Source organism: Podarcis tiliguerta (genome assembly GCF_965153285.1).
Source record: "Podarcis tiliguerta genome assembly, chromosome: 18".
Taxonomy (NCBI): Eukaryota; Metazoa; Chordata; class Lepidosauria; order Squamata; family Lacertidae; genus Podarcis; species Podarcis tiliguerta.
In genome coordinates, this window is record NC_139551.1 from 5049877 (window position 1) to 5118920 (window position 69044).

Genomic DNA, 69044 nt, shown 5'->3' on the forward strand with positions numbered 1-69044 from the left:
TACATCACTGGGTTATTTGTGGGGCATAGGAATTCGTTCAACCCCCCCCCAATATAGTCCGGCCCCCTACAAGGTCTGAGGGACGGTGGACTGGCTCCCTGCTGAAAAAGTTTGCTGACCCCTGCCTTAAGGTAAAGGTAAAGGGACCCCTGACCATTAGGTCCAAAAAACATACCTAAATGAAACATCAATCCTGCATTGCAGGGGGTGGACTAGATGACCCCTGGTGTTCCCTTACCAACTCTGTAGACACTTTCTTTGCGAAAAGAACACACACAATTTCCCCCCATTGTTTTTTCTTTAAAAATCCAAGTTAACATTTATTGATGCAAGGTTTTCTATTTTTTTTTTTTTAATTCTTGTCAGCGACTTTTTTAAAAAATTGAAGCGGCTTTCCAAAAAACAGTAAGTTCTATTTACAACGACGAAAGAAACCACCCAGGTTATGGGGGCGAGGGGGCAAGGAATTTCTACCCCATCCCAAAAATCCTCCCCCCTTTTGCAATAATAATAATTAATAATAATAAGGTAACATCAACCGGCCCAGGCAAACCTTGCTCTCTCGTTCCCCACCCCCGGTTCGGAATTCCATTCTTTTTACAAATCGCATGAGGTTCCGTAGCAAAAGCAGAATGTTTTAAAAATATAAAGTTTAAACGGAAGGGGAGAGCGGGTAATTTGGCAGGTTTCCCCCATTTTGCATATAGAATCGTCGAGTTGGAGGGAACCACGAAATCTCCTTTTATGAAAAGTTTAGGAGCAATTTAGTGGCAGCGAACGTGCATTAAAAAATAATAATAATGCCACTGGGGATTTATATAATAGGGAAAAGGAATGATTTTTCCAGCCTCTGAGCGACCTCATGCCAGGGCTGGGGCGGAGCCAAAGGCTAAATGAGGGCGGAGCAACAGTTTCTGTGGACACCCCCCCCTTTTCTTAAAGGCCCACAACTACCACTCCTCTAGTCCAGCATTCTTAAAAAAAAAAAATTGGGGGGGGGGCGTCCCCAGATGCAGCTGGACCACAACTCCCATCATTCCTGGCCACTGGCGCTGATGGGATTTGTAGTCCAATGACATCTTTGCAGAGTGGAGGAATCGAGGTGGACAATTGCTGCTCTTGACTGACAGAAACGGGTGGGAGTTTTAATAAATTGGGATGCAGAGAGGTAAATAAAAAAGACTGCCGCCCTGCTGGCTGCTACAGGAATTTCCAGGCAGCTTTTTAAAAAAATAATCCAAGATTCTGGGTTTTTTTTGGGGGGGGGTGAGAAGAGAGGGAAGGGGGAAATGTACGGATTCCCCCACACCAAAACGAATCATGTCTTGCAAAACCAAAAAACCACACACATTTAAAAGACGCTCTGAACCAGTATTAAATTGGGGTTTGGCGTGGGTTTCTTGACCAGAGGCTATTCCCTCCCCCCTCTGGGGGCTGGAGGCAAAAATAGGCAGGGCCACGGATGCGAATTCCGCCTCTGTACAGCAGGCCATATTTCGATATGCACGAGAAACCCTCTCATCTTCCATCGGGGAGGCGAGTGCGAGGGTGTGATTCCAGCCCAGAGAAAACACTCGAGGGAGGTGCCAAAGCAGGGTTCCCTCAAGCCGCCCCCCCACAAGCGCTGCCCCTCTTCCGCCCCGTTTTAAAACCGTGCCCCCAACTCAATTCCCCAATACGGAATCCCAGCCCCTACGCCGCACCTCTCCACGAAAGACAATCCCGCTCTGCAGCATTTTTTTTTTTTGGGGGGGTTGCCCAGTGCCCCCCCCCAAGTACCCCGGGTGCTCCTGGTGTCTTTGAGGGGCTGTGAAGTCTGAGAAAGTCGGGGGGGGGGGAGAACAAGGCAGTCCAGCCTGCCCCATCAGAAGTCCCCCTTCGAGATTCGCAAGCGTCTGAGAGATCGGGGCGACCAAAGTCGATCTATAAATGTCTTTGGATCAGCAGTTCCGAGTTGGGATAGGCAGCCGGGGTGGGGAAGCGTTTATTAAATTATGATTCTTTTAAAGGACCTCCCCGTCTTTTCTCCACGGCGGTCAGTCCAGGTCGTATCAAAGCGGGCGGATGCAGAGAAATGTCCCTGGAGTGGCGTCGGTCCGTAGCGAGAGAAATGGGGGGGGCAGCTGCCCCCCGGGGTCACAACTCAGACAGCTGCCCCTGTTTCCAGTATGAGATGGTATCGTCGGCATTGGGAGTGGCCGGTCCGGTCCTGCCTGGCCACGGGGCGCCCCGGCCCCCACGCGGACCCCGGGACCCGCGGGAGCCTCGCCCCCGTCGCGGGCGTCGCTCCACGCAGGACCTTGCGCTCTCGCTCTGGAACGGGTTGAGGAATCCGGCGCCCATCTCGCCGTCGTTCCGCGGGGTGCCAGGAGGGTTGTTCAAAGGCGGCAGGCTGCTGGGAGAAGCCTTGGGAACCGGGAATGAGAAAAGGGGGGGTGAAGAGACAGTTAATTCCGTTCATCGTAAAATTGTAAAGGGACCCCTGACCGTTAGGTCCGGTCGCGGACGACTCTGGGGTTGTGGCGCTCATCTCGCTTTATTGGCCGAGGGAGCCGGCGTACAGCTTCCGGGTCATGTGGCCAGCAGGACTAAGCCGCCTCTGGCGAACCAGAGCAGCGCACGGAAACGCCGTTTGCCTTCCCGCCGGAGCGGTACCTATTTATCTACTTGCACTTTGATGTGCTTTCAAACTGCTCGGTTGGCAGGAGCAGGGACCAAGCAACGGGAGCTCACCCCGTCATTGCGGGGATTCGAACTGCTGGCCACCTGGTCGGCAAGCCCAAGAGCCACACCCCTTGCCCTTAAAAATAAAGCAAGTTTCTGGTCCTCAGGACTGATTTAAATAAACGTCCTAGGGGATGTTTTGCATGCAGAGCAGAATCGTCCTTGGAGGGCCCCCCCCGGCTGAGACAATTCCCCAACAGTACCCCCCTCCAATTAAACAGACCCTAACCGCTAGGCCCTCCTGCCCTCTCCTCCCCCAGGGCAGCACCATGCAAAATCTCACCTTCGACATGGGTTCCATTTCTCCAGGACCTGTGGATGAAACAAGGAGGCGGTTGGAATGAAACATTTGACCTCGTTCCAGACCCTGTCTAAGGGGTGGGGGCTAATAATAATAATAATAATAATAATGATTTATTTATATCCCCAACCATCTGGCTGGGTTCCCCCCGTCACTCTGGGCGGCTCCCAACAGAATATTAAAAACACGATAAAAGATCAGTCATTAAAAACTTCCCTAAACAGGGCTGCCCTCAGATGTCTTCTGAAAGTCAGATAGTTGTTTCTTTCCTTGACATCTGATGGGAGGGCGTTCCACAGGGCGGGCGCCACCACCGAGAAGGCCCTCTGCCTGGTTTCCTGCAACCTCACTTCTTGCAGGGAGGGAACTGCCAGAAGGCCCTCAGAGCTGGACCTCAGTGTCCAGGCTGGACGATGGGGGTGGAGACGCTCCTTCAGGGATACTGGGCCATTTAGGGCTTTCAAGGTCAGCACCAACGCTTTGAATTGTGCTCGGAAATGTCCTGGGAGCCAATGTAGGTCTTTCAGGACTGGTGTTATGTGGTCTCAGCGGCCGTCCCCAGTCCCCAGTCTAGCTGCCACATTCTGGATTAGTTGTAGTTTCTGGGTTACCTTCAAAGGTAGCCCCACGGAGAGCGCTTGGCAGTAGTCCAAGCGGGAGATAACCAGAGCATGGACCACTCTGGCGAGGCAGTCTGTGAGCAGGGAGGGTCTCATCCTGCGTACCAGACGGAGCTGGGAGACAGCTGCCCTGGACACAGAACTGGCCTGCGCCTCCATGGACAGCTGTGAGTCCAAAATGACTTGGACACCCCCCCATCTCTTCTTCCCAGGATGGAATCGTAACTGGAGAGACGGGGAACTATTCGGATTTTGTACTTAAGGAGTCGAGAGACGAAGGAACCTACGGACTATGTTGAATCAGCAAAGTTTAACAGCTATAATAGTTGACTCTCATGAGGACTGGTTGGTTTTTTGGGTGGTTTTTTTCCTCTTTTTTGTAAGCCTTTCTCGGATTATTAAACCAAATGCTACAGCATGAAGAATCCGTGAGCAGCACATGCGGTTCTTAAACCCACCCAAAGATCCGTTCATGTGTTGTGGCTCCATCGCGTTCATTCCGGGCATCGCGCCTTCGGGGCTCATCCCCATGGAGAACTAAAAATGGGGAGGGGGAAGGCAGGGAGAGGGAGAGGGTGTATGGGGTGGGAGAAGTTGGGTGGGGGGTGGAGAAAGAGTTAGTGACTTCGTGACTCCCTGCTTCTCAACCCTCGGACCCTTGACTTTGTGACTCCTTGCTCCTTGATCCTCGGACCCTTGACTTCGTGACTCCTTGCTCCTCGACCCTCCGACCCTTGACTTTGTGACTCCTTGCTCCTCGACCCTCGGACCCTTGACTTTGTGACTCCTTGCTCCTCGACCCTCGGACCCTTGACTTTGTGACTCCTTGCTCCTCGACACTCGGACCCCTGACTTTGTGACTCCTTGCTCCTCGACCCTCCGACCCTTGACTTTGTGACTCCTTGCTCCTCGACCCTCCGACCCTTGACTTTGTGACTCCTTGCTCCTCGACCCTCGGACCCTTGACTTCATGACTCCTTGCTCCTCGACACTCGGACCCTTGACTTTGTGACTCCTTGCTCCTCGACCCTCGGACCCTTGACTTTGTGACTCCTTGCTCCTCGACCCTCGGACCCTTGACTTTGTGACTCCTTGCTCCTCGACCCTCGGACCCTTGACTTCCTTGCTCCTTGACCCTCGAACCCCTGACTTTGTGACTCCTTGCTCCTCGACTCTCGGACCCCTGACTTCCTGACTCCTTGACCCTCGGACCCTTGACTTTGTGACTCCTTGCTCCTCGACTCTCGGACCCCTGACTTCCTGACTCCTTGACCCTCGGACCCTTGACTTCCTGACTCCTTGCTCCTTGACCCTCGGACCCTTGACTTCGTGACTCCTTGCTCCTTGGACCCTTGACTTCCTGACTCCTTGCTCCTTGACCCTTGGACCCTTGACTTCCTGACTCCTTGCTCCTTGACTTCGTGACTCCTTGCTCCTTGACCCTTGGACCCTTGACTTCGTGACTCCTTGCTCCTTGACCCTCGGACCCTTGACTTCCTGACTCCTTGCTCCTTGCTCCTCGGACCCTTGACTTCCTGACTCCTTGCTCCTTGACCCTTGGACCCTTGACTTCCTGACTCCTTGCTCCTTGACCCTCGGACCCCTGACTTCGTGACTCCCTGCTCCTCGACCCTCGGACCCTTGACTTCGTGACTCCCTGCTCCTCGACCCTCGAGTTTGTGACTCCTTGCTTCTCGACCCTTGGACCCTTGACTTTGTGACTCCCTTCTTCCTGACCCTCGGACCCCTGGCTTCTGGATTCTCGTTCCTGCTCCCACCCCGCCATCTTGCCCCTGGTCCTGACGTCCTCAGCCGGGACTTCGATCGCCCATAGACCAGACCGTGACAAAGGGATTTCAGCACCCAGGCAGGTGTTCCTATGTGGACAGCCTGGGCCCAACCATACTGAGGTTGTGTTCGATAGGTACTTACGCTGAGCCGACTTCCGGGGGGTCCGATGGGATTCATAAGGTACATGCTTTCGCTGGAGTTGGTGGAGTCTGGGGAGAGAAGGGAGGGAGATGAGACAACCCTATAGGGCTCTTAAACTCGACCGCAAATCTCAAAGGGTAAGGTAAAGGGACCCCTGAACATTAGGTCCAGTTGTGGCTGACTGGGGTTGCGGCACTCATCTCACTTTACTGGCCGAGGGAGCCGGTGTACAGCTTCCGGGTCATGTGGCCAGCAGGACTAAGCCGCTTCTGGCGAACCAGAGCAGCGCACGGAAATGCCGTTTACCTTCCCGCCGGAGTGGTACCTATTTATCTACTTGTACTGGTGTGCTTTCAAACTGCTGGGTTGGCAGGAGCAGGGACCGAGCAACGGGAGCTCACCCCGTCGTGGGGATTCGAACCGCCAACCTTCTGATCGGCAATCCCTAGGCTCTGTGGTTTAACCCACAGCACCACCCGCGTCCCTTGTCTCAAAGAGTACTGTGATAATAAATGTTTCCTGGCAGAATGAGTCTTGTGATATAAGGAAGTGTTAGAAAAAAAAAGTTTAAACTAAGATATAGAAAAGTATTAACAAGAAACTGTGTAAAAAAAAATTGAATGGAAAATAGCACAATGGGTTTAGCCGGAAGCTTCTTTTACTATTTTTTATTCTATAGATAATTAAGTTCTTTTTTCTTATAGAATGTTATAGAATGAGCTTCCTGCAGCCAATCGGAAGCCGTGCCTCGGTTTCTGAACGCTTTGGAAGTCGAACAGGCTTCTGGAATGGATTCCGTTCGACTTCCGAGGTACGACTGCACTGCCAAGAAGTAAATGAACTGACAGCCTCTCCTTCTGGGCTGTGTAAAAAGCACTCACCTCCAGGGCTGGGCAGGAGGGGGGTGCCAGGGGGCCCCCCACCGCCAGGGGGGCCCTGTGGGGAAGCCGAGAGAGACAGGACGGTGGCATTCGGCTGGGTCTAGAAGATAAAGAGAAACCTTTCATGAGATCTCTCCACCGGTTGGCCTCCCCACACAGACTCGCCCTGCACCGAAACTCGAACTCAGCGCCCCCAGATTCTCACGCCACGGGAAACTCACCCCATAGCTGCCTGGAGACGAGGAGGAATAGGGGACCTGGAAGAAACCAGAGAGAGAGGGATGTACAGTGGTACCTCGGGTTAAGTACTTAATTTGTTCCGGAGGTCCGTTCTTAACCTGAAACTGTTCTCAACCTGAAGCACCACTTTAGCTGATGGGGCCTCCCACTGCTGCTGCCGTGCCATTGGAGCACGATTTCTGTTCTCACCCTGAAGCAAAGTTCTTCACCCGAGGTATTATTTCTGGGATAGTGGAGTCTGTAACTTGAAGCGTATGTAACCCGAGGTACCACTGTAATAGGAGTTCAGGCACTGAACCCATTGGTTATCTTGCCCTCTGGTGCAACAGAAGATAAGATCGCTCCATCTCCCTTTAGATATTGGAACATGGCTCTCCTATCTCCTCTCAGTCACCTCTTTCCCAGGCTTAAACATTCCCAGCTCCTTCAACCGTTCCTCATCAGGCTTGGTTTCCAAAGCCTTGATCATCTTGGTTGCCCTCCTATCGACACCTTCCAGCTTGTCAATTTCCTTCTTAAATTGTGGCGCCCAGAACAATGGACACAGTATTCCAGATGTGGTCTGACCAAGGCAGAATAGAGGAGGACTATGACTTCACTTGATCTAGACTCCCGGGCCTTAAGTTGCCAACCCCGATCTAGACCATGGATAGGGAAACTAAGGCCCGGGGGCTGGATCCGTCCCAATCGCCTTCTCAATCCGGCTCGCGGACGGTCCAGGAATCAGCGTGCTTTTACATGAGTAGAATGTGTCCTTTGATTTAAAATGCATCTCTGGGTTATTTGTGGGGCCTGCCTGGTGTTTTTACATGAGTAGAATGTGTGCTTTTATTTCAAATGCATCTCTGGGTTATTTGTGGGGCCTGCCTGGTGTTTTCACACGAGTAGAATGTGTGCTTTTATTTAAAAGGCATCTCTGGGTTATTTGTGGGGCATAGGAATTCATTCATTATTCTTTTTTTCCAAAATATAATCCGCCCGCCCCCCACAAGGTCTGAGGGACAGTGGACCGGCCCCCTGCTGAAAAAGTTTTCTGACCTGATTCTAGACACTAGACTTCTGTGAATGCAGCCTAGAATAGCACTCACCTTTTTTGCTGCTGCATCACACTTCGGGCTCATGTTAAGTTTGCGGTCCACCAAGACCCCTTACATCCTTTTCACATATACTGCTAGCAAGCCAGGTGTCCCCTGCCCTATATTTGTGCATCTGGCTAGGGTACAGTTTTCGCGCAAACACCCATATACCGTATTTTTCGCCCTATAGGACGCACCGTCTCATAAGGCGCACCTAGTTTTTTTGGGGGGGGAATAAAGGGGAAAAAATTATTTCCCCCCCAGGCGCGGGGCTGGGGCGGGGGCAGCCCGAGCTTCCCCCGACCCCAGCCCCCAAACAGGCAGCTCTCTGCAAGCCGTGGGAGCCCAGCGCTGGCTCCCGCTGCTTGCTGAGAGGTCCGCGAAGCCTGGACGCGCTCAGCGCGCGCAGGCTTCAGCATGCAGTGCTCCCGCTGCTTGCGGAGAGGTCCGCGAAGCCTGCATTCGCCCCATAGGACGCACACACATTTCCCCTTCATTTTTGGAGGGGGAAAAGTGCGTCCTATAGGGCGAAAAATACGGTACATGTCCGTGGAGAGAGCACACATGAGGGCTCAGTTTAACATATAAACAAGCTTTTCTCTGTAAGGAGAAATCACATTGGTGAGGTCTTAGGAAGTGGGGTTAGGAAGTGGATATGTAGGAAAATACAGGTATTCTGGGAGAGTCTACATCCAGAACTGCAAAAAATGCTAAAGACCTCTTTCAATAAAAAACCAGAGGCCTACCTCCTGGGAATAACAGATTTGGATATTCCACAAAAGAGGAAGGGTATCTTTTTATATGCCACGGCGGCAGCAAGAGTTTTGATAGCAGCAAAATGGAAGAGTAATGAAATCCCCTCTATTCAAGATTGGATCCAAAAGCTGACAGAATATGGTTTATCAGAAAAAATAAAGAATAAATCGAAACAGGAATTTGTTTCTAAATGGGAGGTTTTTAAAGAACATCTGAAAAATAAATATAGTAGTTTAAATTCTGTTGCAGCATTCGAGGAACTTCAGTAATAGTTGTAAGGTAGATGTAAGAAATTAGATTTAATGAGAATAAGTTTAATTATGGGGAAAAAATGTGTATTGGCAATAAGTAATATGAATTTGAAGTATGGAATAGACGGGAGGTTGGGTCTTTAGTGTTAAGACCAATAGATGTTTTATTGTTTGCTATGAATATTATGCGTCTATGGTTATTTTTGTAATTTGTGTACAATTTGGTATTTGTGTTTTCTGTTTGTTTGTTTTTCTTGTTGTATAAATAAAAAACTTAAGAAAAAAAGGAAGTGGGGTTCAAGTAGAGTAGATGAATCCTGCAGTTCATAATTTTATGGCAGGGGTGGGTTTTTAATATTTTTTTTAAAGTTACCGAGTTTGCATTCATATTAGGCCAGGGGCTTCGCACTCCAGGACCTCTGCAAAAAAGAAGAGAGAGAAAATATATACGTTGATATATTCTATTGATCATTTTAGCCATTTTTCGGAAGCACCTTGGACTTTTGACTGTTTCTGGGCTTGCTCAGAGCATTCGACCCTGCATTTAGGCTGCATTGCGATGTTCTATTGTCGTCTGCGAGCCGCTTTGAATAGAATAAAGGTAAAGGGACCCCTGACCATTAGGTCCAGTCGTGGCCGACTCTGGGGTTGCGGCACTCATCTCGCTTTACTGGCCGAGGGAGCCGGCGTACAGCTTCCGGGTCATGTGGCCAGCAGGACTAAGCCGCTTCTGGCGAACCAGAGCAGCGCACGGAAACGCCTTTGAATAGAATAGATCAGATCAAATATAAGAGGTTGCTTGGATAATTTATTATATTTCTATACTGCCCTGTACCCCTATACCCAGGGGTCTCAGGGCAGTTCACAGAATAAAATCAGGATATAAAACCACAAAATACATAATAAAAATAGGTAAAGGTAAAGGGACCCCTGACCATTAGGTCCAGTCGTGGCCGACTCTGGGGTTGCGGCGCTCATCTCGCTTTACTGGGCGAGGGAGCCGGCGTACAGCTTCTGGGTCATGTGGCCAGCAGGACTAAGCCGCTTCTGGCGAACCAGAGCAGCGCACGGAAACGCCGTTTACCTTCCCGCCGGAGCGGTACCTATTTATCTACTTGCACTTTGACGTGCTTTCGAACTGCTAGGTGGGCAGGAGCAGGGACCGAGCAACGGGAGCTCACCCCATTGCGGGGATTCGAACCGCCAACCTTTTGATCGGCAAGTCCTAGGCTCTGTGGTTTAACGCACAGAGCCACCCATGTCCCATATAATAAAAATAACAACCCAACAGCCCCCTCCCCACAAAAAAACCCCACATTTTAAAAGGGCATAGGATGTCAATAGGACCAACTAAAAGCCTGGTTAGAACGGAAAGAGGCGGTCCTGGAGATATTGCGGTCCTGAGTCATTTAAGGCTTTATAGCTCAGAACCAGCACTTTGAATTGGGCCCGGAAACTAATTGGTAGCCAGTGCAGCCAGACCAGGATAGGTGCAATATGCTCAAACCATCTTGCTACGGTGAACAACCCAGCTGCTGAATTCTGCACCGGCTGAAGTTTCCGAACCGTCTCCAGAGGCAGCCCTACATAGAACGCATTGCAGTAGTCTAACCCTGAGGTTACCCTATCCCTGTCCAGATAGGGACATAGCTGGGCCACCAGCCGAAGCTGATGGAAGGCGCTTTGTGCCACTGAGGCCACCTGAGCCTCGAGTGACGGTTGCAATGCCAGCCTGAACATTTACCGTATTTTTCGCTCTATAAGACGCACCAGACCACAAGACGCACCTAGTTTTTGGAGGAGGAAAACAAGAAAAAAAAATATTCTGAATCCCAGAAGCCATAACAGCAAGAGGGATCACTGCGCAGCGAAAGCAGCGATCCCTCTTGCTGTTCTGGCTTCTGGGATAGCTGCGCAGCCTGCATTCGCTCCATAAGACGCACACACATTTCCCCTTACTTTTTAGGAGGGAAAAAGTGAGTCTTATAGAGCAAAAAATACGGTATTTATTATACAGTCTTGGAACTCGGGACGTTTTGGTTCTTGAACGCCGCAAACCCGGAAGTGAGTGTTCCGGTTTGCAAACATTATTTGGAACCCGAACGTCCGCCGGGGCTTCCGATTGGCTGCAGGAGCTTCCAGTTTCCAGCTGTCTACCCCCTCCCCCAAAAGGAAAGCAACCTAGAGGTTCCTCACGTGCTCATCGCCGGCATGCCAGGACCTGCAAAGGATCCGTGTGGGGGTCTCATCACGGCACCGTAACTCTGGAGGGTAAGAAAAGAGGTGCGTTCCCGTGAGGAGGCGAGGGGCTTCCGAGAAATGATGTATAATGAATGGAAAAGGGTGTTTAAATTGGCAATCCCCACCCCCAATACCCGAAGCCTTTTTACGAGGAATAATTTGGACAGAGGTTCTGGGACAGCTATGCTCCTGGTTCCGGGAGACCAGAAGGCAGGGCAGCTGGTTCCAGCAGGAGAGGGAGACACCGGGGACTCTTCATCTCTGTTCCTTGGCCACCCTCCTCTGCTGCTTCAGCCTCCAGTTCTGAACTGCTCTCTGGCGCACACTCTCCCTGCTCACTAAGCCCTGTTGCCTCTCCAGCTTCTGACACCTCCTCTAACCACTCGTCGTTGTCCCACCACCAATCCCTGGCCTCGGAGCCTTCTTTCCTTGGGAATCACCCAACGTAGCACCCAACCAGTCAGCAACACCTTCAAAGAGACCCAGGAACCTCAATGTGAATTCTGGGCATGTGGTGACCCCAGGCGTCAGTTTGGGGTTGCTCACCTGTGGGGCCATCCCTGTCAGGCCACGTGGAGGGCTCATGCGCTGCATTGGACCCACGGAGGGGTGGCCTAGTGAGGAGGAGAGAAGAGAAAGAACAAGAAGACACTTAAGGCAGTGACAGAGAACCTGCTTGCTAACCTCATGAGATCCGTAAGCTTGGGTCTGGTTTTGGGGGTATTTGTTTTCTATTATTATTATTATTATTATTTTATTTCGACAAAGTAATTATCATAGATGAACAAGAATAGAAATGTGCACCCCACACCCCGGAGATCATTACATTGTAAATACCCAACTCCCCAAAATTCCAACACCTCCTGTGATGGTTCGACCCCTTTCCGTTTTAACAGTACATCAGACGCTCAGGTTGCAAATGTGATCTGTGCAGGATGCACGTCTGCAACCCGCAGCGCCGCGTCTGCGCATGCGCGGCTTGCAATTCAATGCTTCTGTGCGTGCGCAAGCGCCAAAACCCGGAAGTAGCCTGTTCCAGTACCTCTGGGTTCGGCGCGGGGCACAACCTGAAATAGCACAACCCGAAGCATCTGTAACCCGAGGTAAAGGTAAAGGGACCCCTGACCGTTAGGTCCAGTCGTGGCTGACTCTGGGGTTGCGGCACTCATCTCGCTTTACTGGCCGAGGGAGCCGGCGTACAGCTTCCGGGTCATGTGGCCAGCAGGACTAAGCCGCTTCTGGGGAACCAGAGCAGTGCACAGAAACGCTGTTTACCTTCCCGCCGGAGTGGTACCTATTTATCTACTTGTGCTGGTGTGCTTTTGAACTGCTAGGTTGGCAGGAGCAGAGACCGAGCAACGGGAGCTCACCCCGTCACGGGGATTCGAACCGCCGACTTTCTGATCGGCAAGTCCTAGGCTCTGTGTATGTCAAAGTGCAAGCAGATAAATAGGTACCGCTCTGGCGGGAAGGTAAACGGCGTTTCCGTGCGCTGCTCTGGTTCGCAACAAGCGGCTTAGTCCTGCTGGCCACATGACCCAGAAGCTGTACGCCGGCTCCCTCGGCCAATAAAGCGAGATGAGCGCCGAAACCCCAGAGTCGGTCACGACTGGACCTAATGGTCAGGGGTCCCTTTACCTTTAATAAATATTGGGTCTGTTTTTGCAGTGAGGGCCCTGAATCTTGCTTGGCATGCAGAAGGCAAACTTTCGTGCAGACCCCTGGAATGCCGCCACCCCCCAGGAAGTTGGGGACAGGGGGAAACCAACTTCACTGAGCCCGACTCGGGGACAAAAACCGGCTTCCTCCAAAGCCCCCCCACCCATTTGCTAGGCGAACCTTGTCGCCCCTCGACCCCACAACTCACCTTGCACCCATGACCCGGGGTCCATCGCGCTGGACATGGGAGGCTGGGGTCCAGGCACGCCCCCTGGTGGCTATTGGAGGAAATGCAAGAGCAATGAATCTGAGCACATAAACCTGTCTTTAACTTTGGAACTCCCCGCCACTTGACCCCAGGCCGTTGCTGTTTTCCTTTTGGCGTCTGCTTGAAACATCTTTGTTTAGGCAACACCATGTTGAAAGTCGACATGGGTCTTAATTAATCTTGATTTTGTTTGGTTTTTTTAAAAAACGTTTTATATGTTTTTAATTTTTTTCACATTTTATTTACTTTTGCGCAAAAAATTGTCCATGGAAGTAGAAAAGCTAGCACAGCAGTTGCCTAACCGTATAGCTTTCTTCTGGATGCGCTTTTATAATGTATATTTTTATTATTTTTTTTCTGTTTTACGTTCATTTAAACAACCTTAAAATATCAGCGACTTCCCTTCTTCTGTTCCCATGGTTCGTTTCACACAAATCCCAGCATTTTTTGCTCAAAGTAAACCATTCGGTGACCCATGCTTACATCCATCAAAACTTATTTACGCTGTTGAATTTATCTTAGTGCTGCCGACGTTTTCAAATGTGCAGAGTTTTCACCCACACATTCAATAAACATTTTCCAATCATCTGGGTTTTTAAAAAATGTTTTAAAGAAATGGTTTTTAACCGTGTGCTGTTGGTTTTTGTTTTGTTTTTGATCTGATAATTTCATTGCTTTTTTCCTTTCGTAAACCCCTTTGGGGTTGTTGAAGATAAAGGGACCCCTGACCATTAGGTCCAGTCGTGACCAACTCTGGGGTTGCGGCGCTCATCTCGCTTTATTGGCCAAGGGAGCCGGCGTACAGCTTTTGGGTCGTGTGGCCAGCATGACTAAGCCGCTTCTGGCGAACCAGAGCAGTGCACGGAAACGCCGTTTACCTTCCCGCCGGAGCGGTACCTATTTATCTACTTGCACTTTCAGGTGCTTTCAAACTGCTAGGTGGGCAGGAGCAGGGACCGAGCAACGGGAGCTCACCCCGTCGCGGGGATTCAAACCACCGACCTTCTGATCGGCAAGTCCTAGGCTCTGTGGTTTAACCCACAGCACCACCCGCATCCCTAAGGTTGTTGGGTTTCCCCAAATACACACACACACACACACACACAAGTGGTATATATATTTTACAAAATAGATCGATTGGATAGATGGGTGGGTTAAGAATCACCTATCCTCCATGATGGGATACCTGCACACGCTACAGAGATCTATTTTTATTGATGTCGTTTCATAAAATTTATGTATCACCTGGTTGTTAAAACAAGAACGACACCCCCAAAGCAGTTTAAGGTAAAGGTAAAGGTACCCCTGCCCGTACGGGCCAGTCTTGACAGACTCTAGGGTTGTGCGCCCATCTCACTCAAGAGGCCGGGGGCCAGCGCTGTCCGGAGACACTTCCGGGTCACGTGGCCAGCGTGACATTGCTGCTCTGGCGAGCCAGAGCCGCACACGGAAATGCCGTTTACCTTCCCGCTAGTAAGCGGTCCCTATTTATCTACTTGCACCCGGGGGTGCTTTCGAACTGCTAGGTTGGCAGGCGCTGGGACCGAACAACGGGAGCGCACCCCGTCGCGGGGATTCGAACCGCCGACCTTTCGATCGGCAAGTCCTAGGCTCTGAGGCTTTAACCCACAGCGCCACCCTGCCCCTCCCAAAGCAGTTTACACACACACAAAAGACAGAGACAATAACATTCTCAACAGGAAACATTAACAGCGATAAAGTAAAACTTTTGGAAAATTAAAACGAAAACAGATTAAGCTAGCCTGGGTGAGATCCGAAAATTTGGATGGGCAACAGCACCCCAATGTTCAACATACATGTAGGACATAAAGAAAATAAAAGGCAGGGGAGATGGAAGAAGATATATCAGAATGGCAAGCGGGGATAATGTGAAAATTTAAAAATGAGGAGCTGTCAGGTCTAGCAAATGAAAAACTCCATTTGTCCGAAGGCAAATTGTTGGGGGTGTTGTTTTGGGAAACGAGGGTGGTGGTATCTTAATGCTACTCCTACTCAGAGTAGACACACTGAAAGTCAACGGGCATGGCTAACTTAGCTTTCGTTCCAACAGGTCTACACTTCTGTTTCATTTTTTCCCCCTCCAAGAAACTTCCCCCTTCGATGAATTCCAACAACAGTTTTGCGAGGTAGGCTAAGCTGAGAGGCAATGACTGGTCTCCAAGTCAGCTTCCTGGATGAATTGGGTGTGTGTGTGTGTGTGTTGAACCCTGGTCTCTCCCGGGCCCTAGGCCGGCACTCTAACCACTAAACAGCACTGCCTCTCTGTTGAAGACAACCCCGGGGTTGCCATGTTCAAAGAAACCCACAGCGCCGTTGGCCAGGGAGATCGTTTCCACCACTACTCAAAGGAAAAGTTTCGCAGATGCCTCCCCAGATTGCCGAAGAAATGATGCTTTTGAATTCTGGTGCTGGAGGAGACTCTTGAGAGTCCCATGGACTGCAAGAAGATCAAACCTCTCCATTTGGAAGGAAATCAGCCCTGAGTGCTCACTGGAAGGACAGATCCTGAAGCTGAGGCTCCAAGACTTTGGCCACCTCATGAGAAAAGAAGACTCCCTGGAAAAGACCCTGATGCTGGGAAAGATGGAGGGCACAAGGAGAAGGGGGCGACGGAGGACAAGATGGTGGGACAGTGTTCTCGAAGCTACCAGCATGAGTTTGACCAAACTGCGGGAGGCAGTGGAAGACAGGAGTGCCTGGCGTGCTCTGGTCCATGGGGTCACAAAGAGTTGGACACGACTAAACAACTAAACAACAACAACACTACGGACTGGGTGGGTGCCCTTTGGCGGGTGGTCTCACCTGGCTTGGCATGCGCAGCGAAGGCCGCAGTCCGGCCGGGAAGCGTGGAGACATGAACGGCTGTGGGAGACACAGAGAGTCAAAGAGCAAGCCAGCTGTAAATCACGCTGGAGTTAGCTCTCAGCAAGAAAAGCGCTCTGAACAGATTTGGCCGAGCGCCAGGCCTAAGGAGCAAAGCAGCTATTCTTCCGTGGGAATCAAGTTGCCAAAACTGAAGGTCCCCACCTCCCCGAAGCAGTCTTGAGTCCCCTCCTCTCCAGAGTTTTTGCCAAGCGATCGGAGACTGTGCCTGAGGGCAGCCTACCTCTCCTACGCCCTTTTCATGCCTCTCCTGGTTCTTGGGAAATAAGAGGAGGAGGGGAGTTTGTGCGGGAGACAGCTGTGACTTTTGGCCAGCTGGGCTCCTCTCTGCCACTCCCTCTCCCGCTTCTATACAGTCGTACCTTGGTTTCTGAACAGCTTAGTTCTCGAAAAACTTGGAACCCGGAAGTAAGAGTTCCAGTTTGCGAACCTTTTTTGGAAGATGAACGTGCTCCGTTTTGAGTGCAACGCTTCCAATTTGAGTGCTACGCTGAGGTCTATATATAACTATGCTATTTATTTTGCTGCTTTTGTTTTTGTGACTGTGCGGAATACAGCTTGGCTACTGATCTTTCAGGTCTTGGAGGACTGGTGATATATGGTCCCAGCGGCCGCTCCCAGTCCCCAGTCTGGCTGCCGCATTCTGGATTAGTTGTAGTTTCCGGGTCACCTTCTAAGGTAGCCCCACGTAGAGCACATTGCAGTAGTCCAAGCGGGAGATAACTAGAGCATGCACCACTCTGGCGAGACAGTCTGTGGGCAGGGAGGGTCTCATCCTGCGTACCAGATGAAGCTGATAGACAGCTGCCCTGGACATAGAATTGACCTGCACCTCCATGGACAGCTGTGAGTCCAGAATGACTCCCAGGCTGTGCACCTGGTCCTTCAGGGGCACAGTTACCCTGTTCAGGACCAGGGAGTCCCCCACACCTGACCGGCTCCTGTCCCCCCCAAAATAGTCCTTCTGTCTTGTCAGGATTCAACCTCAATCTGTTAGCCGCCATCCATCCTCCAACCGCCTCCAGACACTCACACAGGACCTTCACCGCCTTCATTGGTTCTGATTAGAAAGAGAGGTAGAGCTGGGTATCATCTGCATATTGATGGACACCCAGTCCAAACCCCCTGATGATCTCTCTCAGCGGCTGCATGTAGATGTTGAAAAGCATGGGGGAGAGGACAGAACCCTGAGGCACCCCACAAGTGAGAGCTAAGCAGTCCCTGTCAAGAGTGTGGGGCAGAAGAACAGCCCCCTCCAAACTTTAAAAAATTGCAAGCACACATACAACCCCAGTGGCGGGCTGGGGGCTTTCAAATTTCAGCAGCCCCTACCCTAAAACCATCTCCGACGCCTCTATCTTTCAGGAGGAAATTCCTGCAATGCAGGTGGTTGGACAATTCTGCAATTCCTCCCTGCCCACAGACTGTCTCGCCAGAATGCTGCATGCTCTAGTTATCTCCCGCTTGGACTACTGCAATGCGCTCTCCGTGGGGCTCCCTTTGAAGGTGACCCGGAAACAGCAACTAATCCAGAATGCGGCAGCTAGACTGGTGACTGGGAGTGGCTGCCGGGACCACATAACACCGGTCCTGAGAGATCTGCGTTGGCTCCCAGTACGTTTCCGAGCACAATTCAAAGTGTTGGCGCTGACCTTTAAAGCCCTAAATGGCCCAGTAGACCTGAAGGAGCGTCTCCACCCCCATCGTCCAGCCCGGATGCTGAGGTCCAGCTCCGAGGGCCTTCTGGCGGTTCCCTCATTGCGAGAAGTGAGGTTACGGGGAACCAGACAGAGGGCCTTCTTGGTGGTGGCGCCCACCCTCCCTTCAGATGTGAAGGAAATAAGCAGCTATCCTATCTTTAAAAGACATCTGAAGGGAGCCCTGTTCAGGGAGGTTTTTAATATTTAACACTGTACTGTTTTTAACACTTGACTGGGAGCCGCCCAGAGTGGCTGGGGAAACTCAGCCAGACGGGCGGGGTATAAATAATAAATTATTATTATTATTGTTCTTATTATTATTCCATGGGTCAACCTCCAGTGTTACAAAAAAGGGGGGGTTGGATTTGCAAGCGACGTCGAATCGTCGAGTGGGAAGGGGACCCCCGAAGGTCATCCAGTCTAGCCCCCTACAATGATGGAATCTTTATAGAGTGAGAATGCAGAAATGTCGCAGCAGAATGGCTCTGTGGTCTCACCTGACTTTGCAGCCCCATCATCGCGGCACTGGGGTGGTGTGGCGAGCCCTGGGGGGGCGGCTGGGAGCCAGGAGGTCCCTTGTGGGGCACAGAGGGAAACAGAAACAAGAGTTATGGGGTAGAGGGCCCTAGGCCATGGCTCCAGCCTCCTGTCCTCACCCCCCAAAAAATGCCATTTTCCAGCAGCTGATGAGCCAAAATGGAAGGTGCCCCCCCCCACATGGGAGGAAGGTTGGGGTACAGTGATCAGAAACTCCAGGAGGGGTCATTCAGGAAGGAACTGAAAATAAAAGTTGCCACCGTCGTAATACCGTTAGACAAATTGATGGTATGGGTGGAATTGGGAGTGCTCTGGTCGCCTTAGCTAAAAAAGGATATTGTAGGGTTGGAAAATGTTCGGGAAAAGGATGATAAAACCAAGAGATGGAGGTCTATTATGAGGGAAGGTTGCAGGGTTTGGGACCAGGGGTAGGCAAACGAAGGGCCAGGGGCCGGATCCGACCCAATCGCCTTCTCAACCCGGCCCGCGGATGGTCTGGGAATCAGCACGTTTTTACATGAGTACATTGTGTGCTTTTATTTAAAATGCATCTCTGGGTTATTTGTGGGGCATAGGGATTTGTTCATCCCCCCTCCCAATATAGTCCGCCCCCCCCCACAAGGTCTGAGGGACAGTGGACCGGCCCCCTGCTGAAAAAATTTGCTGACCCCTGTATTAGGTGTTTTTATGGGCTTCAAACCACTTTGAGATATATATCTCCCCCTGGCTTTAAAATACAAAACAGCTTAGAAATGAAATAAATACTAATAAATTTCATTGAGAAAGAGAGTGCCACGTAGACACTCCGTTGTGGGGACTTGTAAGTTTTAAGTTTGTAAAACAATGCACGGCACGGGGAAATGAAGGTTTTTTCCTCCCTCTCTCGGACTGCCAGAGCTGACCATCAAGATTCGCGAAGGGGGAAAAGACAGGACTTCTTCCAGCAGCGCAGAGCCTGTGGAACTCTCTCCCACAAGAGACAGGGACGGCCGCCAAACCGGATGGCTTCGAAAGAGGGCCGGCCAAATTGATGGGAACAGTAGAGAGTGATCAATGGCTATCATTGATTGGCTTCGCTTGGCAACGCTTATGAATCCCAGTCGTCGGAAACTGAGTCGACTGGGATGCCGCTAGGGGGAGCTGTTGGTTCACACACACCAGGGAAGATAAGAGCGTCTCTCTGCCTCCGGATTTGCCTCTCCTGTTCCCCCCACCCTGGCCATCCCCCTCCCCACATAATTTACATATGACCCCCACCTTCCCCCCCCCACCCCAGGAAATTCCACAAGCAAGGCACCATCTAATTCACAGGTTCTCCCTGTTGGGCCGAGGTTTGATGTAGACTACTCCTGCAGCTGGAGGTTCCATTGCAGGAGAGAAAATCCTACAGGACCGCCTCTCCTGGTATGTCCCACAGAGGAACTTACAATCTTCAAACAAAAACATCTTGGAGGTCCCAGGCCACAGAGAGGTTAGGCTGGCCTCAACCAGAGCCAGGGCTTTTTCGGCTGTGGCTCCAATCTGGTGGAACGCTCTGTCGCAGGAGACTAGGGCCCTGCGGGACTTGACATCTTTCTGCAGGGCCTGTAAGACAGAGCTGTTCCACCAGGCCTTTGGGCAGGGCACAGCCTGACCCCCTCCTTTGGCAGTCCTCACAGAACGTCTAGCCCAATGGTTGCCATCAATTTGATTTGAATTAATTTTATAATGAAATGATTTTAGAATGCTGTACAGTGGTGCCTCGCAAGACAAAATTAATTCATTCTGCAAGTCTCTTCGTCTAGCAGTTTTTTCGTCTTGCGAAGCAACCCTATTAGCGGTTTAGCGGATTAGCGCTATTAGCGGTTTAGCGGCTATTAAAGGCTATTAAAGGCTTAAGGGATTAGCGGATTAGCTGCTAAAAGGCTATTAGCGGTTTAGCGGCTTAGAAAAAGGGGGTGGGGAGCGAAGCAAGCCCATAGGGAAATTCGTCCTGCGAAGCGCATTGAAAAACGGAAAACCCTTTCATCTAGCGGGTTTTCCGTCTTGCGAGGCATTCGTCTTGCGGGGCACCACTGTATTATTTTATTGTTGTTAGCCGCCCTGAGCCCGGCTTCAGCTGGGGAGGGCGGGATATAAATAAAAAAATATTATTATTATAGAAAGGCGCTTTTCTGGCTCGGACCTGAGACCCTGCAAGCCTTACCTGGAAAAACCCAGACATCATTGGACTGGGCGCCATTCCATCCCCGGGGGCCACATTTGCCATCACAGGACTGGGTGCGGCCGTGGAGCTCTGTCGAGAAAGAAAGTAAAGTGGGTGGGTCAGAGCAGCACACGGGTTGGACTAGATGACCCCACCGGGTCCCTTTTAACTCTTGTGATTCTACTATTCTATTCTACGATTGCAATAAACCAGATTCGGAGAAAGCAACACGGAACATAAATCCCGGGCCAGAGGGAGCCAGTTCTGGTATCAGAGGGGGGTCCCAGAGATGAGAGTGAGCGACAGAGATGCTGCTACAGTGGTACCTCGGGTTAAGTACTTAATTCGTTCCAGAGGTCCGTTCTTAACCTGAAACTGTTCTTAACCTGAAGCACCACTTTAGCTAATGGGGCCTCCTGCTGCTGCCGCCGAGCCGCCGGAGCACAATTTCTGTTCTCATCCTGAAGCAAAGTTCTTAACCTGAAGCACTATTTCTGGGTTAGCGGAGTCTGTAACCTGAAGCGTATGTAACCTGCTGGGAACCTCAAGGAATGGAGAGTTGCTCTCGCACTCGGACCCTGCTCCCTAGTTTCCAACGGGCGTCTGGCTGGCCACTGGCTGGATCCATCACCCGCATCTTCTTGCTTTGTCGTGGGTTGGACTAGATGACCGCCAGGGTCCCTTCTGAGGCTACGATTCTATGTTCACCCAACATCTTAAGTCTCGCTGGCCCCCCAGCAAAGAGAGAGAGAGAGCAAGAAGGGGGGAGGCAGGCAGAGCCGGGGGGCTGTGGGTCTCTCTCTGTGTGTGTGTGTGCTGGAGGAAAGGTGGTCCAGAGAGGATGCGGTTTCCATGGAAACCGGCAGGGAAGGATGCTGAGCGCGAGGTGTAGAGATGCCAGCCACCTACAGAAGCAGCCGCACAGAGCTCGTTCTCGGAAAACAGAGTCAACCGAAGAACGCTGAATTCTTTTCTACCTATCCTTCGCTCCACTGCCCCCCCCCCCAGTTACAGTTTAATTTCCCCTGTCAATGTGTCTTTCCTCGTTGTTGGTTTTTAAGGCGGACACATTCCCCTCCACCCCGATTTTTCAAATCCCCCACCCCCCACCCTGTGGTTTTATAATCATCGGATATGTATATCGCCACATCATTTTTTTGGGGGGGGGGTTACAGCAGCAAAATAGAACAACAACAACAAAGAAAGAAAGAAAGAAAGAAAGAAAATTAAAAACCGTAAGAAAATTAAAAAGGGATGCTAATTAACCGTTGCGGGAGGGTCTCTTCTTAATTGCCTGCACAGGCCTGGGCAAAATAGGCGCTTGGAATGCAAAAACAGAAAAATGTCTGCTATGTCTCTATAGCTAATAATAATAATAATAATAATAATAATAATACTTTTTATTTATACCCCGCCCTCCCCAGCCAAGGCCGGGCTCAGAGCGGCTTACAAGCAATAATAAGAACAAGTTGAATGATTACAAGTTAAAAACAAAATTAAAATACAGCATTAAAATATTGAAACATTAATATATTAAAATGTAGCCTCATCGCAGGAGGAGAAGGAAAGGAAAAAAGAAAGAGGGGGAGGGAATCAAATTGGCTCCAAGCCAAAGGCCAGGTGGAACAACTCTGTCTTACAGGCCTTGCGGAAAGAAATCAGATCCTGCAGGGCCCTGGTCTCATGAGACAGAGCGTTCCACCAGGCCGGGGCCAGTGTTGAAAAGGCCCTGGCTCTGCTTGAAGCTAATCTAACTTCCTTAGGGCCCGGGACCACTAGGGTGTTGCTATATATGGACCATAAGGTCCTCCGTGGGGCATACCGGGAGAGGGGGTGCCGTAGGTACGAGGATCCTAGGCCGCGAAGGGCTTTAAAGGTCAAAACCAGCACCTTAAACCTGACCCTGTACTCCACCGGCAGCCAGTGCAGCTGGAAAAGCACTGGGTGAATATGCTCCCATGGCAGAGACCCCGTGAGGAGCCTCGCTGCAGCATTCTGCACCCGCTGGAGTTTCTGGGACAGCTTCAAGGGCAGCCCCGCATAGAGCGAATTACAGTAGTCAAGCCTGGAGGTGACCATCGTATGGATCACTGTGGCCAGGGCGGGAGTATTATAGCTGTGGAGTATTTGCTAACTTGGCGCCCAGCAGATGTTTTAGGGAGCGCCGGATGAGGAGTTGTAGCCAGATACATCTGGGAGGTTCTCAATTGACAAAATAGTTTATTATTATTGGGGGTTAAACACACACCTCCCAAAAACTGCTCCCTGCTGAACGTTATAGCAAGAAGAATCGCTCCCTGGCCTTGCTTTTTTCTGCTCCTTTCCTCGTCCCTCCTCCTCGCCCCTTCCTCGCATGCCACGCCTTTGAGACGGCAAACGGGCGTACTCACGTAATCGTGGAAGGTCTTGGCTTCGCTCGAGTGCTCGCACATCTCCCTCCGGTCAGGTGCAGCGCAGTACAGGTCCCAGAAGACACTGCGGAGTGACGGGGGGCAGAATTAAGATACGTAGCTCTGTCCTAGACCAGATCAAGACTAATTTGCTCATCCAGTAAAGGGCCAAAGTGGTTGCTAGAACTGCTTTATATACGTTCTAACACGAAATACCTTTAAAAGCAGGGTGCATAAAAATGGATGCTTTTATAAAAAAATAAACTGATTATTTTGATTTAAATTGGATTTTTAAAATAAAATCCTTTTGGAGGAAAAATCTTTCTAAAGAATTTCTATTTAAGTTACATTAGGAAACAAGGATTTGTTTTAAGTTTTTCATGTGTGATAAAACTCTATTAACTAATGTGGTTCAACTTTTTTTTAAAAAAAAAAAACTTAAACTGAGTTTTAGCATGGATACATATGTTGCTGCTTTAGCAAAATAAATTGTTTAAATTGTTATTATTTTTCTCCTTCCAATGAATTACAGCAGAAAAGTTGCCCAAATGTAAACAGTTAACTTATTAAAACTCACGGTAATTTCATGATTATCTGTCTATGTATTCCAAATCAGTCATTTTGTATATAACTGTCAGAACTACTCTGAAAATTTATTATTCCAAAAATAAAACCTCCCTCTGGTTGTAAATATTAAGATTATACCAGCAAGAATGAGTCTTTCTGTAAAAATATATATGATTTAAATCAAATATCACTGACTAGTGATTTAAATCCACCCTGTTTAAATGAAAAACTTCTTATAAGGTTTCCTTTTTTAAAAAAAAAAAGCCCAGACGTCAATCTTAATTAATTAATCTTAATTAACCTTAATCTTAATGACGACATTGTCTTAATTGCCCGCACAGACCCGCCGGAATAGACAAGTTTTCGGATGGCGTCACCGGGAAGTTAAAACAGGAAGCCGCCCTGCTGCATCTCTAGTGGCAGAGAGTTCCGCCGGACGAGGTCGAATGGGCTTCGCTAACTCGGGGAACGCCGAATGACGCTCCTGCAGGCGACCCATAGAATTGGAAGGGACCCTGAGGACCAACTAGGGCTGAGCCCACGGATCATGTTCACAACCCGAGCGTCCCCTCTGTATGTGTGTGTCTGTATATACAGTGGTACCTCAGGTTAAGTACTTAATTCGTTCTGGAGGTCTGTTCTTAACCTGAAACTGTTCTTAACCTGAAGCACCACTTTAGCTAATGGGGCCTCCTGCTGCCGCCACACCACGATTTCTGTTCTCATCCTGAAGCAAAGTTCTTAACCTGAAGCACTATTTCTGTGTTAGCGGAGTCTGTAACCTGAAGCGTATGTAACTGAAGTGTATGTAACCCGAGGTACTACTCTGTGTGTGTGTGTACAGTGGTACCTCGGGTTACATACACTTCAGTTACATACGCTTCAGGTTACAGACTCCACTAACCCAGAAATAATACCTCGGGTTAAGAACTTTGCTTCAGAATGAGAACAGAAATCGTGCTCCGGCGGCGTGGCGGCAGCAGGAGGCCCCATTAGCTATAGTGGGGCTTCAGGTTAGGAACAGTTTCAGGTTAAGTATGGACCTCCAGAACGAATTAAGTACTTAACCCGAGGTACCACTATATATATAAAATGTGCTATATGCATCTTGCTATAGAAATAGAAACGTAAGGCTGTCATCATGCTGCCTTTCGGCAGCGCAAATGGCTCTCCCCGCTCGGTGTTGGCCTTCATTGAAGAACCCATGCTGCCTCTGGCTGAGGAAGGGGGAGCATAGCCATCGTGGCGAGTAGCCACTGATAAAAAGAAAACCGAGAAAAAGAAAGAATTGGGAGGGGGGGGTGTGGCAGAGACATAGAAAAAAACGATGGAGAGAATGAGAAAGCAAGGAAATATTTGACCCTTGACTAGAGCGTTGGGGGGCTGCCAGGAAGGATTCCACACACACAAAAAATAGATGCATGCTATTCCGAGCAAACCCCATTCGTCTTCCCCCCCCAAAAAAAAATTGTGGCGCCATTTGAAGGAGAAATTGGGGGGGGGAGACAAAAAGGCTGCGCATTTATCAGTTGAGGTCTCAGCCCCTTGACTCTCCTCTGCGCCCCCCCCACCGAAAAATGAGGCAGTTTTTTCCCTCTATTCCAAATTATATCCATGTGTGGAGAAACGAGGCAGCCAGGCTCTATAGAGCGCAGGGAGGGGATATTTCCGGGGGGTTTTTTGGGGGGGGGGAGAACGAGGAAGCGGAGGGAGAGAGAGGAGGTTTTGAACGTGTTCCAGTTCTGCCTGAAGCCAAAGCCGAAGGGAAAGGGGGGGGGAGGAACTATGCTTGGCTTTATTAAATAGGAACCCCCCCCCCAAAAAAACTGGGATCTCCCCCCCCCCCGCGAAAAAAACTTGTGCCAAAGTTTTGAACTCGTTTCGTCCCTTGGGTTTTCGGGTGTTAACGGCAAACCCCGGTTGGATGCATCGATCACACGGTTTGTATGGGGGGCTATATAAAACACGCCCCCCCCCTCCCGGTACAAAACCTTTGGCACAAGTTTGGAGGCGACCCCAAATTTCTGGGTTCTTATTTAATATACTTTCCAAGCTTTTTAAAAAATTTCTGCTCCCTGAAATGAGGCTGCATTTTAATGTTGTGTTTTAATCTCGTTGTTAAGTTGTATTTTAATCAATTGCTTTTATACCTGGTGTGAGCCGCCCTGAGCCCGGTCTTGGCTGGGGAGGGCGGGGTATAAATAAAATTTATTATTATTATTATTTATTATTATTAAATCCGCAGCTCACCAGGAAGCTGGATCTCACAACTGCCTAGAATCACATAATTGCAGAGATGGGCCCCGAAGCGGACATCTAGCTCAACCCCGGTGATGCAGGCATCGCGTCGACAGGACGGTGCAAAATTTAGTACAGCAGCGCCATCAAGTTAATTATTTCCAGGCTGGCATTGGTGAAGGGGTCAGAGTGTTGGGCCAAGATCTGGGAGGGTTCAGGATTCAAGTCCTGCCACAATGGGACACGAGGTTGCCATTGGGTGACGCTGGGGTGCCCAGCAACTCACTCTCAGCCCAACGTACCTCGCAAGGTTGTCGTTAAGATAACATAAGCAATGGATGGAGGTCCCTGAAGGTGGACGGCGAATGTAATCCAAGAAATAAATATTATTGAAACTGATTAGCCATCTTTTATTAGAATTCATCATGCGAAAGGCTGGGCTGGATGAATCCCTAGCCGGAATTAAGATTGCCAGAAGAAATATCAACAACCTCAGATATGCAGATGACACAACCTTGATGGCAGAAAGCGAGGAGGAATTAAAGAACCTTTTAATGAGGGTGAAAGAGGAGAGCGCAAAATATGGTCTGAAGCTCAACATCAAAAAAACGAAGATCATGGCCACTGGGCCCATCACCTCCTGGCAAATAGAAGGGGAAGAAATGGAGGCAGTGAGAGATTTTACTTCCTTGGGCTCCATGATCACTGCAGATGGTGACAGCAGTCACGAAATTAAAAGACGCCTGCTTCTTGGGAGAAAAGCAATGACAAACCTGGACAGCATCTTTAAAAGCAGAGACACCACCTTGCCAACAAAGGTCCATATAGTAAAAGCTATGGTCTTCCCACTAGTGATGTATGGAAGTGAGAGCTGGACCATCAAGAAGGCTGATCGCTGAAGAATGGATGCTTTTGAATTCTGGTGCTGGAGGAGACTCTGGAGAGTCCCATGGACGGCAAGAAGATCAAACCTCTCCATTCTGAAGGAAATCAGCCCTGAGTGCTCACTGGAAGGACAGATCCTGAAGCTGAGACCCCAATACATTGGCCACCTCATGAGAAGAGAAGACTCCCTGGAAAAGACCCTGATGTTGGGAAAGATGGAGGGCGCAAGGAGAAGGGGACGACAGAGGACGAGATGGTGGGACAGTGTTCTCGAAGCTACCAGCATGAGCTTGACCAAACTGCGGGAGGCAGTGGAAGACTGGAGTGCCTGGCGTGGAGCCTCAGCACTCAGGGCTGATTTCCTTCAGAATGGAGAGGTTGGATCTTCTTGCAGTCCATGGGACTCTCAAGAGTCTCCTCCAGCACCATAATTCAAAAGCATCAATTCTTCGGCGATCAGCCTTCTTTATGGTCCAGCTCTCACTTCCATACATCACTACTGGGAAAACCATAGCTTTAACTATACGGACCTTTGTTGAGGCAAGGTGATGTCTCTGCTTTTTAAGATGTTGTCGATTCCTAAATGGAGCCTCAATGGACAGAGACAGTCTGTTGTAGAGTGGTCACACATACACACACACACACACACACCTCTCCCTGGACAGCTCCAGGCCCCCAGCCCCACCCCACCCTTTCGAGAAGGACGTAAAACGTACTCACCACCACCAGGCGTGCAGAAATCCAGGCGGTTCCCCGAGCGTGATGTTTTTTTCCCACCGGATCTGGCCCCCCCAAAACACCCCACAACTCAGTTAAGACAGGCTGGAGTTAAAGTGGTTTGGTACCCCAAGTTGGGGAAGCTTCTAGGGGAGAATGAAAAGGGAAGGATGCCCCGAAGGGTGGGACGATGACGACGACACAGATGTGCGTCGGGGGCAGAACACCTGCTTGGCATGCAGAATGTCACTCCTTGGCGCCCGCTATTTAAAAAACCAGCTCTTTCCTCGGAGCAGGATACTTGGAAATTTATCTTTTAGAGGGTGTCTGCCGTTGCTTCACAGGTAACAGCAGCTGCTTGGCTTGCAGAACGTCTCCAGGCATGGGCTGGGAAGGACTGCTGCCGCCAGTCCGTGTCTGCGGTACTGAGCAAAGCAGGGAGAGGCTCTCCCTGCCTGCATTTTGCCTGCGTTCAGTGAACTAGCATATTTTTCGCTCTATAGGACGCGCCCGACCATAGGACGCACCTTGTTTTAGAGGGGGAGAACAAGGAAAAAAATGACTCTCCCCCTCTCTGCTCAGCACCCCTTCAGCGAAGCGGCAGGAGAAACGGAGCCCCTTCCATTTCTCCTCCCGCCTCGCTGAAGAGGCGCTGTGCAGCTCTCCCTCTCTGCTGAAGCCAGGAGAGTCTTGCTCTCCCGGCTTCAGCAAAAGGAACCCGAAGCCTCTGGAGCGCAGTGGCTATCCCTGAAGCCTTCGCAGCGCGAGTTCCCGCTGCGCTCCGGAGGCTTTGCGTTCCTTTCGCTGAAGCCAGGAGAGTCTTGCTCTCCCGCTGCGCTCCAAAGGCTTCAGGCAGCTATGCCTGAAGCCTGGAGAGCGAGAGGGGTCAGTGCGCACCGACGCCCCTCGCTTTCCAGGCTTCAGCGAAAGCAATGCAAAGCCTCTGGAGCGTGGAGGGAGCGCTCGCTCTGCGCTTTGGAGGCTTCGCGTTGCTATCGCTGAAGCCAAGGAGCCTGCATTTGCTCCATAGGACGCACACACATTTCCCCTTAATTTTTGAAGGGGGGGCATTTTATCATATGTGGTGGGATTGTAAGGTACAGTGGTGCCTCGCAAGACGAAAAGAATCCGTTCCGCGAGTCTCTTCGTCTAGCGGTTTTTTCGTCTTGCGAAGCAACCCCATTAGCGGATTAGCGGATAACGATATTAGCGGTTTAGTGACTATTAGCGGCTATTAAAGGCTTAAGGGATTAGCGGATTAGCTGCTAAAAGGCTATTAGCAGCTTAGTGCCTTAGAAAAAGGGGGTGGGGAGCGAAAAAAAATCACAGGAACTCGCAAGCCATTTTCGTCTTGCGAAGCAAGCCCATAGGAAATTCGTTTTGCGAAGCACCTCCAAAACGGAACACCCTTTCGTCTAGCGGGTTTTCCGTCTTGTGAGGCATTCGTCTTGCAGGGCACCACTGTAATTAAAAAATTTGGGAAATGATATACAACCAGTTGAAGAAAATGTTTCATTTAACATTTGTTAAAAAACCTGAGGTATTTTTGTTGGGGATCGTAGGGAAAGACCTGCCAAAAAAGTTGAAAAACATCTTCATGTATGTGACAACGGCTGCGAGAGTTCTGGTAGCACAAGGATGGAAGACTGAAGAAACCCCAACTACAGAATCATGGCAAGAAAAATTGATGGACTATGCAGAACTGGCAAAACTGACATACAAGCTACGGGACAAGGATAACTGTGACTTTAAGGATGAATGGGAAGCCTTTACAAAGTATCTGAAGACGCAACAAAGCGAACTGGAGTCCTTGGCAGGTTTTGAATAAACATTCACAAACTTTTTTTATTGATAATAATCAGCTAAATAGTTTGAGGATTTATACAACTGTGTAACATGCAGAAAACAGCATTTTTGGGGAAACCAAAGACTGGAACTGAGGGCAGTTGGGGGGAGGGAGGAAAAATGGGGGGGGGAATGATATGTTTTTGGATAATTTTGAATTAAAAAAAAAATTAAAAAATTGGAGGGGAAAAAGTGCATCCTATAGAGTGAAAAATACGGTATTTGCTTCCCCCTGTCTCCCCAAAATAAAATAAACAGGTACATATTTTTTTGCAGGTTATAGCTCTGCCGGCCTCCCGTCTTCCAGACCCCTATCTCCTCACCTCTGAGAGGAAGGTCTGTGCTGATTTCTGCGCCCCGATGTGTAGAAGGTATTCATAAACGTACAACGCCAACCTGGAGGGGTGAGAGGTGTCAGTCAAGGGCCTGCCAGGCCTGGATAGCTCAGTCGGTGAGAGCAGTGTGCCGAAAATGCCGAGGTTGCAGGTTCGATCCCCAGTCATTTCAGGGGGTTGGTCTAGATGACCGCCAGGGCCCCCTACAATTCTATGGTTTTTTATTTTATTATGCTTCCCTCTCCCCAAAGCTCCCTTTCTACCTATTCCCAGCAAATCCTTTGTGCGGGGATGAGGACCCTATCCGGCCCCTTTCAAATACTGCTGGGCTCCCAGCCAGCCAGCAGGACCAATGGTTAGCGTTGGTGCAAAGAGATGCTATTTCGAAAAGAGGCATTCTCTCCTGAGAGGGGAAAAGGCGTCTCAAGAACAGGGGCAACAGCTGTGACCTGCGAAGGCAATGTTCTACACTCCCCTGTCGGAGGCAGTAAATTCCGCTGGATAATATCAATCGCCGGGAATCACAAGCCGGGAGCAGGGCCGGATTTTGGCGCTTTCCCTGAACCTGGTAAAGTAAAGGTAACAGTAAAGGTAAAGGGACCCCTGACCACTAGGTCCAGTCATGGCCGACTCTGGGATTGTGGAGCTCATCTCGCTTTATTAGCCGAGGGAGCCGGCGTACAGCTTCCGGGTCATGTGGCCAGGATGACTAAGCCGCTTCTGGCGAACCAGAGCAGCGCACGGAAACGCCGTTTACCTTCCCGCTGGAGTGGTACCTATTTATCTACTTGCACTTTGACGTGCTTTCGAACTGCTAGGTTGGCAGGAGCTGGGACCGAGCAACGGGAGCTCACCCTGTTGAGGGGATTCGAACCGCCGACCTTCTGATCGGCAAGTCCTAGGCTCTGTGGTTTAACCCACAGCGCCACCCATGTCCCTTGTGCCAAGCAGATGGGGGCACAAAAATATCACAATTATTATTTATTAGATTAGTCGGCCGCTCTTCCAACCGCAGAACCCAGGGTGGTTCGCAGCAAGAAAAGGCAAGGTAGCAAAACACACAATGCATAAGGATATGCTTTCATTGCTTAGCCATGGTCCCAAGGTCCTAGTCCTCATGGACAACCGTAGAATCGTGGAGCTTGCAATGCAGAAATTTCAGCTGAAGAATCCAAGGCAAGATGGCCTTTGAACCTCTGCTTAAAGACCTCCAAGGAAGGAGAGACTCCAGAGGGAGTCTGTTCCACTGCAGAACAGTGGAACAGTATACAGGATGCTACTATACAGGATGCTAGCATAACAACAAGGACACGGGTGGCGCTGTGGGTTAAACCACAGAGCCTAGGGCTTGCCGATCAGAAGGTTGGTGGTTCGAATCCCTGCAATGACGGGGTGAGCTCCCGTTGCTCGGTCCCTGCTCCTGGCAACCTAGCAGTTCGAAAGCACGTCAAAGTGTGAGTAGATAAATAGGTACCACTCCGGCGGGAAGGTAAACGGCGTTTCCGTGTGCTGCTCTTGTTCGCCAGAAGTAGCTTAGTCCTGCTGGCCACATGACCAGGAAGTTGTACGCCGGCTCCCTCGGCCAATAAAGCGAGATGAGCGCCGCAACCCCAGAGTCGGCCACGACTGGACCTCATGGTCAGGGGTCCCTTTACCTTTAAGCATAACAACAACAACAACAACAGCAGCAGCAGCAGCAGCACCAGCATATATTCCCTATTTTCACAATGCAGTGGTCCCTTGGTTCTCAGACTTAATCCGTTCCGGAAATTCCGTTCCAAAACCAAAGCATTCCAAAACCAAGGCGCGCTGCTTTCCCACAGAAAGCAATGCAGAACGAATTAATCGGTTCCAGACTTTTAAAAACAACCCCTCAAACAGCAATTTCATGCAAATTTCACTATTGAACGAGACCGTCGATCCACAAAACGAAATCGATAAACAACGTGCTGCAGTCACACCACCCATCCATCAGTAGCTGAACTGGGGTCCACGCAGTCGCAAAAGTGCCGCGACAACAGTGGTACCTCGGGTTAAGTACTTAATTTGTTTAGGAGGTCTGTTCTTAACCTGAAACTGTTCTTAACCTGAAGCACCACTTTAGCTAATGGGGCCTCCTGCTGCCGCCACATGATTTCTGTCCTTATCCTGAAGCAAAGTTCTTAACATGAGGTACTATTTCTGGGTTAGCAGAGTCTGTAACCTGAAGTGTCTGTAACCCGAGGTACCACTGTAGCAAAAACAGACAAGACCTCAGCGTAACACTCAAATCGGAAGCGCGACACTCAAAACGGAGCACGTTCAGCTTCCGAATAAAGTTCGCAAACCGGAACATTTCCTTCCGTGCTTGCCCTGTTTGGGTTCCAAGTTGTTTGAGACAAGAATGCTTTTAAAGGTAAAGGGACATTGGGTCCAGTCATGGCCGACTCTGGGTTTGCGGCGCTCATCTCGCTTTATTGGCCGAGGGAGCCGGCGTACAGCTTCCGGGTCATGTGGCCAGCAGGACTAAGCCGCTTCTGGCAAACCAGAGCAGCGCACGGAAACGCCGTTTACCTTCCCGCTGGAGTGGTACCTATTTATCTACTTGCACTTTGACGTGCTTTTGAACTGCTAGGTTGGCAGGAGCAGGGACCGAGCAACGGGAGCTCACCCCGTCATTGCGGGGATTCAAACCGCCAACCTTCTGATTGGCAAGCCCTAGTATCTGTGGCTTAACCCACAGCACCACCTGCTGTATGAATATAGCTGTATATATATTTTTTGGGGGGTGCTATATTTTGTCCTCGCTCAGGGCAGCATATTACCAAAGTCCACCTCTGTGGGGAGAGTCGATTCCCCTATGGGGGGCAGCTGTTTGGAGATGGGGGCAGCCGGACTGGACCTGCCCCCTTGGGCCTGATCCTACCCCAGTGATCTTCCTATGTTAGGAAACCTGCTATCCTTTCTGGGTGTTGGGTAACTCAAACTCCCAATAAGCCAGCATGGCCAATGGTCAGAAATGGAGCAAGGTGGGGGTCAAGGGAAGACCACAAACTCCGTTCCCTGTGCTGGGGGGGTTTAACTGAGGCCTCCCCCCCCCAAGGCTCTGTAGGGTTGGAGATGGTTCTGTTGTATCGGGGCAAATCCCCTTGCGTGCGGAGACTCCAAACACCACATATGACCAGTTATTATTTAATAAATTTATCGGCCGCTTTGTGGGAGAAAAAACTTAACCCACGACCAGTTGTAATTCTCGCATTGCAGTGGCTGGAGCGCAGCGGTCAACTTTCCCCTTTTCTTGCGAGGAATCCTATTCGGAATAAGGGGGGGAAAAGGGAAACCTTAACAGCTATGGGCTGGACTAATATGACTTCTGGACTTCTAACTCTGCAAAGCTAGGCATCTCAGATAAAGGGCAAGAGCAATATACGCTTCCCCCCGGAAAATAAAATAAAGTAACCATTTCGGCAAACTCTGGAGCGAAACGAAACTAACGTTGTTACAGCAAACCAAACAACAACAGGATAGTAGCTCAGCTGGTTAGGGACTGGCTTCATTGGAAGGGGTAATAATAATAATAATAATAATAATAATTTATTATTTATACCCCACCCATCTGGCTGGGCTTCCCCAGCCACTCTGGGCAGCTTCCAACAAAATATTAAAATACAACAGTCCGTCAAACATTAAAAGCTTCCCTAAACAGGGCTGCCTTCAGGTGTCTTCTCTAAAAGTAGGCTAGAGCAGGCATCCCCAAACTTTGGCCCTCCAGATGTTTTGGACTACAATTCCCATCATCCCTGACCACTGGTCCTGTTAGCTAGGGATCATGGGAGTTGTAGGCCAAAACATCTGGAAGGCTGCAGGTTGGGGGTGCCTGGGCTAGAGGACTTCTGCGGTCCCTTTCAGCGCGACACTTTTACAATTCTATAACACCCCCCACCAAAAAAAAACAATATAAATATGCAACACACAGACATTTGAATCTGAAACGCAGATCCTAAATTCCATATGTGGGGATTGCCAATTCACGGCTCAGTGCCTGGTAAGCCGCAGGTAGACTGCGCCTGTGGGTGGGGGCTTGATTCTTAGCCGTCACCATTGCTGAGAGTTCCCCCTTTGGGGCTGATTTTTTTTTGGGGGGGGGAGGCCAGGGAATTGGGGACGAAGACTTGTGCTCTAGTCAACTTGCCATTAGCCCTTATTCAGAGCCCCATCCTCTCAAAAAAAATTATAATGTCCAGGATGACTGCTGGATGTCGCCCCCCCCCCAAAATGGTCCTGCATGCCCCCCCCCAGAACTGTTCACCAGGTCTCCCAAACATTTGGGGGGAAAGCAAGTTATGAGCAGGTCATCTCAACTTGACAACACCCTCTAAGGTCCAGTGCACACCCATATTTTTGGGGGGGGGCACACACACTCTCTGCCCCCACTCCCTCTTTTCACCTCCCCCCCAGAAATACTTTAGGACCCTCTCTGCCCCCCCAACTCCAAAGCCCCCCTCTCTGTTGTGGCCCTATTCATGAAACCACACACAAACCAATAGCTAACCCCCCAAAAACTAATTTTCCTTTTGACAGAGCCCATGAATTGCTAGGGAAATAAAGGGGTGGGGAAGACAGGTCAGGACACCCCCCCAGCTTTGAAACACCCCCCAAGCCTGCTTCTGATTCATTGGGGGGGGGGGTCCTTTGCATGGGAAAGTCGACACAGGAAGTTTGCAGAAAGGAGTTGGGCTGATTTTGGGAAACGGGCTCCCCACATCTCCAAAGGAAATTGATGTTTCGGGGGGGGGGTTGTCTTTTTGGGGAGGGGGTCCCGCTGCCTGATAAAACCCCCTCTGGGAAGTTCCGGGAGAGCATTTGGAGTGGGGAGGGGGGGGGTGAGTGAAACCGGGCTGATTTTGGGGGGAGACGGGGGGGGTGCCCAAATTTTAGGTAAATTGATATTTGGCAAACTGATCTTTGGCAAGGGGTTCCACCGTCTGAAAAGCGAGGAAGTTTCAGGAGTGGTGGGGGGAGGTGAGTGGAGCTGATATGGGGGGGGGAGACCCCCAAATTTCCAAGGGGGTGGTATTTTGGGGAGGCGAAACTCCACCTTGGAAGTTTTAGGAATGCTTTCATTTTTTGTGTGTGGGGGTAGGGTTTAGGCTGAGAGGCACTGAGCTGATTTTTTTGGGGGGGGGGGTGTCTCTAGATTTCCAAAGAAAGGGGTCTTGTCGGGGTGGTCGTGGTTTTTTTTTTCGGGGGGGGGGGAAGGAGGGGGTTTCCGACTCACTTCTCTCGCGCCTGCCCGTCGGAAGGTACGCCGGAGCCTTTCCCTTTGGCGTACATGGCTGGCTAGGGTGGGGGGGGTCTCTCCGGCGTCTCTGGAGGGAGGGGGGGGTCCGCACCTGCAGCTAGAGGCAGGATCGGGGCCGCCACCCCGGGGAGCATCGCCGCATGGCGCCCTCAAGGCTCCTCGGCTCCAGGAAGCGGCGGGCGCGCCAGGCTAGACGCCGCCGCGGTGATGGCTCCTCCGGGCGGGCTGCAAAGAGACCCTCCCTCCCTCCTTGCTTTGGCTTTTCTCTCTCCCCCCCCACCCCCCTTAAAAAAAAAAACCTCTTTTTTTTTCAGCGGCTCTTCCGAGCAAGAAGCACCCTCCCTCTTCGACTGCAACGCGCGCGCTCTTAAAAGGGCAATGGCGCCGTCGGAAAGGAGTGGGGCGCGCGCGCGTGTGTGTTTTTTTTGGAGACGCGTGTTCCTTCCACCGCCAGGTAAAAAAAGATGCTTGCGTATCCTGACATGCGGCGCCGGGTTTACGTGTAATCCAAACAAAGCTACAGCTCGCCCCTAAAAAAAAATTATACACAAATAACATTGGGATTCATTGATTGTATGGGGAAATAAATTGTGAAGGTATATGGAAATACATCTGTAAGCTAAACAAGCTAGATTGTGTTTAGGATAAATTATAGAACAAAAATTGAAGAAGAGGGAAAGGATTTGTTGAATTAGCAAATTTGAACTAGAATACAAAAAAAGGGAGGTGTGAGGAAGTCGAGGAAATAAGCAAATGAAAGATCTAGATATGAAATTTGGATGTGTGTTTAAATGTTTTTGTTTTGTTTTTGTTGTATTGTTGTATTGTATCTTTTTATTGTCGATGTACTGTTTGTTGAATTTATGTATTGTTTTTCTTTATTGTCTTTTTTTCTATAACTATAAAATATTTAATAAATATTACTTTTTTTAAAAAAAAAAACAAGCTAGAGCTCGCCCCTACAAAAAAAATATACACAAATAACATTTGGATTCATTGATTGTATGGGGAAACAAATTTTGAAGCTATATGGAAATATCTGGCGAGGACCGCATTGCATACAAAGATTAAAAGTACAAAACTTTCCTTTTCCTTTTCTTTTTTGCCTTTATCATCCTTTATTATTTTATTCACATAATATACATTCTTTGCAACAAACAACCCCAAAGTAAACAGACAACGCCAAAATAAAATCAAGGGGGGGGGGGTTAAAAAAAATTAAAGGGGGGGGGAATAACTGGATTTACATTTCCAAAATACATAAGATAAAAAAAAAGAATAAAATGAAATCTACGTACAGCAACAGTGTTTTGTTTTGTGTAGGTTCCGATGTGTAAGTCACGGGCCTAGCCCATCAGTGGACTACTATGGTGATACAGTAAAGGTAAAAGGACCCCTGACCATTAGGTCCAGTCGCAGCCGACTCTGGGGTTGCGGCGCTCATCTCGCTTTATTGGTTGAGGAATCCAGCGTACAGCTTCCGGGTCATGTGGCCAGCAGGACTAAGCCGCTTCTGACGAACCAGAGCAGCACACGGAAACACCGTTTACCTTCCCGCCATTGCTCATTTATTCATCTACTTTAAATATATGCTCTTACGAAACTGCAGACTGTTACAATAGCCCTGCCAGTGTTCTGATCTGTTTACAGTTTATCTGTAAATATTCAGTAAACAGTTTCCATTCTTTTATAAAATGTTTCGCTATTTCTGCATATTCCATAAGGTTTTTGTATCCATTTTTTCGTTTGCTGGGACTTTTTCTTTTTTCCATTCTGGGGCAAGTAACATTCTTGCCGCTGTAGTAAAGGTAAAGGGACCCCTGACCATTAGGTCCAGTCATGGCCGACTCTGGGGTTGCGGCACTCATCTCGCTTTATTGGCCGAGGGAGCCGGCGTACAGCTTCCGGGTCATGTGGCCAGCAGGACTGAGCCGCTTCTGGCGAACCAGAGCAGCGCACGGAAATGCCGTTTACCTTCCCACTGAAGTGGTACCTATTTATCTACTTGCACTTTGATGTGCTTTCGAACTGCTAGGTTGGCAGGAGCAGGGATCGAGCAACGGGAGCTCACCCCGTACCGGGGATTTGAACCGCCGACCTTCTGATCGGCAAGTCCTAGGCTCTGTGGTTTAACCTACAGCACCACCCGCGTTCCATGCCGCTGTAGTAGCCTACATAAATAACATCCCGGAGGGCCAATCTCTGCCACTTTCAAGGCCCGACAGGGTTTCTTCCAAGAGCACAAGGTTGCAAAATGCAGGTCCACAGGAAACTCGCCCAGAAATTTGAACCCTTCCCTTCATGCAGTTGATCTAAAAGGTTAAATGCAATCATAAGTGAAACTGAAATGTTATTAAAACAAAAAATAGACACCTTGGGTCTCTAATTTTCATATCAAGGCCAGTATGTTTAAAGGTGCTGACCTTGAAAGCCCTAAATGGCCTCGGTCCAGTATATCTGAAGGAGCATCTCCACCCCCATCGTTCTACCCGGACACTGAGGTCCAGCTCTGAGGGCCTTCTGGCGGTTCCCTCATTGCGAGAAGTGAGGTTACGGGGAACCAGGCAGAGGGCCTTCTCGATGGTGGCATCCGCCCTGTGGAACACCCTCCCATCAGGTTTCAAGGAGAGAAAGAACTATCTGACTTTTAGAAGACATCTGGAGGCAGCCCTGTTTAGGGAAGTTTTTAATATTTAATGCTGTATTGTTTTTAACACTTGATTGGGAGCTGCCCAGAGTGGCTGAGGAAACTCAGCCAGATGGGCGGGGTACAAATAATAATAATAATAATAATAATAATAATAATAATTGTTGTTGTTGTTGTTGTTAGCAAAGCTAACCCAACATAAAACTCTCCTTTCGCTTAAAAGGTAAAGGGACCATTAGGTCCAGTCATGAATGACTCTGGGGTTGCAGCGCTCATCTCACTTTACTGGCCGAGGGAGCTGGCATACAGCTTCAAGGTCATGTGGCCAGCAGGACTAAGCCACTTCTGGCGAACCAGAGCAGCGCACAGAAATGCCGTTTACCTTCCTGCTGGAGCGGTACCTATTTATCTACTTGCACTGGTGTGTTTTCGAACTGCTAGGCGGGCAGGAGCAGGGACCGAGGAACGGGAGCTCACCCCGTCACAGGATTCGAACCGCCGACCTTCTGATTGGCAAGTCCTAGGCTCTGTGGTTTAACCCACAGCACCACCTGCGTCCCTTGTCTCCTTTCACTTAACTTCCACCTAAAACTCTGTAAGGAAGAGGGGAAATTAAAAAAAAGAGTAAGACATCTTTGAAGGGTCTGGAAATCAAGCCTGATGAGGAACGGTTGAAGGAGCTGGGCATGTTTAGCCTGGAAAAGAGGAGATATGAGAGCCATCTTCGAATATCTTAAGGGCTGTCACAGGGAAGAGGGAGCAATCTTGTTTTCTCCTGCTCTGGAGGGTAGGACTCGAACCCACAGCTTTTAAAGTTTAAGTTTGATCTTTTATTGTGCTTTTAATATCCTGTTGGAAGCCGCCCAGAGTGACTAGGGAGGCCCGGTCAGATGGGCAGGGTATGTTGTTGTTGTTGAGTCGTTTAGTTGTGTCCGACTCTTCGTGACCCCTTGGACCACAGCACGCCAGGCCCTCCTGTCTTCCACTGCCTCCCACAGTTTGGTCAAACTCGTATTAGTAGCTTCGAGAACACTGTCCCACCATCTCGTCCTCCGTCGTTCCCTTCTCCTTGCGCCCTCCATCTTTCCCAGCATCAGGGTCTTTTCCAGGGAGTCTTCTCTTCTCCTGAGGTGGCCAAAGTCTTGGAGCCTCAGCTTCAGGATCTGTCCTTCCTGTGAGCACTCAGGGCTGATTTCCTTATGGATGGATAGGTTTGATCTTCTTGCAGTCCATGGGACTCTCAAGAGTCTCCTCCAGCACCATAACTCAAAAGCATCCATTCTTCGGCGATCAGCCTTCTTGATGGTCCAGCTCTCACTTCCATACATCACTACTGGGAAAACCATAGCTTTAACTATACGGTCCTTTGTTGGCAAGGTGATGTCTCTGCTTTTTAAGATGCTGTCTAGGTTTTTCATCGCTTTTCTCCCAAGAAGCAGGCGTCTTTTAATTTCGTGACTGCTGTCACCATCTGCAGTGATCATGGAGCCCAAGAAAGTAAAATCCCTCACTGCCTCCATTTCTTCCCCTTCTATTTGATGGACGGGACATAAGTAATAACATTATTATTATTATTATTAGTCCACCTAACCTCAGGTGTGGCTATACTGAATAGTAGCAGCTGTGGAGGAGTTCAGACAGAGTCTTTCCCAACACTACATAGAGATGACAAGGATTTCAGCCTTCTGCATGCAAAGCAGGTGTTCTGAGGTGCAGCCCTGCTATATTCATAGACCTGGGAATAAAAACCACATAGCACTGGAAAGATGGAGACAAACCCATCTGTGGCTGATGTTTTCACTTTTGGCAAAGGCCACCAGGTGGCGTCCCAGGGCTAGCGATGGATGGGGAAAGGTTTTCATCCTAGAACTGTACAATTGCAGAGTTCAAGGGGACCCCAGCGGTCATCCAGCCCAACCCCCTGCCATGCAGGAATCTCAGCTTAAAGCACCCATGGCAGATGGCCATCCAACCTCTGCTTAACAACATCCAAGGAAGGAGAGACCACCACTTCCCAAGGGAGACCGTTCCACTGCCAAACAGCTCTTAACATCAGAGAAGTTATTGCTGATGTTTAGTCTCTTGTAACTTGGAGGCCACGGGCTCGAGTCCTACCCTCCAGAGCAGGAGAAAAAAAGCCCGTGTGACAGCCCTTGAGTATTGGAAGATGGCTCTCATATCTCCTCTCAGTCTCTGCTTTTCCAGGCTAGACAGACCCAGCTCCTTCAACCGCTCTTCATAAGGCTTGGTTTGATCATTTTCGTTGCCTTCCTCTATGCATGTTCCGCTCACTGGAAGGACAGATCATGAAGCTGAGGCTCCAAGACTTTGGCCACCTCATGAGAAGAGAAGACTCCCTGGAAAAGACCCTGATGTTGGGAAAGATGGAAGGCACAAGGAGAAGGGGACGACGGAGGACGAGATGGTGGGACAGTGTTCTCGAAGCTACCAGCATGAGTTTGACCAAACTGCGGGAGGCAGTGGAAGACAGGAGTGCCTGGCGTGCTCTGGTCCAGGGGGTCACAAAGAGGCAGACACGACTAAACGACTCAACAACAACAATGCATGTTCCAGCTTGTCAACATCCTTCTTAAATTGCGGGGCCCAGAACTGGACACGGAACTCCAGGTTGTGGTCTGACCAAAGCAGAAGACAGCACGACTATGACTTCCCTAGACTTCTGTTGACGCAGCCTAGAATAGCATTAGCCTTTTTTGCTGCTGCATCACGCTGTTGACTCACAGTTGAGCTTGTGGTCTACCAAGACCCCCTAGAGTATGGTTACCAGGTTTTTTTCAATGAATCCGGGGACATTTTATTTTTTTGAAGCTGAGTAGCAACAGGGAGTCAGTAGTGGGGATGATGAGGCAAAAGACCCTGGGCCCAAGCATACTTGCATATTGTTTAAAGGTGCAAAGCCCTTCCTTCGCACCATGTGAAACATACTGTGTTATTTATTTTATAGTACAGTACATTGATTATTAGGGACGCGGGTGGCGCTGTGGGTTAAACCACAGAGCCTAGGACTTGCTGATCATAAGGTCGGCGGTTCGGATCCCCGCAATGATGGGGTGAGCTCCTGTTGCTCGGTCCCTGCTCCTGCCAACCTAGCAGCTCGAAAGCACACCAGTGAAGTAGATCAATAGGTACCGCTTTGGCGGGAAGGTAAATGGCGTTTCTGTGCGCTGCTCTGGTTCGCCAGAAGCGGCTTAGTCCTGCTGGCCACATGACCCGGAAGCTGTACGCCGGCTCCCTCGTCCAATAAAGCGAGGTGAGCGCCGCAACCCCAGAGTCGGTCACGACTGGACCTTTACCTTTTAATTTATGGACCTAATAGGTATCTCAAGCCATTTGCCCATGTTTCCATGCAACCAGTCCATGCAGAATGTAGGCACCCTATATATAGAAAGGAGCAAACCAGTGATGTTTTAGGGAGCAGGCGAGCAGGCAGGGCCCATGACTTACATCATAGAAGCCTACACAACACAAAACACTGTTGCTGTAGGTCAGTTTTATTTTATTTGTTTTTTATCTCATATTTTGAAAATGTACATCCAGTTGTTTTTTCCTTTAATTTTTTTAAGGGCTCCCCAAGAGATTGGGGAGGGACGCGGGTGGCGCTGTGGGTAAAAGCCTCAGTGCCTAGGGCTTGCTGATTGAAAGGTCGGCGGTTCGAATCCCCGCGGTGGGGTGCGCTCCCGCTGTTCGGTCCCAGCGCCTGCCAACCTAGCAGTTCGAAAGCACCCCTGGGTGCAAGTAGATAAATAGGGACTGCTTACTAGCGGGAAGGTAAACGGCGTTTCCGTGTGCGGCTCTGGCTCGCCAGAGCAGCGATGTCACGCTGGCCACGTGACCCGGAAGTGTCTTCAGACAGCGCTGGCCCCCGGCCTCTTGAGTGAGATGGGCGCACAACCCTAGAGTCTGTCAAGACTGGCCCGTACGGGCAGGGGTACCTTTACCTTTTAAGAGATTGGGGCCCTAAGTTATAGCTTGTTTAGCTTATACGCAAATCCAGCACTGGACACAGCGTAGAAACAGAAGCTTTGTCTAACGCAGCTCTCGAAACCGAAAGCCTAGAGTCTCCTTTCTCCAGCTGCAAATGGCTTTGGCAAGTGGTAAAATGAGGACAGGCTTCTGAGACTGTTTCGGAGGGCTCTGATGTGAGCTTCAGCTGTAGATGATGATCTGTTTTTTTCGCCAGGGCTTTCCGGGAACCGGGGGGGGGGGGGCGAGGGGGTGTCCCCATAAAAGGAAGTAACCTTTCCTGTGTTCTGCCTCGGAAGAATGTGGTCAAACCAAATGCAAAACTCAGGAGGTTTGCAAAAGAGGAACGTAACTCCAATGGTTAAGTGCTGGAGGACAGGCAGATACGACAAATAAATATAAATAGCTACGGGAGACATCGCGGCCTCAATATCAAGCTTTCCCCTCTTTCACTTTCTCACAAACTCTCTCTCACAGAATTGTAGAGTTTGAAGGGATCCCAAGAGCAATTTTGTCCTGTCTTTGGCAATGTAGAAAGTGCCCCCGATTCTTAGGAATTTGAAGAAGAAGTAAAAAACCCACACAATTTTGAAACCAGCGGTTCAAATCTGTTCCAGTTGACCCAGTCTGCCATAATGCTTCCAAATGGCGTCCGCTTTGTGATAGGAATTTTGAGGTCTTAGATATATGGTAATGTTCATAAGTGTACCAACCAAGCACGTACAGTGGTACCTCGGGTTGCATACGCTTCAGGTTACAGACTCCACTAACCCAGAAATAGTGCTTCAGGTTAAGAACTTTGCTTCAGGATGAGAACAGAAATCAGGCTCCGGCGGCACGGCGGCAGCAGGAGGCCCCCATTAGCTAAAGTGGTGCTTCAGGTTAAGAACAGTTTCAGGTTAAGAACGGACCTCCAGAACGAATTAAGTACTTAACCTGAGGTACCACTGTATATATATAAAATGTGCTATATGCATCTTGCTATAGAAATAGAAACGTAAGGCTGTCGTCACGCTGCCTTTCAGCAGCGCAAACGGCTCTCCCCACTCGGTGTTGGCCTCCGGAACGAATTAAGTACCTAACCCGAGGTACCACTGTACATAGATCAGCACAGGAAGACCGACCTGGAACCATTTTGATTCCTAAACTGAGCCAATGTTTTCTCTGCAAGGTCAAAGTGGGAAACCTCCCCATTGTCTCTTTCCTCACAAATCCTGTTTTAAGGGCACATTTAAGATATGAATAGGGTGTGAGCCTGTGACCTGGCCCAGGAACTAAGTATTTATCATTACAAAAGACTGGCTAGGCTACCCAGGGCATCCAATCAAGTAACCTGCCAGACAGGAGATAAACAACGACAGGAGAAAAACAACATTCGAATTTCTGTTTTAGACCGTCTTTTCTGTGATGTAGGTGTGATGTATCTGAGGGGTGGTCTTGATCTACAGGGTGGCAATTTCAAAAGTCTTTATAAGGCCTTGCATGCCATTTTTCTGGGTTCCTCCTCCTTTCCTGCGGGTGAGGAGAGCACCCTGTTGCAACAGATCAATAAAGATCAAGCTTACTAGCAGTTTTGCTTCTCAATATTCTCTGGTTGGCCTCTGTTATCTTCTCCTACCTATAGGGAACCTATGTAAGGACTCTATAAGGGCTCTTGGATACCCTATAAGGGAAAAGGGCAATTTTTGGTTACAACCGCTTGGATCGAAACGAATAAAACAGTTCCCTGATCTCGGGAACCGATGTGCAAAACCTCCCTTATACCATCTCTTTTTTGTATATATATGATGTTGTTGTTGTTTTGTCGTTTAGTCGTGTCCGCCTCTTCGTGACCCCCTGGACCAGAGCACGCCAGGCCCTCCTGTCTTCCACTGCCCCCCGCAGTTTGGTCAAACTCATGCTGGTAGCTTCAAGAACACTGTCCCACCATCTCGTCCTCCGTCGTCCCCCTTTCTTTGTGCCCTCCATCTTTCCCAACATCAGGGTCTTTTCCAGGGAGTCTTCTCTTCTCATGAGGTGGTCAAAGTCTTGGAGCCTCAGTTTCAGGATCTGTCCTTCCTGTGAGCACTCAGGGCTGATTTCCTTCAGAATGGATACGTGTGATATTCTTGCAGTCCATGGGACTCTCAAGAGTCTCCTCCACCACCAGAATTCAAAAGCATCCATTCTTCAGCGGTCAGCCTTCTTTATGGTCCAGCTCTCACTTCCATACATCACTACTGGGGAAACCATGGCTTTAACTATACGGACCTTTGTCGGCAAGGTGATGTCTCTGCTTTTTAAGATGCTGTCCGGGTTTGTCATTGCTTTTCTCCCAAGAAGCAGGCGTCTTTTAATTTCGTGGCTGCTGTCACCATCTGCAGTGCTCATGGAGCCCAAGAAAGCAAAATCTCTCACTGCCTCCATTTCTTTCCCTTCTATTTGCCAGGAGGTGATGGGACCAGTGGCCATGATCTTTGTTTTTTTGATGTTGATCTTCAGACCATATTTTGCGCTCGTGTGTATATACCGTATTTTTTGCTCTCTAAGACTCACTTTTCCCCTCCTAAAAAGTAAGGGGAAATGTGTGTGCGTCTTATGGAGCGAATGCAGGCTGCGCAGCTATCCCAGAAGCCAGAACAGCAAGAGGGATTGCTGCTTTCGCTGCGCAGCGATCCCTCTTGCTGTTCTGGCTTCTGAGATTCAGAATATTTTTCTTCTTGTTTTCCTCCTCCAAAAACTAGGTGCGTCTTGTGGTCTGGTGCGTCTTATAGAGCGAAAAATACGGTATATTGTGTGTGTGTGTGTGTGTGTGTGTGTGTGTGTATAATTTTCTGTTTTACAATTTAAAATACTCCACCTTAGCTCCTCCCCTCTATTCAACAGGCTCCGCCTCTTGGACCACCAGCTCGCATCCTGGCCCCTTGGGCTCAGAACCCCCGAAACCGAAACCCCCCAATTCTTGGGAGGGCCTTGTTGGGTTGAGCAAGGCAAGGTTTCCCCAGAGCAAACTTTCCTTTCTGCTAGTATTTCCTCTCCTGCCCCCCCCCCAAAGGGGGAAGTTGAGCTTCTCCTTTTTCCCTTCCCACAAGCGATGTCAAGAGTCCCGAGGCAGAAGGCAGACGTCCGAGATCTCTGCAGGAAGCAGGTAGGGCTGGGCTGTTTGGGGGGTTGGTTGAGGGGGCGCTAAGCACAGAATTGAGGGCCTCTCTGCCCTGGAGGGAGGTGGGGGGGTCAGTGCTGAAACTGTCAACATGTGAGCTGTTGAGTCAGGCCATTTGGGTCAGTGTTGTCGGCACGGACCGGCAACCGCTCTCCCGGGTATCCCAGCTTGGCGGCGGTGGATGGGCACCGCCAGCCAGGACCTAGAGATGCCAGGATTCGAACGCAGGACCTCCCACGCGCAAAGGATGAGCTGTGATCCTTCCCGTGAAGGCATCCCAAGGCCCTAGTCCTCATGAACCCGAATAACCACAGACAGTGGCGTAGCGTGGGGGTGCAGGGGGGGGCGGCGGCACCGGGCGCAACATCTGGGGGGGCGCGCGCTCGCACTCGCAGCTCTCTGCCCCTACCTGGCTCACTCACTCTCTCTCACTGCAGTGCTGGCTGTGCGAATCCGATCCGAGCCGCCGGGTCACCGCCCACTGTGGAGGGGAGGGTGCCAGGCGTGCGGTGCGGTGCGGTGCAGTGCGGTGCGGTGCGGAGAGAGAGCGAGGGACTATCTGGGGGAGGGACAGTGCAGTGGGGGGGGGGGCGCAAATTACTTGCCTTGCTCCGGGTGCTGACAACCCACGCTATGCCACTGACCACAGAATCATAGAATTGTAGTCCAGCTTTCTGTAGGGCAGTAATCTCAGCTCAAAGCATCCGTGGCAGACGGCCATCCGACCTCTGCTTAAAAACCTCCAAGGAAGGATAGACCGCCACCTGAGTCGGAATCTCTTCTCTTGTGACTTGAAGCCGTGGGTTCGAGTCCTGCCCTCCAGAGCAGGGGGAAACAAGCTTGCTCCCTCTTCCGTGTGACAGCCCTTGAGATATTTGAAAAGGGCTTTCATATCTCCTCTTTCCCGGGAGAAACATACCCAGCTCCTTCAACAGTTCCTCATCAGGCTTGGTTTCCAGACCCTCCTCTGCACGCTTTCCTGCTTGTCCGTACCATTCTTAAAATGGGGCGCACAGAACTGGACACAGTATTCCAGGTGTGGTCTGACCAAGGCAGAACAGAGAGGGACTTTTACTTCGCGCTGGTGCAAACGGAGGACTCTGTCTTATCAGTCTTGTCCACACTGACCGGTAGCAACTCTCATGGGGTTTCCGCAGTGCCAGGGATGGGCGTAGCCTGGAGAGAGATTCAAGGGCCACGGAGAGGAGTCAAATGTCATGCTCTCCTGTGATTGCTAGACACATCTCCCATTGGCCCCGGCCTCACGCCAAGGCTTCTGGGAGTTGTTTATTACTATTATTATTATTATTAATAATTTTTATTTTACAAGGTTGCTAATGGCACGTCACCAGATGTTAACCTACTACAGCCTTTGTAAGAATGGATTCCAAGTATCGTTGGATTTCTCCATGTTTATATGTTGTTCAGGGACGCAGGTGGCGCTGTGGGTTAAACCACAGAGCCTAGGACTTGCCGATCAGAAGGTCGACGGTTCGAATCCCCGCGATGGGGTGAGCTCCCGTTGCTTGGTCCCTGCTCCTGCCCACCTAGTAGTTTGAAAGCACATCAAAGTGCAAGTAGATAAATAGGTACCGCTGTGGTGGGAAGGTAAACGGCGTTTCCGTGCGCTGCTCTGGTTCGCCAGAAGCGGCTTAGTCCTGCTGGCCACATGACCCGGAAGCTGTACGCCGGCTCCCTCGGCCAATAAAGCGAGATGAGCGCCGCAACCCCAGAGTCGGTCACGACTGGACCTAATGGTCAGGGGTCCCTTTACCTTTACTTTATATGTTGTTCATATGTTGTGAGTTTGTATAAACTTTTGATCCAGTCATAGAAGGAAGCCGTATTTTTATTTTCCCAATTCAACATGATCAGCCTTTTTTGCCGTGTTTAAGGCAGCATTAGGCAACCTTTGGCCCTCCAGATGTTTTGTGGGCTTTTAAAATTAATTTTCACAAAATTATAAACAAAACAGATAAACAAACAAGTATAGATCATAACCTTATTAAAATCACACATTGTTAAGTGACTTCCTTGCTGCCCCTTGGTTGAATTTCCATACACTTCCTTTTAACGGTTTTCCAAATCAAAGTTCTTATGAAATTTCACTTGAACATTAACATCCTTATATCCTTTAATCTTAAAATTAAACATATTGATTCATCGCTTAACTTATATAAAATCCTAAGCCAATTAAATACCCGCAAGCTGTTTCCAATTACCGTGGTGCCCCGCAAGACGAATGCCTCGCAAGACGGAAAACCCGCTAGACGAAAGGGTTTTCCGTTTTTCGATGCGCTTCGCAGGACGAATTTCCCTATGGGCTTGCTTCGCAAGACGAAAATGTCTTGCGAGTCTTGAGATTTTTTTCCGCTCCCCACCCCCTTTTTCTAAGCTGCTAAACCACTAATAGCCTTTTAGCAGCTAATCCGCTAATCCCTTAAGCCGCTAATAGCCGCTAATAGCCGCTAAACCGCTAATAGGGTTGCTTCGCAAGACGAAAAAACCGCTAGACGAAGAGACTCGTGGAACGAATTAATTTCGTCTTGCGAGGCACCACTGTAATCATTAAATTTTGTCCATTCTTCCTGATACTCCTCCTCCTTCTGGTCGCAGACTCTTCCGGTTAGGTCGGCTAGCTCTGAAAACACCATCATCTGCATCTGCCGGCCCTCCAGATGTTTTGGACTACAATTCCCATCATCCCTGACCACCGGTCCTGTTAGCTAGGGATCATGGGAGTTGTAGTCCCAAAACATCTGGAGGGCCGAAGGTTGCCTATGCCTGGGTTATAGACACGGAGAGTCCATTTTTATTGTCCTTTTCGTAAGGTTCCACATGCTGGGCATACAATTCAAGAGGATAATTTGCTCTGTAAATGTAAGGCTGTTCCGTACGGTTCTGTGGACGGTTTCAGTTACCTTCTGCCGAAAATCTTTCAATACAGTGGTACCTCGGGTTAAGTACTTAATTCGTTCCAGAGGTCTGTACTTAACCTGAAACTGTCCTTAACCTGAAGCACCACTTTAGCTAATGGGGCCTCCTGCTGCTGCTGCGCCGCCGGAGCACGATTTCTGTTCTCATCCTGAAGCATTCCGTTCGACTTCCAAGGTACCACTGTACAGTGGTATCTCGGGTTACATACGCTTCAGGTTACAGACTCTGCTAACCCAGAAATAGTACCTCGGGTTAAGAACTTTGCTTCAGGATGAGAACAGAAACCGCGCGGCGGCAGCAGGAGGCCCCATTAGCTAAAGTACAGTGGTACTTAATTCGTTCCAGAGGTCCGTACTTAACCTGAAACTGTTCTTAACCTGAAGCACCACTTTAGCTAATGGGGCCTCCCGCTGCTGCCACCGTGCGATTTCTGTTCTCATCCTGAAGCAAAGTTCTTAACCTGAAGCAATATTTCTGGGTTAGCGGAGTCTGTAACCTGAAGCGTATGTAACCCGAGGGAGCTAAAAGCCCATGGATCCTCAGGAATTTTACATTGGGTCACCCCAAATTCACCATCAGATCACATAGCATGTCCATGGCTGCAGCCTGCACCAAAAAAACCACGCACCCACTGTTGCGTGGGGCCGCAATGGCACAAAAACGTGGTTACAAAGCACGGATCCGCATGGAGCCTCAGGATTTTTGCATTGGGCTACCCCAAACTTACCATCAAACCACGTCTGTGGCCACAGCATGAACCACGAAAATCATACATCCGCTGTTTCGTTCAGAATATTTGTTTTACTTGTTTTCCTTCTCTAAAAACTAGGTGCGTCTTATGGTCAGGTGCATCTTATGCAGCGAAAAATACGGTGTCTGTCTAAATAATAATAATAATAATAATAATAATAATAATAATAATAATTTTATTTATATCCCGCCCTCCCCAGCCAAAACCGGGCTCAGGGCGGCTAACAACAGCCAACTAATCCAACATTCTAAAAACATTTCATTATAAAAATTAATTAAAATCAAATTGATGGCAACCATTAAGCAAAACTTATGTGCAGATTGCCAGAGGAGGGAGTCAGGCTGTGCCCTGACCAAAGGCCTGGTGGAACAGCTCTGTCTTGCAGGCCCTGCGGAAAGATGTCAAGTCCCGCAGGGCCCTGGTCTCTTGTGACAGAGCGTTCCACCAGATCGGAGCCACGGCCGAAAAAGCCCTGGCTCTGGTTGAGGCCAGCCTAACTTCTCTGTGTCCTGGGACCTTCAGGATGTTTTTATTTGAAGACCGTAAGTTCCTCTGTGGGACATACCAGGAGAGGCAGTCCCATAGGTACGAGGGTCCTAAGCCGTATAAGGCTTTGAAGGTTAAAACCAGCACCTTAAACCTGATCCTGTACTCCACTGGGAGCCAGTGCAGCTGGTATAGTACCGGGTGGATGTGATCTCGCAGCGAAGGCCCCGTAAGGAGTCTCGCGCGGCATTCTGCACCCGCTGGAGTTTCTGGGTCAGTCTCAAGGGCAGCCCCACGTAGAGCGAGTCACAATAATCCAGTCTGGATTCTCTTGTGGTTGCTTCCAGCGCCACAACTCCTTGATGCAGCTAAGATGTGTGAAGCGAGAAGTGACCCAAATTGGCTCCACGCTTGGGCCTGATCAGGGAATGATGAGAAGGGGTCTTCACTGCCAACGGGACCCCCTGCCAACCTTTCCTTCACCGCGGCCCCCTCCCCCTTTCCAAATTGTGTCTCCGCAGGATGTGGAGACCCCTGGTGACCGTCGTCTTCTGCCTCCTCGCCCGGCCCGCATACCCCAGGTGCCCTCTGCCCAACCAAACCCACCCACCGGAGGCTCTGGCCCGCTTCTTCCGGGACTCTGCAGATATGCTGGCACTTGCCGGCTGCGGAATCCCTGAAATCCCTGACGACGCCACCTTAGGACCCCGGGTGGAAGAGCTGGACTTGTCCGGGAACGACCTCCGAAGCTTGCCGGACGGTTTCCTGAGCCGCGCCGCCAAAGTGAAGAAGCTTCGCCTGTCGGACATCGGCCTGAGGGAGCTGCCTGCCCAGTTCTTCGCCAATGCGTCCGGGCTGCAGGAGCTGTGGCTAGAGAAGAACACCCTCCAGTGGGTGCCAACTGAAGCGTTCCACGGCTGCCTGGAGAAACTCGCCGTCGATTGCCAGTGCCCCGTGTCCGAGAGCGTCCTGCCCTATTGCCAAAACTGCTCCGGCGACACCGCCTGCCGATGCTTCACCTCGGAGGGCCAGGCCCGAAACGTGAGTGACTTCCACGCCCAGCAGTGCCAAGGCATGCCCGCTTCGCTCTATGCCGCCATTGTGGTGCCCATCGTAGCTGTGGTCCTCCTCGCCGGACTAGCTTATTTCCTGATCCGGAGGAAGAAGGGGGCTCCCATCAGCCACAACAAGAGGGCCTCCTCTGCGTCCGAGGGGGTCCACGGGCAGCCGCGGTACATCAGCCACACTGGCGCGCAGGGCGAAGGGGGCCACGGCTGCCACGCCAACTACGAAAACATCGACCACGGGGTAGGAACCAAGCAGGGCAAACGGCGAGCCAGCAAGCCGTCGACAAGCAGGTAAGCTTTTTCTTTTTAAAAATGGTTTTATTTTTGCCTTCTTGGTTCCTTGAAAACCTTAAGGAAGAATGGGGAATTTTTTATATATATACTTGCCAGAGTGGTGCATGCTCTAGTTATCTCCCGCTTGGACTACTGCCATGTGCTCTACGTGGGGCTACCTTTGAAGGTGACCCGGAAACTTCAACTAATCCAGAATGCGGCTGCTAGACTGGTGACTGGTAGCGGCCGTCGAGACCATATAACACTGGTCCTGAAAGACCTACATTGGCTCCCAGTACGTTTCCGAGCACAATTCAAAGTGACTTTGGCCACCTCAGGAGAAGAGAAGACTCCCTGGGAAAAGACCCTGATGTTGGGAAAGATGGAGGGCACAAGAAGAAGGGGACGACAGAGGACGAGATGGTTGGATAGTGTTCTCGAAGCTACCAGCATGAGTTTGACCAAACTGCGGGAGGCAGTGGAAGACAGGAGTGCCTGGCGTGCTCTGGTCCAGGGGGTCATGAAGAGGCGGACATGACGAAACGACTAAACAACAAAGCTTCCACCTGGGAAGCCCCCAAGGTCACTTCCAGGGGGTTCGAATCTGGGGGGGAGGCAGTGTCCTAGGGAACTGTCTCCCGCAACCTCCCTGGTTTTGTCTATTTTCCTCTTAATTCACCTCCCAGGAACTTCTCCATTCCAGTCAAAACACAGCTTGCAAACTCACCCATAGGTTCGGTTTTCCAAACTTGGGTCTCCAGCTTTTGTTGGGACTACAACTCCCATCATCCCTAGCTAGCAGGGCCAGTGGTCAGGGATGATGGGAATTGTAGTCCGAATACAGCCGGAGGGCCAAGTTTTGCGAGAACCTGATTTAGAAAGTGGAAGAGAGGTTTCAGCAGACCTTAGCTCCGAAGTAGGAAGTCCAGACTTCCTCCAAAACACTTCCCTCCAGCCCAGAGGTCACCCGAAGAGAAAAACCCAAATGCTAACTCTCTTAAAATGCTGACTATTAGCAATTTGGGCTGTGGCGCCTGCGGACGAGCTGGCTTTGCAGAAGAAGCTGAGGCAGAGACGAGATTTCGCCTGCGGTTTTTAAATGAGTGGCAGGGATCTTGTTTGTGCTCCGTTTGTGGAGAAGCAGAAGGCAGCTGTCTTCTGAAAGCAAGAAGCAAAAAAAATAGCAGCTGTCTTATTTTCACGGTGCTTCGCGGAGCGGCGGAACTCACCGCCACAGGAAACAGGGACGCCCGGCAACTCGGAGAGCTTTTAAAAAGGATCAGACCACATGCACATGAAGGATCAATGCTAAGCACGGTCACTAGCCGCAGTTCCTCAGCTGCTGATGGCATGTGGGTCTTTGTTTTTTCTTTCGAAATTTTGTATTCATTTTATAATGGCGCCTGCCCCATGGAACGCCCTCCCACCAGATGTCAAAGAGAACAACAACTACCAGACTTTTAGAAGACATCTGAAGGCAGCCCTGTTTAGGGAAGCTTTTAATGTTTGATGTATTACAGTATTTTAATGTTTTTTGGAAGCCGCCCAGAGTGGCTTCTTCCAATCTTCTTCCATCGTCTCTTCTCTCTGGTCTGGGAGTCTCCCAGTCAGTTCGGCAAGTTCCATATAGTCCATCAACTTCATCTGCCATTCTTCGATAGCTGGTACATGTGGGTCTTAAAAGAGCCATCTTGTTGGTCACTGTGAGGACAGTATACTGAGCTGTGATGAGCCCCCTTGGGCCTGATCCAGCTGCTTGTAGGGCTATCCTTAGTTTCCTTTTGTTGTTGTTGTTGAGTCATTTAGTTGTGTCCGCCTCTTCATGACCCCATGGACCAGAGCACGCCAGGCCCTCCTGTCTTCCACTGCCTCCCGCAGTTGGGTCAAACTCATGCTGGTCGCTTCGAGAACACTGCCCCACCATCTCGTCCTCTGTCGTCCCCTTCTCCTTGTGCCCTCCATCTTTCCCAACATCAGAGTCTTTTCCAGGGAGTCTTCTCTTCTCATGAGGTGGCCAAAGAACTGGAGCCTCAGCTTCAGGATCTGTCCTTCCAGTGAGCACTCAGGGCCGATTTCCTTCCGAATGGAGAGGTTTGATCTTCTTGCAGTCCATGGGACTCTCAAGAGTCTCCTCCAGCACCAGAATTCAAAAGCATCCATTCTTCGGCGATCAGCCTTCTTTATGGTCCAGCTCTCACTTCCATACATCACTACTGGGAAAACCAGAGCTTTAACTATATGGACCTTTGTCGGCAAGGTGATGTCTCTGCTTTTTAAGATGCTGTCCAGGTTTGTCATTGCTTTTCTCCCAAGAAGCGGGCGTAATGGAGCCTCCATGACAGAGGCAGTCTACCTTAGAGTGGCAGAGAACAAGAGTGGGAGAAAGTGGTGGCTCCCACATCCTTGTGGGGCTTCTCGTTTAGGGCATCTGTGAGGACAAGGATACAGGATCCAGCGGGTCTCTTTTTAGATCCCCCGCTTTCAGAATTTGCACCCGAGTTTTGCGGTGTGAGCTCCCCAACCCACCAGCGGGCCCCCCAAAATAGCATATATTGTGGGGAGAGCAAGCAAAACGCATATATCCCTGAAAATATCACGCAGCCCATCAGAGGAAATTGCGAAAACGTGTACCTGCTAGCAGAACTGTTCGTGTACAAGAGTTGAATTTGGTGAATTTTCGCGATGATCTTTCGTTTCTTATTTTTGAAAATTGCAGTAGATTGGGGAAATGAGAGAAATGAACAGAAAGTGAAACTGCTTATAGAGGAATGTATTGAGAGGGAAAGGCACAGAGATGTTGAACGGCTATCCGTTTTGGACGGGGCTAGGAGGTCACCCCAGGCTGTGCGTTGCGTAATCTGGTGGTGTCAGAAGTGGTGTAGGGGAACGAAAGCAGTGGATCTGACCCCTGTACCTGCCCCCAACAGAGCAAACCAAGAGGCGTCCATTGTGGTGGCAGAGAGCACCGTATTTTTAGCTCTATAAGACGCACCAGACCACAAGATGCACCTAGTTTTTGGAGGAGGAAAACAAGAAAAAAATATTCTGGATCTCACAAACCAGAACAGCAAGAGGGATCGCTGCGCAGTGAAAGCAGCAATCCCTCTTGCTGTTCTGGCTTCTGGGATAGCTGCGGAGCCTGCATTCGCCCCATAAGACGCACACACTTTCCCCCTTACTTTTAAGGAGGGGAAAAGTGAGTCTTATAGAGCAAAAAATACGGTATTTGTTCTCTTCCACGGCTAGCAATTCCAATTGTTGCTGAGTCACAGAGACTCTTGGATGTTGAGACAGCATCTTGCAAGGCGAGAGTTTGTGCGCACCCGTTCCAAAGGTGGCGGGAGAGTCACACGCCCATCCCAAGACAGCTCACGCTCTTAGCTAATTTCCGATGGGGCAATTTTCTCGCTCTGAGCTGACAGGAAAAGATCTGGGGAGTTTTTTTGGGTGTTTGTGCAAATCCACAGGGTGCAACACAACCGCTTGTTCCAAGGAAACTGGGAGGGACTGCAGCTCAGGGGCGGAGTGCTTGCTTGGCATGCAGAAGGCACCAGGTTCAAGCAGGTTGCCTCAAATTTCAGCAGCACCACCAAAATCAAGCCTGTTTCAGTTGCAGCAGCCGCTGTGTTCCACCGGAGGCTCAGCCTCACCACTGGGAAAAGACTTTCAGGCTGAGACCCTTCCTGCCCGCGGACTGTCTGGCCAGAGTGGTGCATGCTCTAGTTATCTCCCGCTTGGACTACTGCAATGCGCTCTACGTGGGGCTACCTTTGAAGGTGACCCAGAAACTGCAATTAATCCAGAATGTGGCTGCCAGACTGGGGACTGGGAGTGGCCGCCGGGACCACATAACACCGGTCCTGAGAGATCTGCATTGGCTCCCAGGATGTTTCCGAGCACGATTCAAAGGGTTGGTGCTGACCTTGAAAGCCCTAAACGGCCCAGTATACCTGAAGGAGCGTCTCCACCCCCATCATTCTGCCACTGAGATCCAGCACTGAGGGCCTTCTGGCGGTTCCCTCATTCTGAGAAGTGAGGTTACAGGGAACCAGGCAGAGGGCCTTCTCGGTGGTGGCTCCCTCCCTGTGGAACGCCCTCCCATCAGATGTCAGGGAAATAAACAACTACCTGACTTTTAGAAGGCATCTGAAGGCAGCCCTGTTCAGGGACCGAAAAAGGCATCTGAAGGCAGCCCTGTTCAGGGACCGAAAAAGGCAAGGGAGAAACTTCAGCTCAGAGGAAAGGGAGCATTTTTAAGACACAGAAGGAGGGCAGTGGCAAAAGACCTATCCCAGGGGTAGGGACGCGGGTGGCGCTGTGGGTTAAACCACAGAGCCTAGGACTTGCTGATCAGAAGGTCGGTGGTTCGAATCCCCGCGACGGGGTGAGCCCCCGTTGCTCAGTCCCTGCTCCTGCCAACCTAGCAGTTCGAAAGCACCTCAAAGTGCAAGAAGATAAATACTTTCCGGCGGGAAAGTAAACGACGTTTCCGTGCGCTGCTCTGGTTCGCCAGAAGCGGCTTAGTCCTGCTGGCCACATGACTCGGAAGCTGTACGCTGGCTCCCTCGGCCAATAAAGCAAGATGAGCGCAGCAACCCCAGAGTCGGCCACGACTGGACCTAATGGTCAGAGGTCCCTGACCATTAGACTCCTTATTGGGTGAGCAACGCAGCCAAGCAACACAGTTGGAGCCTCCCTCCTCCCTGGCCGGCAGGGAGGGAGGGAGAGGAGCTGCTTCCTCTGAAACCTGGGAAATTTAAGGGACATCATCAATAAGGGACAGCAGCGGGACACGGCGCTGGGATAAGGGACTTTCCCACCAAATAAGGGACGGTTGACAGCTATGACACAGATATTACCAAGCCCCAACCACATTTTGGAGAAATGCCGTCCCAGAAATTGCGGCCAACTCCTTTGCAGAATTTCAGTTTCCCATGGACCCCCTTGTCTTTCCCATGGCTCCTTCGCTTGCTCGGGAGCCAGGGGAAGTTTGGGAGCGAAGGGAAGTTTGAATTCGCTTTGTAGCAAAGGGCCCTGAAATTCATTTAACAACAAACAAACACTTCAAGTAGAAGAAAGGAAGGCGGTGGTTCCGGGAGAGAGGCTCAAAAACAAAACCCCACTTTCTTAACCCCCCACTTTCTTAATTTGTCCACAGGGCGAGCCCCGGGACCCCCGATCCGGACGTCCCCCACGACGACCAGCCAGTCTATGCCAACACTCAGGATCTGTATTACAACTACAGCGGAGGACCCCCCTCAGGAAACCCCGAGGAGGACATTTATATTGTTCCTGATCAGTGACCCACATAAACCCCACACTGGCTGGCTCTCCGCCCCATTGCATGTGATGGTTTTATGGCAACTGGTGTATTCAATGCTTCTCTGGTGGAACACCCCCCTTCAATTCCTTCCTTCCTTCCTTCCTTCCTTCCTTCCTTCCTTCCTTCCTTCCTTCCTTCCTCCCCTCCCCTCCCCCTTCCTCCCTCCCTCCTCCCTCTCTCCCTTCCCTCCTTCCTTCCTTTCTCATCTTACTTTTCCTTCCTTCCTTCCTCCCCTCCCCTCCCCTTCCTCCCTCCTCCTCTCTCCTTTCCTTCCTCCCCTCCCCCTCTCTCCCTCCTTCCTTCCTTCCTTCCTTCCTTCCTTCCCTCCCCCTCCCCTCCCCTCCCTTCTTCCTCCTCCCGCCCCTCCTTCCCTCCTTCCTTCCTTTCTCATCTTACTTTTCCTTCCTTCCTCCCCCCTCCCCCTCTCTCCCTCCCCTTCCTTCCTCTTCCCTCCCTCCCTCCCTTCCCTCCTTCCTTACTTTCTCATCTTACTTTTCCTTCCTTCCTTCCTTCTTTCTTTCCTTCCTTCCTTCCTTCCTCCCCTCCCCTCCCCCTTCCTTCCTCCCCCTCTCTCCCTCCCCCTCCCCTCCTTCCTTCCTTCCCTCCCTCCCTCCTTGTCTTTCTTTCTTTCTTTCCACCTTTAAACAGAACCTTGGAATGGCAGAGTTGTAAGGGGACCCCCAGAGTCCTCTAGCCCACCCCCCTGCAATGCAGGTCTCCCTGACGGTTGGCCATGCAACCTCTTTTTTAAAAAAGGAAGGAGCCCCCAACCACCAGTAAGCGCTTTCTAACGCTTAAATCGGGATTCCTTCTCGAATCCGTTGGTTTGTGTCCTGTGTGTGCAGTTCCCCTCTTTGGCCCGCGGGGGGCAGCCTTCCCACGCTATCATGGGACCATACTCCGACATCGGAAGTGTAGATCTCTGTAAGCGAAGTGTCGCGGAATCCTCAGATTGGGACCCCGAGGGCCACCTAGCGCAACCCTGTGCGACGCATGAAGCGCAACTCTGCACCTGTGCATTTCATGATGCATTTGTGCTAGCGTATGGAATCATAGAATCATAGAATCATAGAGTTGGAAGAGACCACAAGAGCCATTGAGTCCAACCCCCTGCCAAGCAGGAAACACCATCAGAGCACTCCTGACATATGGTTGTCAAGCCTCTGCTTAAAGACCTCCAAAGAAGGAGACTCCACCACACTCCTTGGCAGCAAATTCCACTGTCAAACAGCTCTTACTGTCAGGAAGTTCTTCCTAATGTTTAGGTGGAATCTTCTTTCTTGTAGTTTGGATCCCTTGCTCCGTGTCCGCTTCTCTGGAGCAGCAGAAAACAACCTTTCTCCCTCCTCTGTGTGACATCCTTTGATATATTTGAACATGGCTATCATATCACCCCTTAACCTCCTCTTCTCCAGGCTAAACATGCCCAGCTCCAATAATGGGCATCATTATTGAGGGGAAGTGTGTGGAACAGGTCTCGGTGTTTTGATTTCTGGGAATGGAGTTGAGAGATGACCTGGGGAGAAAACAGCAAAGACCCGATGAAGAGAGCACAGCAGAGGTTATATTTTCCAGAAAAATAATCTCTCAGAGGACCTGCTGATAGCATTTTACCATTGTACTGCGGAGAGTGTATTAACTTATGCTCTGTGTGTGTGGTTTGGGAGCTGAACGGTCAGGGAAAAAACAACGCTGTCCAGGGTTGTAAAGACTGCGGAGAGAATAATTGGGTGCACTCTTCCCACCCTGGCTCAAATCTACGCTTCCAGGTGCCATAAGAAAGCTGCAGAGATAGCGCAGGACAGTGCGCACCCCGGAAATGATATCTTTCAGCTTCTGCCTTCTGGAAGAAGGTACCGGGTTATAAAGACTAGGACTAGCCACCTGAGAAACAGTTCCTATCCAAATGCAATTTTGGTTTTAAACGCAGGGTAAGGTAGTCTCTATGGGAGTATATTTAATTATGGGGTATCAGAGCTTTTAGGGGGCTAACCAGGCTGGGATTGCTGGGATTAGCAGGCTTGTTGGTTTTTGAATGTCTGATGTAGATTTTTTCAATTCCGTTGTTCTGTATGGGACAATGACAATAAAGATTATCGTGGCATATTGTATCTATGCTCACGAGCTCTGCAAAAGAAGCACACACACACACACACAAACACCACTGTTCACACACACACACACACACACACACACACACCACTGTTCCCCAATGATGTGTTTTTCTTGTTGTTGTTGTTTAGTTGTTTAGTCGTGTCCGCCTCTTGGTGACCCCCTGGACCAGAGCACGCCAGGCACTCCTGTCTTCCACTGCCTCCCGCAGTTTGGTCAAACTCATGTTGGTCTCTTTGAGAACACTGTCCCACCATCTCATCCTCTGTCATCCCCGTCTCCTTGAGCCCTCCATCTTTCCCAACATCAGGGTCTTTTCCAGGGAGTCTTCTCTTCATATGAAGTGGCCAAAGTCTTGGAGCCTCAGCTTCAGGATCTGTCCTTCCAGTGAGCACTCAGGGCTGATTTCCTTCAAAATGGAGAGGTTTGATCTTGCAGTCCAGGGGACTCTCAAGAGTCTCCTCCAGCACCATAATTCAAAAGCATCCATTCTTCGGTTTAAACCACAGAGCCTAGGACTTGCCGATCAGAAGGTCGGCGGTTCAAATCCCCATGACGGGGTGAGCTCCCGTTGCTCGGTCCCTGCTCCTGCCCACCTAGCAGTTTGAAAGCACGTCAAAGTGCAAATAGATAAATAGGTACCACTCTGGCAGGAAGGTAAACGGCGGTTTCCGTGCACTTAGCTTAGCTTATGAGAAAATGATTTTGAAAAGCTTTGAGAAGCTTTGAGCCTGCTTGGGGGGGGTGACATCGGGCCTAGGTGGGGTCACCTGTCCTCACCTCCTTCAGCAGGTCGACACCTCCCCCAAAATAGGCCGGCTCACGTGCTTCGAATTGACTCCAGCTGACCAACTGCAGCTTAGGCAACGCAAGCTGTTAGTCCATATGGAGGCCCAGACAATCTCCTGCCTCCGTAGGGCGGGGAGGGACAAAGCAGGGGTCAAGATTTGGGTCAGAGAGTTGTGAAAAAGGAAGACACCCCAGAGATTTCCAGGAGGGGCGAGGCGGTTGTTTCAAAAGGCCTCTTCAAGGAAGGCCTGAGCACAGAAGGCAAAGGTGGAGTTTATCAGCCATGGGAAAATGCCTGCTCTCAATGGCCATTTCCTTTATGTACAGTGGTACCTCGGGTTACAGGGACGCAGGTGGCGCTGTGGTCTAAACCACAGGGCCTAGGGCTTGCCAATCATAAGGTCGGTGGTTCGAGTCCCCGTGACGGAGTGAGCTCCCGTTGCTCGGTCCCTGCTCCTGCCAACCTAGCAGTTCGAAAGCACGTCAAAGTGCAAGTAAATAAATAGGTACCACTCCAGCGGGAAGGTAAACGGTGTTTCCATGTACTGCTCTGGTTCACCAGAAGCAGCTTAGTCATGCTGGGCAGACAAACGCCGGCTCCCTCGGCCAATAAACCAAGATGAGCGCCGCAACCCCAGAGTCGGTCACGATTGGACCATATGGTCAGGGGTCCCTTTACCTTTTTATCTTGGGTTACAGACGCTTCAGGTTACAGACACTTCAGGTTACAGACTCCGCTAACCCAGAAATAGTACCTCGGGTTAGAACTTTGCTTCAGGATGAGAACAGAAATCACGGCAGCAGCAGGAGGCCCCATTAGCTGAAGTGGTGCTTCAGGTTAAGAACAGTTTCAGGTTAAAAACGGACCTCCAGAACAAATTAAGTTCTTAACCCAAGGTACCACTGTATTTGCAGCGGTACCTTGGTTCTCAAACTTAATCCATTCCGGAAATCCGCTCCAAAACCAAAGCATTCCAAAACCAAGTCCAGTAGAAAGTAACGCAAAACGGATTAATCCGTTCCAGACTTATAAAAACAGCCCCGAAAACAGCAGCTTGACATGAATTTTGCTATCTAAACGAGACCCTTGATCCATAAAACGAAAGCAATAAACGGTATACTGCAGTCACACAATCGATCCGTCAGTAGCTGAACTGGGTTCCACACAGTCACAAAAACAAAAGAGGCGTGAAAACAAAAACACAAAATAAACAGCAAAAACAGACAGACCTAAGGGTAACACTCAATCCGGAAGCGTTGCACTCAAAACGGAGCACGTTCGGCTTCCAAAAACAGTTCGCTAACCGGAACACTTACTTCCGAGTTTGCAGTGTTTGGGTTCCCAGTTGTTTGAGCACCAAGGCGTTTGAGAACTAAGGTAACACTGTATGGCTTTTATATTCTGCCTTTTCTCATGGAGCTCAAGGGAGGTGTCCACTGTTCACCTCACCCCCATGTATCCTCACGATGACCCTGCAAAGAAGGTCAAGTGGGGAGGGATCGACGGTCCCTCAAGGTCGCCCAGCGAGCGTCATGACACCCAAACCCTCATCTCCCAGGTTCTAGTCTGGCGCTCTAACCACTGCACAGCACTGCCTCTTTTTAACTACGAGGAGGAGGCCAAATGGCAGGTTATCCTGTTGCCATTTGGGGGCAAACAGAACTCTTTCCTTGCCCTGAGGAGGGCTGCCCCACCACCAGGATTCGCATCTGGGCCCCTCCAAATGGCATAGACCAACCTGGTGTCTTTAAGAAAGCCCTTGCATAGAGTTCGCAGCGTCAGTGACCTGGTGCTCTCTCGATGTTGTGGACCACAACTGCCATCAGCCCTGGCCAGCATGCCTAGTGGTCAGAGCTGGTGGGCACGTGAGACCCTGTAGCTGCATCATCCCAAGAGAGATGGTGGCAGAAGTGAGATCTCCTCCGCCAACAGATGAGCAGTGGGAAAACGGGCCTCTCCTACGGATTCAGTTGGCCCTTCTTTGCCAAACGATAAATCGGAATCCTAGTCCTCATGAACCCGATTTAAATCGCAACATGGGAAGAGACTGGCCTACCTAGCACAGACTGGCAGCAGCGGCCTGACCCAGAGTTGCTATTTCAGGGTGGTCTGCTTGCCTGCAAAGCAGTTGCTCTAACCACTGAGCCACACAGCCCTGCCTTTCCGAGGGGTCTCGGGGAAAAACGGACACTCTGAACCCATCGCCCCGGTTTGTTTTTCTCCAAACCGCTCAAGGGCCGGGGAAGAATGCTCTCTGCCCCACCTGCAAGAAATTATAAGGTTCAGCAGGGCAGAGATCGCTGGAGGGTGTTTCTGCAGAAACAAGCACCCTGTAGGCACCCTGGATTTCTAGGAACTGAGCCTGTGATGGGAAGGTAAATAGGGGCCGTGTCTGACTGCTTCTCATATTTGGGGAAGGGGTGGAATGTTGCCTCCGGCAGGCCAGGTGAGAGACACCTGTTGTGTGAGCCCCGCCGCACACACCCTATTCTTCAGGTGCCATTCCGCCAAGTCTTGTTTTGACCATGTGCATTTGAATGTGAGAGAGAGCATTCCTGCTTTGTTTTATTATGAGAAAAACACTGCTCCCATTCCCTTATGGAGTATCTAAGAGCCCGTCTAAGGGACGCGGGTGGCGCTGTGGGTTAAACCACAAAGCCTAGGGCTTGCCGATCAGAAGGTTGGTGGTTCGAATCGCCGCAATGACGGGGTGAGCTCCCGTTGCTCGGTCCCTGCTCCTGCCAGCCTAGCAGTTCGAAAGCACGTCAAAGTGCAAGTAAATAAATAGGTACCACTCCGGCGGGAAGGTAAACGGTGTTTCCGTGCGCTGCTCTGGTTCGCCAGAAGCGGCTCAGTCATGCTGGCCACATGACCCGGAAGCTGTACGCCGGCTCCCTCGCCCAATAAAGCAAGCTGAGCACCGCAACCCCAGAGTCGGTCAAGACTGGACCTAATGGTCAGGGGTCCCTTTACCTTTAAGAGCCCATCTAGAGTCCTTAAGTAGGTTTTCTATCGGTAGGCGAAAATAGATGTCTTTTAAAGATGTCTTTTAAAGATAGGATAGCTGCTTATTTCCTTCACATCTGAAGGGAGGGTGTTCCACAGGGCAGGCACCACCACCGAGAAGGCCCTCTGCCTGGTTCCCTGTAACTTGGCTTCTTGCAGTGAGGGAACCGCCAGAAGGCCCTCGGAGCTGGATCTCAGTGTCCGGGCTGAATGATGGGGCTGGAGACGCTCCTTCAGGGATACTGGGCCGAGGCAGTTTAGGGCTTTCAAGGTCAGCACCAACATTTTGAATAGTGCTCAGAAACATACTGGGAGCCAATGCAGATCTCTCAGGACCGGTGTTATGTGGTCTCAGCGGCCACTCCCAGTCCCCAGTCTAGCTGCCGCATTCTGGATTAGTTGCAGTTTCTAGGTCACCTTCAAAGGTAGCCCCACGTAGAACACATTGCAGTAGTCCAAGCAGGAGATAACTAGAGGAAGTGCCACTCTGGCCAGAGAGTCCGCAGGCAGGGAGGGTCTCATCCTGTGTACCAGTTGGAGCTGGTAGACAGCCGCCCTGGACACAGAATTGACCTGCACCTCCATGGACGGATTTGAGTCCAAAATGACTCCCAGGCTGCACACCTGGTCCTTCGGGGGCACAGTTACCCCATTCAGGACTAGGGAATCCCCCACACCCATCCGCCCCGTCCCCCCAAAACAGTCCTTCTGTCTTGTCAAAGGTCAGAAAAGGGGAGCAGCCGCCGAACCAGGATGTTGCTTGAGCTTTGAACTGCTTTGAACTCCTGGCGCTGGCAGGCGAGACCTATAGCCCAGTAAATAAAGTGTGATCATCGTGTGATTTGCTGTGTCTCACTTTCCTGATGGTTTGATGAACCTCATTTCCTGCCCAGGTTTTGTTCAGGTTATACCCCTGTGCGATCAGGAATCCCCCAGCTTGGCTGGGAATCTGGACGATTTTATGGCAAGTGGCGAAAGGAGGCAGAGAGACAATGAGGGTGTTTCGTACCTTTGAGTCATAACTTGTGTTGCAAAAGAGACTGGAAGGACAGATCCTGAAGCTGAGGCTCCAAGGCTTTGGCCACCTCATGAGAAGAGAAGACTCCCTGGAAAAGACGCTGATGCTGGGAAAGATGGAGGGCACAGGGAGAAGGGGACGGCAGAGGACGAGATGGTGGGACAGTGTTCTTGAAGGTGCCAAGATGAGTTTGACCAAACTGCGGGAGGCAGGGGAAGACAGGAGTGCCTGGCGTGCTCTGGTCCAGGGGGTCACCAAGAGTCGGACATGACTAAAAGACTAAACAACAACAAAGCTTATTTCCGGTGCACATCTGGGTCGGAGCAGACCCGTGCACATGCGCACAAGCTATTTCCAGTGCTCCTCCGATGCGGAAGTGCGCCGGAAATAGCGTGTTCGCATGCATATGGGCACGCGCTCCCCCGCCCTCCAGCCCGCCATGTGATTGGCGCTGGAGACACCGGCCCGACGCGCGGTAAGTTTGCTGACCGCTACCCTTGCTAGTCGGGACGCGGGTGGCGCTGTGGGTAAAAGCCTCAGCGCCTAGGGCTTGCCGATCAAAAGGTCGCGGTTCGAATCCCCACGGCGGGGTGCACTCCCGTTGTTCGGTCCCAGCGCCTGCCAACCTAGCAGTTCGAAAGCACTCCCCGATGCAAGTAGATAAATAGGGACCGCTTACTAGCGGGAAGGTAAACGGCGTTTCCGTGTGCGGCTCTGGCTCGCCAGAGCAGCGATGTCACTCTGGCCACGTGACCCGGAAGTGTCTGCGGACAGCGCTGGCCCCCGGCCTCTTGAGTGAGATGGGCGCACAACCCTAGAGTCTGGCAAGACTGGCCCGTACGGGCAGGGGTACCTTTACCTTTACCCTTGCTAGTCGCCTTATCATAAACAGTTCCCAGGCCTCTCCATCCCTCCCCAGGTTCGCTCTTGCAAAAACACCTTTGCTTTCCCTGAACCTTCCTCGTAACATCAGGTTTCCTGACCCCTTGAGCTCAGCAGGCGAGAAAATTGTGCCCGGAAGCTGAGTGGGGCTCAGGAAGGGAAGAACAAAGGTGCTATTTCTGAAGATGCTCCTTGATCTCTGACTCAGTGGAACAGCCAGCTGGGATGTTTAGCTGGAAGAGATCAGGGATCATCGCTGGAGATCATCCCACGCCGAGCCCTGGTGACTGGCAGTCTTTTGGCGCACTCAAGTTCCTAGTTCATATGGAGGCAGTTTCCATATGAACCCGGTTGGCTATTGCGAGAACAAGGTGCTGGTCTAGAGGAGCCGCTCGTTGGAGCCAGCGATGGTTTGTTTGCGAATTAAATTGGTGCGCCACTTTTTGTCCAAAGACCACGGTTCAGTTTTGCAACATAAGACACAAAGTGTTTGAACCTGGCTTGAACCTCTAGGTTAGGGAACTGTGGTAGCTTGTACCTCAACAGACAAAGCAGAGACATTTACCTGAGGAATTTTTCAACGTCAAGCGACTGATAACCTTGGAGAGCTTCTTCGAAGACCAGAAACCTCCTCAGTTGCACTTTGAGGAAGCCAGAAAACTGGTTAAGCAACTGGAAATTTCCATTTCACCGGTTGATAAAGCCTGACTTAAAAGATGCTTTTATTACCTGAAAAAAAACACCTTCCCTCCTTTAAAGAAGTTGAGTTTGAATTACAGTGGTACCTCGGGTTAAGTACTTAATTCATTCCAGAGGTTCATTCTTAACCTGAAACTGTTCTTAACCTGAAGCACCACTTTAGCTAATGGGGCCTCCTGCTTGCCACTGCACAATTTCTGTTCTCATCCTGAAGCAAAGTTCTTAACCCGAGGTACTATTTTTGGGTTAGTAGAGTCTGTAACCTGAAGCGTATGTAACCTGAAGCTTCTGTAACCGAGGTACCACTATACATTGCGTGCTATATGCAAACTGCAGCCCTGGCACACACAAAACGCTAGCCAAAGCATGGTTTTGCATGAACAGGCAAACAATTGGGCTGCAGTAGGGGATGCGGGTGGCGCGGTGGGTAAAACCACAGAGCCTAGGGCTTGCCGATCAGAAGGTCGGTGGTTCGAATCCCCGTGACAGTGTGAGCTCCCGTTGCTCGGTCCCTGCTCCTGCCCACCTAGCAGTTCAAAAGCACGTCAAAGTGCAAGTAGATTAATAGGTACCGCTCTGGCAGGAAGGTAAACGGTGTTTCCGTGCGCTGCTCTGGTTCGCCAGAAGCGGCTTAGTCATGCTGGCCACATGACCCGGAAGCTGTACGCCGGCTCCCTCGGCCAATAAAGCGAGATGAGCGCCACAACCCCAGAGTCGGCCACGACTGGCCCTAATGGTCAGGTGTCATGGGGAGATAGGAAACCAGGGGAGATTGGCTTATTCCTACAATTTGAATGATATCATTATTCTATTATATATTCTCTACTAACTATTAGCCTACTTGTTGTGTTTGTATTGTTGTAAGAGGGGAGATACGGGATACAGTGGTACCTCGGGTTAAGTACTTAATTCGTTCCGGAGGTCTGTTCTTAACCTGAAACTGCTCTTAACCTGAAGCACCACTTTAGCTAATGGGGCCTCCTGCTGCCACCGCACCGCCGGAGCACAATTTCTGTTCTCATCCTGAAGGAAAGTTCTTAACCCGAGGTACTATTTCTGGGTTAGCGGAGTCTGTAACCTGAAGCGGTCTTCCTCTGGTCATTTTGCTGCTGAACCAAGCCACGGTCTGGTCAAAGGTGTCATTGAAACCAGACATTTTCTCAACTGATTGGCAGTTTTTATTACATCCATGGGTAAAAAGGACTCCCCTCACATTGTGAAACTTTCCAGCTCACTGTCTATCGACTTTATACAAATAGGAGTTCTGGTTTGTTTGTTTTTTTGGCAAAGGTGTTTTGTTTTGTTTTTAAAATTCATTTCGCAGAGAGGAACCGTTGCGACAACAGATGGACATTAGAAGGTGGAAAACAAAACTATAAAACACCGTGGGAGTCCCCATTGCACCGAGGTTAAAATAACAAAGTCCAAGACTATCGGCGTTATCTGATTATCAAGTTCATTTCCAGATTCACTAGGCGTAGGTGGCCTTGAGAATGATGCCGCTGCTGTGCTGTGTACGAAATAAAGCGCGTCTGAAGACTCTAGTCCTCAGCCAAATCTCAAATTATGTGTCATTTTCTTCATATTCCTGATACCAAGCGCCCAGCGTCGGATTCTGGTCTGTTTTCCACTGAGTGGCAATTCCTACTTGTATGCTAAGGTCATATATAAGACCTAGAACTTGCAATATTTGGTTGCTAATTTGTTTGTACAGTGGTGCCTCGCAAGACGAAAAGAATCCGTTCCGTGAGTCTCTTCGTCTAGCGGTTTTTTCGTCTTGCGAAGCAACCCCATTAGCGGATTAGCGGATTAGCGCTATTAGCGGTTTAGCGGCTATTAGCGGCTATTAGCGGCTATTAAAGGCTTAAGGGATTAGCAGATTAGCTGCTAAAAGGCTATTAGCAGCTTAGTGCCTTAGAAAAGGGGGTGGGGAGCGGGAAAAAATCGCAGCAACTCGCAAGACATTTTCGTCTTGCGAAGCAAGCCCATAGGAAATTCATTTTGCGAAGCACCTCCAAAACGGAAAACCCTTTCGTCTAGCGGGTTTTCCGTCTTGCGAGGCATTCATCTTGCGGGGCACCACTGTATTGCCTAAATACCGGGTCCCTTTTAACTCTTGTGAATCCACTATTCTGTTCTATGATTCCAATAATCCAGATTCAGAGAAAACAACATGGACCATAAATCCTGGGCCAGAGGGAGCCAGTTCTGGTATCTGAGGGGGTCTCAGAGATGAGGGTGGGCAACAGAGATGTGGATATTTATTTATTTCGCAAATGTATACACTGCTCGAGTGTGCAAAGACACACAAACACAACACCCTGAAAACAGTTAACAACAACAACAACAAAAGATAAAATAAGAGAGAGAGAGAGGGATGAGAAGAACTACGTATGCCATCTCAAGCTCCATGGGGAATAGATAGCCATGTGCTTAGAACAACAAACTTAGAACCATAGAATTGCAGATCTTTCACCCTGTTAATGGAGAAATCTGAGGGCTCCCTTGGACAAAAAACAAGGACACCAGCCAGGAATACCAGAGCAAAACAGCAGCCAGTAGGCTTGGTCTTTATTGAGGACTGTCGCGACAGGACTCCCACCTGCCACAAGGTGGAACAAGATGGAAGCTCCAAACAAAAGAGAACCCAAACTTTTATTAGCTGCTAATCCCCATGTTACACCCCCCCAAACTACATCACGGTTACATCATGAAAGGGGAGGTCTGGTGGCCGTAATCTGAGCATCCTGGACCCTGCCCCATGGTTCCCCTTGCCCTCCACCAAACACCCATCAAGTGTAACAAAAAATATACTTACATTTCCCTGTTTCCCAGCCAAGTTCATCACACCCTTTTGTCTTCATCTGGGTTTGTTATTTCTGGAATGGCTACCTGTCTGGCACTCAGGTATCAGGAGGCCAGGGATTATCACTCAGGCAGAGGGGCTGCTGAGGAGCTGAGCTCACATGTCTATATGAATGTCTGAAGTTTTCCCAGCCAGCCGGTACATAGATACATTTATCAGTGAATTCTTACATTTGGTATTGTGGAGCAGAGGCCCTTTGAATAGATAGGAAGAAACTCTGATGAAGTATTTTGTGGGGACAAATCACAAAAGTCATAGAATCATAGAATCATAGAGTTGGAAGAGACCACAAGGGCCATCGAGTCCAACCCCCTGCCAAGCAGGAAACACCATCAGAGCACTCCTGACATATGGTTGTCAAGCCTCTGCTTAAAGACCTCCAAAGAAGGAGACTCCACCACACTCCTTGGCAGCAAATTCCACTGTCGAACAGCTCTTACTGTCAGGAAGTTCTTCCTCATGTTTAGGTGGAATCTTCTTTCTTGTAGTTTGGATCCATTGCTCCGTGTCCGCTTCTCTGGAGCAGCAGAAAACAACCTTTCTCCCTCCTCTATGTGACATCCTTTAATATATTTGAACATGGCTATCATATCACCCCTTCACCTCCTCTTCTCCAGGCTAAACATGCCCAGCTCCCTTAGCCGTTCCTCAAAAGGCATCGTTTCCAGGCCTTTGACCATTTTGGTTGCCCTCCTCTGGACACGTTCCAGTTTGTCAGTGTCACAAAAGCGATTGTGCTGATTTTGGTAGTGGGCTGCATGTGCATTATATCTGCTGGAGGGGCAACCCCCCCACCCTTTACAGAAATTCCTGCAACAACCCAACATGGGGCTCGAACCCACAAACCTGAGATTAAGCTTCACCCCTTAGCTGCTCCAGGAGCAATCAGATGCCATCCCTCCATCTCCCACACAGGGCACTGCTCATTTACTTTCCCTTTTTGTTTCGTCGGCCAACCTCGCAAGGTCGTTGTGCCGGGTGGATTAAATGGGAAAGAACCATGTACAGCAAATTTAAGCTACTTCGGAGTGGGGCGGGGGGGAAGTGTGGTGTATAACGCAACAAATAAGAGATAAACTAAAATGAGAATTTTTGTGTTGTTGTAAATAAAAATATGCCCTTTTCCCTTATGGGGTATCCAAGAGCCCATATAGAGTCCTTACATAGGTTCCCTATTGGTAGGAGAAGATAACAGAGGCCAACCAGAGAATATTGAGAAGCAAAGCAGCTAGTAAGCTTGATCTTTATTGATCTGTTGCAACAGGGTACTCCCCTCACACGCAGGAGAGGAAGAGGACCCCCAAAATTGCTGTGCAAGGGCTTATAAAGACTTTTGAAATTCCCCTTCTGTAGATCAAGACCACCCCCAGAAACATTATGCATACATCACAGAAGGGGTGTAACCTAAGACCACCCCTCAGATACATCCCACTTACATCATAGAAATTTAAATGTTGTTTTTCTCCTGTCACAGTTTATCTCCTGTCTGGCAAGTTACTTGATTGGATTGCCTGGGGAGCCTGGCCAGTCTTTTGTAGTGGTAAAATACTTATTTCCTGGGCCAGGTCACAGGCTCACACCTTATTCAAACAGACATATCTTGTGAGGAAAGAGACAATGGGGAGGCTTTTCCAGTTTAACCTTGCAGAGAAAGGATTTGGTCAGTTTAAGAATCAAAATGGTTCCAGGTTGGTCTTCCTGTGTTGATCTATGTATGTGCAGTTATGAACATTACCATAGATCTAATACCATAAAATTCCTATCACATTATCTCCTATCACAGTGTGTGCAATTGCTAAGTGAGATGGGGAGAAATTGAGCGGTCCCTGGTTCCTCGTAACAGCCTGGCAACTCAGCTCCAGAAAGGAAATCGGAGGGGGAAAGGTGCAGGATGAGGCCGTTTGCCTTGCCTTCTGGGCTGGCATTCCGGCAGACTATAGCCTCTTTGCCGGGCTGGCTGGAAGCCCAGAGTTTACGCCCGTTGCTGATAGCCTCAAGGCCGGGGAGAGACACAGATAGCTTATTCCAAGGCCGCCAACGAGGCAAGGGCTTCGGAGAACCCTCTGCAGAGGATGAGCAAATGAACTTGGAACCGTAGAACTGGAGAGCTGGAAGGGAACCCAAGGGTCATCTAGACCAACCCCTCCCCGCTGCAATGTTGACGCTGCTATTCCTCCCGGCCAGCAGAGCGAGGTTGGCCCGGGGAGAAAAGGCACCCAGATTTCCAGAGGTCGGGCTGGGAGAACTGTTTGGGCGAGGATGAACTAGGGGCAGAGGGGTGTAGAGGGTCTCCACTAGGGCCAGGGCCTTTTCAGTACTGGCCCCGACTTGGTGGAACGCTCTGTCACAAGAGACCAGGGCCCTGCAGGACTCGACATCTTTCTGCAGGGCCTGCAAGACGGAGCTGTTCTTAACCTGAAGCACTATTTCTGGGTTAGCGGAGTGTGTAACCTGAAGCATATGTAACCTGAAGCGTATGTAACCTGAGGTACCACTGTATATAGAATTGCTTTTACGTTAACACTAAT

At 50.1% G+C, this 69044-nt stretch overlaps 2 protein-coding genes across 2 annotated transcripts; one reads left to right on the plus strand and one right to left on the minus strand.

Annotated features, from left to right (window-relative positions):
- Positions 1-292: 292 nt before the first annotated feature.
- On the minus strand, positions 293-34820 carry SSBP4 (single stranded DNA binding protein 4). Its single transcript, XM_083421732.1, has 17 exons — positions 34510-34820; positions 29241-29313; positions 27076-27137; positions 22666-22750; positions 20276-20365; positions 18051-18128; positions 15773-15832; positions 12890-12959; positions 11569-11636; positions 10978-11045; positions 9155-9200; positions 6680-6715; positions 6459-6558; positions 5578-5645; positions 4104-4182; positions 3008-3036; positions 293-2406 (listed from the first exon to the last, which is right to left on the minus strand). The coding sequence occupies exons 1-17, from the start codon at positions 34563-34565 to the stop codon at positions 2137-2139; spliced, it is 1338 nt and encodes a 445-aa protein (XP_083277858.1). The 5' UTR covers positions 34566-34820; the 3' UTR covers positions 293-2136.
- A 9379-nt stretch (positions 34821-44199) lies between these two features.
- On the plus strand, positions 44200-55276 carry LRRC25 (leucine rich repeat containing 25). Its single transcript, XM_083421845.1, has 3 exons — positions 44200-44291; positions 49002-49838; positions 54979-55276. The coding sequence occupies exons 2-3, from the start codon at positions 49003-49005 to the stop codon at positions 55121-55123; spliced, it is 981 nt and encodes a 326-aa protein (XP_083277971.1). The 5' UTR covers positions 44200-44291; position 49002; the 3' UTR covers positions 55124-55276.
- The last annotated feature ends 13768 nt before the right edge of the window (positions 55277-69044 follow it).

Coding starts and splice junctions, on each gene's coding strand:
- SSBP4 (XM_083421732.1), bottom strand. CDS start 34,565: ATGTACGCCAAAGGGAAAGGCTCCGGCGTACCTTCCGACGGGCAGGCG. Junction 11,046..11,568: donor TGACAGGGATGGCCCCACAG/GTGAGCAACCCC, acceptor CTTACCCTCCAG/AGTTACGGTGCCGTGATGAG. Junction 5,646..6,458: donor CCTCCTGCCCAGCCCTGGAG/GTGAGTGCTTTT, acceptor TTCTCTCCCCAG/ACTCCACCAACTCCAGCGAA.
- LRRC25 (XM_083421845.1), top strand. CDS start 49,003: ATGTGGAGACCCCTGGTGACCGTCGTCTTCTGCCTCCTCGCCCGGCCC. Junction 49,839..54,978: donor AGCAAGCCGTCGACAAGCAG/GTAAGCTTTTTC, acceptor ATTTGTCCACAG/GGCGAGCCCCGGGACCCCCG.